This window comes from Oncorhynchus kisutch, linkage group LG5, assembly GCF_002021735.2.
Source record: "Oncorhynchus kisutch isolate 150728-3 linkage group LG5, Okis_V2, whole genome shotgun sequence".
NCBI classification, from domain to species: Eukaryota; Metazoa; Chordata; class Actinopteri; order Salmoniformes; family Salmonidae; genus Oncorhynchus; species Oncorhynchus kisutch.
Genome location: NC_034178.2, coordinates 46,244,120 through 46,305,366, shown reverse-complemented (window position 1 = coordinate 46,305,366; position 61,247 = coordinate 46,244,120). Strand labels below are relative to the sequence as shown.

The window sequence follows — 61,247 nt, the reverse complement described above, 5'->3', positions numbered from 1 at the left end:
ATTCAGTTCCTGTGAGCTCCTGAAGTACATACATAAATGCAGTATTAGTCCTTAAGTCTGTAACATGTAATTTGTTTTTTCAACCCACCGCATATCAGCAAAAGTGAATACATTACTGCAGTAAAAAAATTGAATCATTTTTTTGAGATTGTAAATAATGACATCTTTAGAGGCGTCTTCACATTGTTTTATTGTAGGTCTTATATATTACCTTAGGGTAGATGAAATAGTTGTTTCTAATATTATACATAAGATATACACACAAGGTACAATGACAACAATCAATTCATACCGTTCATAAACAAAGACCAGGTTTCCTTTTCAACAGTAAGTTATTTAACATTATTTAGTGCCAGGGAACACAGTAGAATGCAGCATGACACAGAAGTCATGTACAGACAAACAAATCAGCACATTATGTTGGTTTAAATAAGATGGTCGGTGGTTATTGTAATAATGTCAGTTAAGATATAGTACAGGAATAATGTTTTCATTTGACTGATGCAGTTTGATAATAACTGGTGTTCTGTCTTTAGATCAAGCCCAAAGCTCTGTCCTGTAGTTGGACCTGAGACGCGACACACACACCGGTCATACTGTGTTGCAACAGTAATGCACACACATGGAGTAGCAGTATCATCCCTGCTGCAGCTGCATTTATTCAGTGGTTTTCCTAATACAACAACTTGTTACAATAGAGGCCTCCTGAAGTCCTGTAACATGTACAACTACTTACATTAGGTACATGTATGATGCTATGAACTACAGGAGAAGGACCTGCTTTTCATGGTATTGTCTAGGCAGGGCATTCACATTGATGTAAAGATATATATATATATATATATATATATATTTCTTTTTAATGGCCTGACAAGGTAATAATGTCCCCACTCTAAAATGTCCATGAAATCCATTTTTGATCGATAACACAAGTGACACAATATAGTCTCATTGCCACTGTGTCAAGGGTTTGCATAACATATTTGACAGACAGCATCAACCTGAACCTGCATATTTGAATTGCATTTACACAATTAGTAATGTATGGTACATTCAATAACACACAAAGATGTACATTTCCATTGAAGACACTCAGTCCGTTTCTAGTTCTACGGTAGCAGCGTACATTTTAAAATGTGAAACTAGTTCTGTACAGAGTACAAGATGAATCCTCAATGTCCGTATCCACACTGTAAACAAACAGGCTGCTTTACCTTAGAAGAAAAGAAGACTCATCATTATACAAATAACCAACTGGCCATGAACTAAAGCATCATCTCTCCATGATCTAAAGCATCATCTCTCCTAAAGCATCATCTCTCCATGATCTAAAGCATCATCTCTCCTAAAGCATCATCTCTCCATGATCTAAAGCATCATCTCTCCATGATCTAAAGCATCATCTCTCCATGATCTAAAGCATCATCTCTCCATGATCTAAAGCATCATCTCTCCATGATCTAAAGCATCATCTCTCCATGAACTAAAGCATCATCTCTCCATGAACTAAAGCATCATCTCTCCATGAACTAAAGCATCATCTCTCCATGATCTAAAGCTCCATCTCTGATTAAGTCTGGGTTCGACACCCAGTTTAAATTGCTCTGTTATCAATTTAATGTAATGTGAAAATAGGAATAGGGTTTGAGGGTTTAAACAAAGGATGGGCTCATTAGTGGAACACGATGATGCTCTGTCATCCACCATAAGGTCTGGAAAAATACTGTATCTGTCTACCATAAGCCTCATCATTGATATCCTGTGTGTGAGGGGGCTACCATCACCTCTCCCCACCCCCCTTAGCTGTAGGCAGGGGCCATGTAGGTCAAACTAACAACATGATACTTATCTTACACACACCACACTGGGTGATGTTCGTGGTGTTGGGTGTATTATCAGCTCCGATCAATATATTCATGACTTTTCTCATTTGGTGTCTTCAGCCGTATTGGAAATCCATCTTGGAGCGAAGAAGGGAGGCGGGAAGCCCCGCAACCAACCTCGCAGTCATCCATTTACAGTCTGCAATCTGAGACCATTTTACTAAATTCCACACTGGTGGCTGAAATGGTCAGCTCATGTCAATGCAACACTAGATAGGGGAAGTTCAATGAATCACTGTGTCGTGTGAAAGAGTTGTATGCGAGTCATGTAGGTATACTTTCACATGCATGATCATACACACAGATGTGTGCGCATCAGAAGTGAATATATATGGTAACTTTAAGAATACACACGATATCAAGATGATCTTTAAACAAGTTTTTGTCTTGACATAATTCTTGTTTGTCACCCCATACTTACATGTTAGTTTCATTTACATATCTGTGATTCAATGATATCATGAGAATGACAAAACACATGACAAACAAATGGGTGTGTGTATTAAATAAAAATGCATATAAACACAGTCTATATGCACATTATATGCCTTGTAACTACACTTGGTTTGGAATGTTATGGTATGACCATTATCTAGACATTAAAAACACAGAGACATTATACATTTCCTTTTCCCATTGCATCTGTTTCTCTAAATACTGTGTGTTTTAGCAATGGCGTGAGAGAGAGGGGATGAGAGAATCAGGTTGGGTGAAGATCCTGAAAAAGTTGCTGTATTTGTTTGCCTGGGAGAATGTGTGTGTAGTTGTGTGTGTATGGTTGTGTGTGTGTGACATGTGGCTGCCTTCAGTCAGGGTAGATGAGGAAGCCAGAGAAGGTGCTGTATTTGTTGGTGTTTCCTCCGTGAACTTTGCCCCCGTCGAGCTGCACGCATACCTCGTCCCCCACATCCAGGTGCAGGATGACACTGTTGGAGGCATAGTCATAGTTCAGATCAGCATCCTGGGCAATGGCACTGGCCCTCACCTGAGAGACACACAGAGAGCGAGAAACAGAGAGAGTGAAAGAAAGACGGGGCGGGGGGGTTGAAAGTGAATAACATGCTGACCACATAATCATTTGTTTTTACACATCCATGTTATTCAATCATTTCATCCAAACTGCTTGCGCATGTTAACGAATGTCTGCGTAGCAAGGCGCTAAAATAGAACTTGCTTCTCCCTCCTCCTTGTTGGTTTTTAGGAGTATACAGTATACCCACGTGGATGATTGAAAGCTGAACCTTTCAGTTACTGGCCCAATGCTCTTAACCACTAGGATATCTGCCGCCCTATAGCCTGAGGTTGAGCCTTCATCATGGTCATCTAAATGTTAATTCCAAAGATGAGGAGGAAGAGGAAGACACATGGGGGAATTATGGCTCATCCCTATGTCTTAATTTACAACTACCTTTCCAAGATGGCATCATCTCCCCCAACACAGATATACTATAAATCATACATATTCACTGGTAATAGCCCAGAAGAAGGTATATCGGTTTATACTGTACATATTACCAAATCCTCTTGGTGATATTTTCTTGTATTTTCCTCTTTCCTTTATTTTCACCTCTCTCTTTCTCTCAGCTTCCCTCACCAATTTTCCCTTTCTATTAATCAGTAATCTCTCTATTCCTCTCGCTCTCCTCCAATCTCCCTCTCCTTCTCTGTTCTCTCTCTTTTTCTTTTTATTTCACCTTCATTTAACCAGGTAGGCTAGTTGAGAACAAGTTCTCATTTGCAACTGCGACCTGGCCAACATAAAGCATAGCAGCGTGAACAGACAACACAGAGTTACACATGGAGTAAACAATTAACAAGTCAATAACACAGTAGAAAAAAAGAGTCTATATACATTGTGTGCAAAAGGCATGAGGAGGTAGGCAAATAATTACAATTTTGCAGATTAACACTGGAGTGATAAATGATCAGATGGTCATGTACAGGTAGAGATATTGGTGTGCAAAAGAGCAGAAAAGTAAATAAATATAAACAGTATGGGGATGAGGTAGGTAAAATTGGGTGGGCTATATACCGATAGACTATGTACAGCTGCAGCGATCGGTTAGCTGCTCAGATAGCAGATGTTTGAAGTTGGTGAGGGAGATAAAAGTCTCCAACTTCAGCGATTTTTGCAATTCGTTCCAGTCACAGGCAGCAGAGAACTGGAACAAAAGGCGGCCAAATGAGGTGTTGGCTTTAGGGATGATCAGTGAGATACACCTGCTGGAGCGCGTGCTACGGGTGGGTGTTGCCATCGTGACCAGTGAACTGAGATAAGGCGGAGCTTTACCTAGCATGGACTTGTAGATGACCTGGAGCCAGTGGTTCTGGCGACGAATATGTAGCGAGGGCCAGCCGATTAGAGCATACAGGTCGCAGTGGTGGGTGGTATAAGGTGCTTTAGTAACAAAACGGATGGCACTGTGATAAACTGCATCCAGTTTGCTGAGTAGAGTGTTGGAAGCTATTTTGTAGATGACATCGCCGAAGTCGAGGATCGGTAGGATAGTCAGTTTTACTAGGGTATGTTTGGCGGCGTGAGTGAAGGAGGCTTTGTTGCGGAATAGAAAGCCGACTCTAGATTTGATTTTAGATTGGAGATGTTTGATATGAGTCTGGAAGGAGAGTTTACAGTCTAGCCAGACACCTAGGTACTTATAGATGTCCACATATTCTAGGTCGGAACCATCCAGGATGGTGATGCTAGTCGGGCGTGCGGGTGCAGGCAGCGAACGGTTGAAAAGCATGCATTTGGTTTTACTAGCGTTTAAGAGCAGTTGGAGGCCACGGAAGGAGTGTTGTATGGCATTGAAGCTCGTTTGGAGGTTAGATAGCACAGTGACCAAGGACGGGCCGGAAGTATACAGAATGGTGTCGTCTGCGTAGAGGTGGATCAGGGAATCGCCCGCAGCAAGAGCAACATCATTGATATATACAGAGAAAAGAGTCGGCACGAGAATTGAACCCTGTGGCACCCCCATAGAGACTGCCAGAGGACCGGACAGCATGCCCTCCGATTTGACACACTGAACTCTGTCTGCAAAGTAGTTGGTGAACCAGACAAGGCAGTCATCAGAAAAACCGAGGCTACTGAGTCTGCCGATAAGAATATGGTGATTGACAGAGTCGAAAGCCTTGGCAAGGTCGATGAAGACTGCTGCACAGTACTGTCTTTTATCGATGGCGGTTATGATATCGTTTAGTACCTTGAGCGTGGCTGAGGTGCACCCGTGACCGGCTCGGAAACCAGCTTGCACAGCGGAGAAGGTACGGTGGAATTCGAGATGGTCAGTGACCTGTTTGTTGACTTGGCTTTCGAAGACCTTAGATAGGCAGGGCAGGATGGATATAGGTCTGTAGCAGTTTGGGTCCAGGGTGTCTCCCCCTTTGAACAGGGGGATGACTGTGGCAGCTTTCCAATCCTTGGGGATCTCAAACGATATGAAAGAGAGGTTGAACAGGCTGGTAATAGGGGTTGCGACAATGGCGGCGGATAGTTTCAGAAATAGAGGGTCCAGATTGTCAAGCCCAGCTGATTTGTACGGGTCCAGGTTTTGCAGCTCTTTCAGAGCTGGGGGGGGGGGGGGGGGGGGGGAGCTGTTGGCCGAGGTTGGAGTAGCCAGGATGAAGGCATGGCCAGCCGTTGAGAAATGCTTGTTGAAGTTTTCGATAATCATGGATTTATCGGTGGTGACCGTGTTACCTAGCCTCAGTGCAGTGGGCAGCTGGGAGGAGGTGCTCTTGTTCTCCATGGACTTTACAGTGTCCCAGAACTTTTGGGAGTTAGAGCTACAGGATGCAAATTTCTGCCTGAAGAAGCTGGCCTTTGCTTTCCTGACTGACTGCGTGTATTGGTTCCTGACTTCCCTGAACAGTTGCATATCGCGAGGACTATTCGATGTTATTGCAGTCCGCCACAGGATGTTTTTGTGCTGGTCGAGGGCAGTCAGGTCTGGAGTGAACCAAGGGCTATATCTGTTCTTAGTTCTGCATTTTTTTAACGGAGCATGCTTATCTAAAATGGTGAGGAAGTTAGTTTTAAAGAATGACCAGGCATCCTCAACTGACGGGATGAGGTCAATATCCTTCCAGGATACCCGGGCCAGGTCGATTAGAAAGGCCTGCTTACAGAAGTATAGGGAGCGTTTGACAGTGAGGAGGGGTGGTCGTTTGACTGCGGATCCGTAGCGGATACAGGCAATGAGGCAGTGATCGCTGAGATCCTGGTTGAAGACAGCGGAGGTGTATTTGGAGGGCCAGTTGGTCAGGATGACGTCTATGAGGGTGCCTTTGTTTACAGATTTAGGGTTGTACCTGGTGGGTTCCTTGATGATTTGTGTGAGATTGAGGGCATCTAGCTTAGATTGTAGAACTGCCGGGGTGTTAAGCATATCCCAGTTTAGGTCACCTAACAGAACAAACTCTGAAGCTAGATGGGGGGCGATCAATTCACAAATGGTGTCCAGGGCACAGCTGGGAGCTGAGTGGGGTCGGTAGCAGGCGGCAACAGTGAGAGACTTATTTCTGGAGAGAGTAATTTAAAAAAATTGTAGTTCGAACTGTTTGGGTATGGACCTGGAAAGTATGACATTACTTTACTTTTACAAACTTAGGGAGGAGGCTTCTGATGTTGACATGCATGAAACCAAGGCTTTTTCGATCACAGAAGTCAACAAATGAGGGTGCCTGGGGACATGCAGGGCCTGGGTTTACCTCCACATCACCCGCGGAACAGAGGAGGAGTAGTATGAGGGTGCGGCTAAAGGCTATCAAAACTTATCACCTAGAGCATTGGGGACAAAGAATAAAAGGAGCAGATTTCTGGGCATGGTAGAATATATTCAGGGCATAATGCGCAGACAGGGGTATGGTGGGGTGCGGGTACAGCGGAGGTAAGCCCAGGCACTGGGTGATGATAAGAGAGGTTGTATCTCTGGACATGCTGGTTGTAATGGGTGAGGTCACCGCATGTGTGGGAGGTGGGACAAAGGAGGTATCAGGGGTATGAAGAGTGGAACTAGGGGCTCCATTGTAAACTAAAACAATGATAACTAACCTGAACAACAGTATACAAGGCATATTGACATTTGAGAGAGACATACAGCGAGGCATACAGTAATCAGAGGTGTTGATTGGGGCGGCAGGGTAGCCTAGCGGTTAGAGCGTTGGACTAGTAACCGAAAGGTTGCAAGTTCGAATCCCCGAGCTGACAAGGTACAAATCTGTCGTTCTGCCCCTGAACAGGCAGTTAACCCACTGTTCCTAGGCCGTCATTGAAAATAAGAATTTGTTCTTAACTGACTTGCCTAGTAAAATAAAGGTTAAAAAAAATATATATATATAAAAAATAAAAAATTGGGAGAGCTAGCTAAAACAGTAGGTGAGACAACAACAGCTAATCAGCTAGCGCAACAACAGCAGGTAAAATGGCGTTGACTAGGCAGAGAGGGTCGGATTAACTACACACAGAGCCTGAGTGCGGCTGGGGCTGACAGATAAAACATAAACAAACAGAATGGAGTACCGTGATTAATGGACAGTCCAGCAGGCATCAGCTATGTAGCCAAGTGATCACAGTGTCCAGGGGGCAGCGGTGGATGGGACAGGGAAGCTAGACTGGCGAGTATTATCCAGGCTAAAAAAAACAGGCTGGCTGTGCAGAAGGTAAAAGCCGCTAGCAGTGGCTAACAATGACTAAATAGCTTGTAGCTAGTTAGCTGGTTAGCTTCTGGAGGTTCTTGAATGTGTTTTAAAAATAAAAAAATAATAGCGATTCCGTATAACATTGGGTGAGGCAGGTTATCGGAAAGTAAATATGGGTCCAGTGAGTGGTTGGGCTGGCTGGGGACGCGGCGATTCAGACAGTTAGCAGGCCTGTGCTAACAAGCTAACAGTTAGTAAGCCGGGGCCAAACAAGCTAGCAGTTAGCAGGCCGAATTAGCAAGCAAGCAGATAGCAAGGGCTAGAAAGTTAGCCTTTGGGGGACGTCGCGATGGGGTTAAGTCTGTTTATGCCTCTTCATGCGGTGACATCGATAGACCGGTCGTGGGTCCGGATATTGTAGCCCAGGAGTATGCTTCGGTGGTAGCACAGGAGCTCTGGCCGGGCTAGCTTCAAGCTAAGTGGATTTAAACGCTAGCCAGGAGTAGTCATCCGGGGTTGCGGTTAGCTAGTTAGCTAGTTGTGAAGATCCAGATGAAAATGTTCCGTTTGCGGTGGGAATCCGGGGATAAAAATAATAGGTCCGTTATGCTCTGGTTAGAGTCGCGTTGTTCGAACTGGCGAGAGGTTTCCGAGCTAAAGGTTAGCTGATGACCGCTAGCAATAGTTTGCTGACTGATAGCTGGTAGTTAGCTGGCTACCTTCAGTTGAGGGGTTCCGAAGTAAATATAAATACTTTAGGAAAAAAAAGCAGGTCCACGCTACATTGGGTGAGGCGGGTTGCAGGAGAGTATTTAGATGTTGAGGTCTAGCAAAATGTTTTAAAAGATATGCGAAGAAAAATAGGTTTAAAAAAACGATATATACAAGGGACACGACACGACAAGACGTCTGACTGCTACGCCATCTTGGATTCTCTGAGCCGTTTAATATTATTTCCTCCTTCACTCAGGGGTCTTGGTATAATGTCATTGGTACAAAGGCCTTCCTGTCCAATGGGCATGTATCGCTCCAAATAGATGAGCTGTGCATTGACCTTTGACCCAGAAGAGAACACAAACTTGCACTCTATCGATTTACTGGGATGTTCAGCAACCTGTTGCAGTGGGACAATTCTAGAGATCGCCTCCTAGATGGTTTAGTTGGGGTCAGGGAAGACATGCTTCACCAGTGTCAATCTCAAAATCTGAAATAGTTGCATTTATATTTTTGTTCAGTATAGTATCTCACCAGTCATGCATTTATATGCCTCATAAAATTATACTAGTATATTCCATTTATATTCAATATACATGGTATAACACAGGAAAAGATAGTGCTCACGATATAACATTTTTTTTGTACACAAATGGCCTGTAATGAGTTGCACTACATCTTAAGTTGTGCCATTTATTAATTGTATGTTTGTAGGCCTAATAACTAAAGCTGCTTATAATGAATAGTACCATCACCAGATAAATAGCCAACTGCTCAAGCATGGGATCTATTTAATCCTGGAAAAAGAAAATACACATATTAATGATTGCAAATCTGACAACCTCACTCCATCCTTGTCTCTCTCCCAGGGTTTAGCCTGGCTGAGGATATGTTCCATCATCTCAACCTGTCAGACGGGACTAAACTAACCATTTCTCCACAAACTTGTTGGCAATAATGAGTTGTTTTCTTTTGAACATATATTATAATTAACTCATTAGTTTACTATAGTCTAATAGCCAGGCTATCTGTTTCTATGTACAGCTTGTTGCTTGGGTCTTTTTTCTTCTTCCCGAAGACTCAAATTAATCAATACATTCCTGTTGTTTTTAATTCAGCTCACATCACTCCATTAATTGTTCTGTCTCTCCCTCTCCATCTAACATCTCCTCCATCATCCTTCCTCCATCCGCACCCTCACTATCTCTTCATTCTGGACCCATCTATCCATCTTTTTTTCTTCTTTCCCCAGAATGAGATGCAGGTCACGCTCACAGTTTCTTCCCCCACCATGGCAGTGTTGGCGGGAGCTGCGGCTAAGCGTGTCCCTGTCCGCTCTAAATCGGATTGATTAACAGTGCGCTGCTGTGGCAGGTCTCCATGGACCCCCTCCACCAGCCCCCAGATGCGTTAGGCCAGGCTACAGGGTTTGGTAATTGGTAGTGGAACAGCCATGCCAGCTCCCTCCCTAATAGCTCCCACTCCTCAATAACTCCATACAATCACAATAAGTGGTACACACAATAGGCTACTGCGGTCAAATGGGCTCAAGAAAACAGTGGTGGGAGGTCAGAATACAAATTCATTATGTTTGTATATAAAAGCTGTTGGACTAGTAGTTTTTCTTTTCCTTAGTAGTCTACATAGTTTATGTATCTCAGGTGGACTGTAGATATATACTGAACAAAGATATAAACGCAAAATGTAAAGTGTTGGTTTCATGAGCTAACATGTGATTTGATTTGATTTGAAAAATAAAAGATCCCAGAATTTTTCCATACACACAAAAAGCCTATTTCTCTAAAATGTTGTGCACAAATTTGTTTACATCCCTGTTAGTGAGCATTTCTCCTTTGCCAAGATAATTGTGGGGTCGCAGGGTAGCCTAGTGGTTAGTGGTGGACTAGCAACCGGAAGGTTGCAAGTTCAAATCCCCGAGCTGACAAGGTACAAATCTGTCATTCTGCCCCTGAACAGGCAGTCAACCCACTGTTCCTATGGCCATCATTGAAAATAAGGTTTTGTTCTTCACTGACTTGCCTAGTTAAATAAAGGTAAAATAAAATCAATCCACCTGACAGGAATCAAGAAGCTGTTTAAACAGCATGCCTCAAGTTGAGGGAGTGTGCAATTAGTATGTTCACTGCAGGAATGTCCACCAGAGCTGATGCAAAGCTTTCATCAAGGCTACTTTAAAAATTATATTTAGATCTAGTTTTTGTAGTAACTAACACTTTTGGTTGGTGATTCCATGATTCCATATGTGTTATTTCATAGTTTTGATGTCTTCACTATTATTCTACAATGTAGAAAATAGTAAAACATTTTAGAAAAACTCTTGAATGAGTAGGTGTATCCAAACGTTTGACTGGTAATGTATAACCTCGGAATGTTCCAACATTCACTAAAATATAGTTTACCACATCTGTAACAACCACCACAGAACATTCCCCAAAAGTTCTCATTAGGCTTCCAGGTAAAGTAGTAAAACACATTTCCAAGTAATGTTTTTAGAACATACTGCCACAACAAAATATCTTGCAACATCAGGTGAATGTTTTCTACAAACATTGTATAATCATTAGCATAACTGGACAGTTGTTGTGTTATGAGAACATTTGCAGCAACCTAACAAATGCTCTGGGAACTTTCACAGAACCAATTTTCAAACTTTTAGAGAAATTGGCCAGATTTGATTTAACCTATGACACTGCACACTCTTGAATACAAGGGCAAATGCGATGAGCGTTCTGTCTATTTGAATAGCCCACATGTTAAAGGGTCACAACAAGAACTATGACAGTGCTGGTGTTTACCCCTCCCTGCAATTACCCTTTAAACATGTCATTCAGTTAATTATATTTGCTAAGGCCTGGTTATATATGACTTTTCTGGCATGGGTCCATAGGGGACATTACTTCACTAAGGCTCAGACAGCAGAAATTATATGCAGTCGCTGACATTTAATGTGTCATGTTTTTGATTAATGTATGGTTGCATTGTACTTCCTATATAACCTAGTGGCTCAACAGCTATTCTTCCCAACAATGAAGCTTCATTATATTACATTTTAAAACTATGTTAGTGAAACCAATATATGAAAATGAGTGTACATGTATATATACAGTGTTATTTATGATATTACCCTCAACTCTAAAGTAATTGCATTGTCAAACAGCAAAGAGTAAATTGTGTAAATGAACAGAGCATAGGCTACCAATTACAGATGAAAGATTGTTCTGTTTTTGAGTCCACAAGCTAAAAAAAAAAGTCAATATGCATCATAATTTAAAAGATTTCATTACCAAACACTGTATTTTGTCAAGCCAGGGGGCCAACAGGAACAGGCGGAGCAGTCTGAGAGAACCAGAGCAGTGAGTCTGATTTTGGTCTCTCAGTAACTATCAAAATGAAACCTTGTTTCCTTTAAGGGGGGAGGAGGGGGGGTGCAGTGGGAATGTGAAAGAGAAGAAGGAAAATCAGGATTATTGTCAACTGCAGTGGAGATTGATATCGACAAGGGAGTAAATTCCTGTCTGTTGGCCAAATGCTGTGCCGACTTGAGCTGCTGGCAGGGAGGATAACACTGCCTCCGCTTTTCATATATATATATATGAATGAATGAATGAGTGAGAGAGAGAGAGATGTATGGCGAGGGGTAGCTAAAAACACAGAGTAGAGCTCTGAGAGGTGGTGCAAGGGCGCAAAAGACACGGGAGGTAGAGGTGGAGGCAGAGAGGCCGTGGAGAACAGGAGGCAGAGACGTAGAGGCAAGTACTGGGGAAAAAGGTAAAGAGAGGAGAGAGACTTTGAAAAAGAGAGGAAGTGAGAGAGATTTAGAATGAGAGAACATAGGAGAGAGCAGCTGCGTGGCACTTTAACAGTCTAAGCACAAGACGGGGGTGAGGGGAGCCAAACTGGAGGGGGCCTGGAGGGATGGGGAGCGAGGGAGCCTGTTGGATAACAAACTGATCAAGAGAACCTATTTCTGGAAGGCAGGAATGAGACTTGGGAGGTGGGGGTCTGTGTAATCTCTGTTATTTTGGTGTTTTGCAGTGGTGCCTTGCTCCTCTGGTAATAAAAGTGACAGGATTCATTCACCGTGATGTACAGACCTCTCAGAGCGGAGCGAGACGATTGAGAGGGGTCTCTTAAACTCACCTGTGGGACCACTATATATATGGGTAGAGAGGCAGGGGTCGAGGAGGGGGTATGGAGGACTGATGGAAATATCCAGTTTATACAATGCTGTGGTTCTCTCTCTCTCTCCGTGCTGTGTTAAGGTGTGCTCTTATACCATTAAGGTGGTGGTTGTGGAAGCCTTTTAGCAGCCATGTGGGTCTGACCCCTAATTGGCATGCTAAATGCTAATATATTGCCATGACACTCTGGACCTATGGTGTCAAGACGTTGATTAGAAAGTCTCTTATTGGCTCTGGGCTGGAATGTTCCAATGGTGGAGACAGTTTAATTGGATATAAAGGGGTTTCAGCTACAGATGACTCTACCTGCAGAGCATCAACTATGAAGCAGCCAAAGGTTGTGCAATGACATTAAGTAATGTGCCACTTAGTCAGTGACTGGTCATTTGCTGGCTCCTATTAACAATTTGGAAAATATTAATATTGGAATTATTGGGATATTTACCAATACAAGCACGCAGGAAGGCAGACACACAAGCATGCATGCCCGCAGACATACACAGATTTTATTGGGCCTTGCTAACCAGCGTTTTCTCCTCCATATCATCAGATTACAATGCCACCTATGTGTGTGGTCAGGTCATGCAAACATCACGTGACTGATTTACATCACATGGTCAGCCAATTCTAAGACATCTCACACTGATGATATTTTCACAAAGTGATCAAGCTGTCATGGCGGGGAGAAATTATTAATTGGCTACCTTTAGTTCCCTCATTATATGATACCATGAGTCATGGGTAATGCCATACTATTAGCCTTTACTGTCTATTCTTGCAAATGTTATATTTCTAATATCATATACATTTCCATGATCTCTAAGGGCTAAATGTTCTTTATCCCCCCCTTACACAAAAAATGGCATTTATCAAACTAATTCTGACATTTGAACACTACTCAATGAGAAAACCCAACCTTTGGGATGAACTTTTGAAGGACTGTGCGAGGCAAAATGAGAAGGAAAACATAGATGAAACAAAAGAAGGAAAAATAAAGCGAAGGGAGGCCGAAGTCTGCAATGTATTAATACCTCAGTGATAATTAAAGAAATGAATGGAAATACAGTATAATGGCTGTGTGTGTGAGAGAGAGAGATGGCAAAACTGCATTTGTGGTGTACTGACTTAATAATATTAATAAGCTGGGTGCTTATATTTGTCCTATTTCACACATGTACAAGTGTGTATTAATATGCATGTGTGAATGGGAAATGAGACATTATCAACGGCGACCCTGGAGCAATTAGAATTAAGTGCCTTGCTCAAGGGCACATCGACAGATTTTTCCCCTCATCAGCTTGGGCATTCGATTACTAGCTCAACGCTCTAAGTTAGGGATGGGCAACTGGCGGTCCCCTTTTGTAGGCCCACGGGGTCTCAACTTTGTTAAGAGTTACAATTGTAGAGGTGCAATTTCAAAATTTGGTTGTGCATCAGCAGTTTTTCTCTTGTTATGTCAGTCACGGACAGTCAATCAATTAGCCCATGTCAGCTAACATGTTTTAGATTGGTAAATTAGCTGGCTAGACTATCTAAACTTGTAGAAATCATTGTCAAATTACTGACCATGGGGCCCCCATTGACTTGTAGTGACTCTCACTCACTCCCCATTGATTTTGTTAGTCACTCTCACTCAGATATCATATTAAAAACGGCAAACATCACAATCCTCCCTATGGCAAAATGTGTAGAATTGCAGGAAATTAGCTGTAAAACTTCTAATTTTTCTCACTGCCACATGGCAAAACGAGTTTAATTGCAATGACCTGATATTAGTTATACAATTGCAAAATCTTCTCTCTACCCCATGGCAAAGTGTGTACATTTGCAGGAAATTAACTCTAACCTTACTTTGTCTCTGATGTCAAGAGGGGGGGGCTGCTAAAATGTTTTGCTCAGAAGGTAGGGGGTGATCCCACAACAAAATTTCACTTGGGACCCCCAAAAGGCTAGGGCCAGCTCTGAATGCATGTGTGGATATGGATGTGAATACGCAGACCCGCGAGCCACTGTGACCCATCGTGATGAGTTCAGATTTTTTTGTGGCCCCCACCCCCATCAAAGTTGCCCATCCATGCTCTAACCACTAAGCTCCCTGCCACCCTGACTTATGAAACATCGTTTGGAAAATGTGCCCTACTATATAATGTAGTGATGTAATGCAAAGTTGTGTTTATGGTTATACAATAAATGTACAGGAAGAGTAATGAATATGCAATTAAATATAAACTTTGCTGTTACAGTTTCAAAGTCACCTGTATGTCTTACAAAAGCTGAATGACAAGTAATGTCACCGTCGTTTGTAGAATTAACGGACCAAGGCGCAGCATACGTTGAGTTCCACATAATTTATTAAAGAAGTGAAACTTAACAAAACAATAAACAAACAAACCGTGACTACTGAGGTGCTATGTGCACTAACTCCAAACATAAACAATATCCCATAACCCACAGGTGGAAAAAATGCAATTAGAGACAACAATTACCAGCTGCCTCTAATTGGGAATCATACAACTCACCAACATAGAAAATAAACCTAGAACCCCACATAAAAAATATAAACTAGAACAACCCCTAGTCACACCCTGACCTACTCTACCATAGGAAATAAATGCTCTCTATGATCAGGACATGACAAGCAAGGGAAAGGCAAAACAAATGTAGTCATTAATTCCTGTGTAGCAGACAATATCTGGAAGGCTGTTCTAAACCTCCACTGAAACCCACAGTGATTAGTAGCTACTAATCCTGACAGCGGACACGTCAGGCCCACTAAATAAGATATAGCGATTCACACAATGTGTCCCACAGTTGCCCAGAAATTAGCTACTAGCATCCTTAATTAATGAGCTAATTGAGTTGATGTTGGACCGGATCCCTTCTGAAGTGAACATGACTGTGTTTTCGTATCAAAAACACTGATACGAAAACACAGTCATGTTCACTTTATAAGGGATATGGTCCAACATTAGAGCAGAGGACATATTATGTCCCATATTGGCACTATCCAACTGAATGGAAAATACACTAACTCTCCAGTTGTATATCCTCTGTGAGAAGTGCAAAGAGTTGAGCCATGTGAAGCAGGAATCAGGGCAGCAGTTCCAAAGTTGTGTTGGGCTTAATTAGTGCTCGGTCTGTCCTCCAGGTCTCTTTTCCAATAGGTCAAATCAAACTAAATGCCACAGTCCTGCAATGGGGACATGGTGTCACAAGTGGCACAAAGCTTCTGAGCAGACATGTTGGGTCTAAATGGGTTAGCAGCAGCTCTGCACTGGACTCATCATAAACTATTAGTCATAGAAGAAATATGCGGCCAACATGAGGGATGGGCCTAGACACTCCCAAAATGACCAATCCATGCACCGGCTATAAATATTCATGATAATCCCACTCCCAGCTCATCATCGCAAAAGGGCAAAATCTATATTGGTTGTAAATTATAAATTCATAGGAAAGGTCACTTGCTTTAACAAAAATCGTTTGGTGGCTTAAGAAACATGGAGAGTGGAGATCTGACGGCTCAGTAGGGTATGCAGACTTGTCAGTTGTGAGGATCAGATGTCATTTCCCTCCTAATCATAGATGTCTAATAGGTACACTGGAAAGATGTCAAGGAACACGTGAAGGATTCATCATCCATTTAGCAATATCAGATATTCATAGATCTACGACTGTAAATAAGGTCTTTGATTCATTTAACTTCTTCCACCTTTCTGTCCTTACACTGGCCTTGTTCTCTTTCACTCCATCTCCCCTTTTTCGTTCATTCTATCCATCTTCATCTTTCTTCTTTATGTTGATCTGATCCTACCCTCTCATGTTGGCCTTGTTGTAGCTGTGTCTCTTATCCCCCTATGTCCGCTTTCCTCTGTTTATCCATCCATCTTTCTCTCCTTTCTTGATCTCTCTGTCGCCCCACTTGTCTGCAGCCTGCCTCCCTTTACAGTCATCTCTCCCCCGGCTGTCTTAATCCCACCTCCCTTTGACGTGCTGCGGATAAACTGCATCTCTGTGTCAATATGACATAATTTAAACACACAACCTAGATCTGCCCTTTGAGTTATAGTCAATGAAAATCACACTTACAGTACATAATAATTCTCCCCCCGATGAAAATCGGGGAGGGAACTGTATATCTGTCTCTGTCCGTTAGTACGTTAGTCACATGCGAGATCTCAGACCGCACTGGCCCGATTTGAATGAAACTTGGGTGAATGTTGCATCTTGCCATAGAGATACGGCATTTATAACATTACACTGATTGGCCAGATGGTGTCTCTATATTGATTGAAAATGCTAACTTTGAAAGGCCAAGCCCCTCACCCCGATTGACCTAAAGTCATGAAATTCGGTAAATAGGTCACTCTCCTCACAAGGAACAAATATGCCTCAGGAACTCATTAGCTCTGCCGTGACGGATATTCGTATTGTAACACACATATGTTGCAAACACTGTCAAGACTCAACATATGCAAGAACATTCATATCGACCACACTGTGGCGCTATAACGGGCACGTGTTTATATCTCTTGATCTGTTTGACTCTTACTGCTTTCACATAGGATTTACTGTATTTTGGCCTTAAAAATGTATTGGGCCATGTTTATATGACCCCCTTACAAACAGGCCCATTGTTACCACATTCTTGCCTGCATACAAATTTCTACCTCCCGTGAACATGTCGGCAACAAGTGGTAGCAGTAGTAATATACACCATCAAAAATACATTCATTATTAATTTGTTTAGGCAGGTCCTAAGAAATATTATAAGACTAATAAAATGTATTTTCAAAACAATAGAATGGTGTATTTTGGGTTTAATTATGTTTTGTCCAAATGAATGAAATCAATAGTTCATTATTTTGTTCATTAATACCCCAATCACAGTTAACACACATATTTTGTAGTAAAAATATAATGGAATACAACAGAATAAAACACAAATAATATATTTTTCCTACACAACTTGTGTCACTGGAATGTGTGGAACCGCTGTCTTATAAAAAAGTTATATTTTGAAAAAGAGACACAATTAATCTCTTTCCTACCCTCACTCCACTTCATTAGGGTGCAGGCATACATTGACACTTGGTTTCTGGTACATTATTGCATGCTAAATGTGTCTGATCAGTGTTAGATGAGCAAACAAATAGATGAGCTACCACTTCCACTTATTTGCCCAGCCAGAAATTACTTAACCAAATAGCCTACAGACGGAGATTCTGTGAAACAAAATCACATTAATTGAGACAAGTCAGTGAAGTCACAGGCTTTTGTTCAGGAGTAGGCCTAGGATACTAAGCGACTGGGAGTGAAGAGCAAAATAATCCACTTGTTAAACTACATAGCATGTTGGCAAAACGTTCTAATAAATGAGCCAACTAGACAAGATGACCATGAGCAGCACTCACCTCAGCTAACATTTCCCCAGCCTAATTGTAGCCTAACCAATATCCAAACAGAGAATCAGTAAAAACAAAAATCTGACATTGATTGATTTATCAAGATGAGTCCCCAACGCTTGTCTCAAAGCAGCGCAATAGTGCTGTCCCAATAAAAATTATGCTGAAATTATTTTCTAATTGACCACATGCGGGTAGCCTATTGCTTCAAATGTATTACAATGATTGGATAACTTTGGGAGTTTCAGTAAGCAACAATTTGATACATGTCTTCAATTGCATTAGCCTATTTTCTTCCAATATTTTTGTCATTCAGTGATATTTATTCACACAGTAATTCTTCTGTGGTTAAGAAAATAGTGGGCTATGCTAAGAGATGGGAGAAGTGACATGCCTCGCAAAGTTAGGGAGCCGGCAGGAGGATGGTTAACTGGCACTGCCTCGCAACCATCAAGAGTTTAAGAGCTGTGTGCCAATGCTGCCACAGCATTACGGGCACGTTTCATACTAAGCCGTAGGCAGAAATGTACCAAAATGATTACTAGGTCATTAGGCGGGAATAAATGTTTCAGCTTTGATACCGGCAATACCTTTCAGATACAAGGGCTGAAAAAAAGTTGGTGGTATGGTAAAGTTGGCAGAAAAAGTCAAAGTATCAGAGTGATGAAATTTGGCACACAGGCTCAGGGATATGAGTCTAGCTAACCCACACGATATCTCAGACACCACTGGCCCGATTCTTCCAAAACATCTTGCCAAAGAGATCCGTTATTTTGCTAAATTTGACTGATTGGCCAGATGATGGCGCTATAACAAGAGGTGGAAAATACTAACTTTGAAATGCCACGCCCCTCACCCCGATTTAACTAAAGTCATTAAGGTACATTGCATTCGGAAAGTATTCAGACCCCTTGACTTATTCCACATTTTGTTACATCACAGCCTTGTTCTAAAATCATGTTTTCCTCTCATCAATCTAGGTATGGTAGGTATGGTGCCAGATTTCCTCTAGATGTGACGCTTGGCATTCAGGCCAAAGAGTTCATTCTTGGTTTCATCAGACCAGAGATTCTTGTTTCTCATGGTCTAAGTCCTTTAGGTGCCTTTTGGCAAACTCCAAGTGGGCTGTCATGTGCCTTTTACTGATTGGTGGAGTGCTGTAGAGATGGTTGTCAATCTGAAAGGTTCTCCCATCTCCAAAGAGGAACTCTGGAGCTCTGTCAGTGACCATCGGGTTCTTGGTCACTTCCCTGACCAAGGCCCTTCTCCCCCAATTGCGCAGTTTGGCTGGGCGGCCAGCTCTAAGAAGAGCCTTGGTGGTTCCAAACTTCTTCCATTTAAGAATCAAATCAAATCTAATTGTGTTTGTCACATGCATCGAATACAACAGGGGTAGACCTTACAGTGAAATGCTTGCTTACAAGCCCTTAACCAACAATGCAGATTTAAGAAAAATACATACAAAAAAATCTATTTAAGTAACAAATAATTCAAGAGCAGCAGTAAAATAACAATAGAGAGGCTATATACAGGGGGTACTGGTACAGAGTCAATGTGTGGGGGCACCAGTTATGTTGAGGTAATTAAGGTAATATGTACATGTACATGTAGAGTAGGTAGAGTTATTAAAGTGACTATGCGTAGATAATAACAGAGAGTAGCAGCAGCGTAAAGGGGGGTGCATTGCAAATAGTCTGGATAGCCATTTGACTAGATGTTCAGGAGTCTTATGGCTTGTGCCTGGCTGTGTAGTCATGAGTGAATAAGGAGTACAGGAGGGGACTGAGTAAGCACCCCTGAGGGGCCCCCGTGTTAAGGATCAGCGTGGCAGACGTGTTGTTACCTACCCTTACCACCTGGGTAGGCCCGTCAGTTTAGTCCCAGGGTCAGCTTAGTGATGAGCTTTGAGGGCCCTATGGTATTAAACACTGAGCTGTAGTCAATGAATAGCGTTCTCACATAGGTGTTATTTTGTCCAGGTGGGAAAGGGCAGTGTGGAATGCAATAGAGATTGCATCATCTGTGGATCGGTTGGTGCGGTATGCAAATTGGAGTGGGTCTACAGTTTCTGGAATAATGGTGTTGATGTGAGCCATGACCAGCCTTTCAAAGCACTTCATGGCTACAGACGTTAGGGCTACGGGTCGGTAGTCTTTGCTTCTTTGGGCACAGGGACTATGGTGGTCTGCTTGAAACATGTTGGTATTACAGACTCAGACAGGGAGAGGTTGAAAATTTCAGTGAAGACACTTGACAGTTGGTCAGCGTATGCTCAGAGAACTCTTCCTGGTAATCCATCTGGCCCTGCGGCCTTGTGAATGTTGACCTGTTTACAAGTCTTGCTCACTCCAATCCAAAGTTAAATCTAGAATTGGCTTCCTATTTCGCAACAAAGCATCCTTCACTCATGCTGCCAAACATACCCTTGTAAAACTGACCATCCTACCAATCCTCGACTTTGGCGATGTCATTTACAAAATAGCCTCCAATACCCTACTCAACAAATTGGATGCAGTCTATCACAGTGCAATCCGTTTTATCACCAAAGCCCCATATACTACCCACCATTGCGACCTGTACGCTCTCGTTGGCTGGCCCTCGCTTCATACTCGTCGCCAAACCCACTGGCTCCATGTCATCTACAAGACCCTGCTAGGTAAAGTCCCCCCTTATCTCAGCTCGCTGGTCACCATAGCATCTCCCACCTGTAGCACACGCTCCAGCAGGTATATCTCTCTAGTCACCCCCAAAACCAATTCTTTCTTTGGCCGCCTCTCCTTCCAGTTCTCTGCTGCCAATGACTGGAACGAACTACAAAAATCTCTGAAACTGGAAACACTTATCTCCCTCACTAGCTTTAAGCACCAACTGTCAGAGCAGCTCACAGATTACTGCACCTGTACATAGCCCACCTATAATTTAGCCCAAACAACTACCTCTTTCCCAACTGTATTTAATTTTTATTTATTTATTTATTTTGCTGCTTTGCACCCCATTATTTTTTATTTCTACTTTGCACATTCTTCCATTGCAAAACTACCATTCCAGTATTTTACTTGCTATATTGTACTTACTTTGCCATCATGGCCTTTTTTGCCTTTACCTCCCTTCTCACCTCATTTGCTCACATTGTATATAGACTTGTTTATACTGCATTATTGACTGTATGTTTGTTTTTACTCCATGTGTAACTCTGTGTCGTTTTATCTGTCGAACTGCTTTGCTTTATCTTGGCCAGGTCGCAATTGTAAATGAGAACTTGTTCTCAACTTGCCTACCTGGTTAAATAAAGGTAAAATAAAATAAATAAATAAATAAATAAACATCGGCTGCGGAGAGCGTGATCACACAGTCATCCGGAACAGCTGTTGCTCTCATGCATGTTTCAGTGTTACTTGCCTCGAAGCAAGCATAGAAGTAATTTAGCTTGTCTGGTAGGCTCGTGTCACTGGGCAGCTCTCGGCTGTGCTTCCCTTTGTAGTCTTTAATAGTTTGCAAGCCCTGCCACATCCGACGAGCGTCGGAGCCGGTGTAGTACGATTCAATATTAGTCCTGTATTGATGCTATGCCTATTTGATTGTTCGTCGGAGGGCATAGCGTGATTTCTTATAACATTCCGGGTTAGAGTTCCGCTCCTTGAAAGCGGCAGCCCTACCCTTTAGCTCAGTGTGGATGTTGCCTGTAATCCATGGCTTCTGGTTGGGGTATGTACGTACAGTCACGGTGGTGACGACATCATCGATGCACTTATTGATGAAGTCAGTGACTGATGAGGTGCACTCCTCAATGCCATCAGAAGAATCTTGGAACATATTCCAGTCTGTGCTAGCAAAACAGTCCTGTAGCTTAGCATCTGCTTAATCTGACCACTTTTTTATTGACCGAGTCACTAGAGCTTCCTGCTTTCATTTTTGTTTGTAAGCAAGAATCAGGAGGATAGAATTCCCCAGATCTGTGCCTCAAAAAAATCCTGTTTTGGTGATCTACGGACAATTCCTTCGACCTCATGGCTTGGTTTTTGTTCCGACATCCACAGTGGAATCTTATATAGACAGGTGTGTACCTTTCCAAATCATGCCCAATCAATTGAATTTACCACAGGTGGACTCCAACCAAGTTGTATAAACATCTCATGAATGATCAATGGAAACAGGATGCACCTGAGCTCAATTTCGAGTCTCATAGCAAAGGATCTGAATAGTTATGTAAATAAGGTATTTCTGTTTGCAAAAAAGGTCTATAAACCTGTTTTCGCTTTGTCATTATGGGGTATTGTGTGTAGATGGATGAGGAAACATTTTTGAAAGCAATTTTAGAATAAGGCTGTAACGTAACAAAATGTATAAAAAGTCAAGGGGTATCAATACTTTTCAAATGCACTGTACATAGGGTCCCTCTCCTCATAAGGAACAAATATGCCTCAGGGACCTATTAGGTCCACCATAATGGATTTTCGTGGGGGACGACATGTTTGCTGTTGCCTTGTTTAAAACTAGAGTTATTGACTGGATACTCAGATGGACAGGTACAACAACTCAAATGGGACATGGGAGGGGGAGCTACAACAGACAAATCACATTTTTCGATTTCTGACACAATCCAAACAGTATGCCTACACACGGCAAATACCAAACATTGACATTGATATTGGTACTCCTTGCTGTAACTTTGACGTTGATCTGTTGGTCTCTAGTGTTGGCTATGCAATGTTCTCCCAGGGTTGTGTTTTTGTAATTGATCCCATCAGTTAGCTCCCCTATAAGAGCTCTTGTCTATTCATTGCAAAGTGGGACCGCGAAGTGGAGTGGGCCTGTGAAAGGGGGATGGCCACTGAATTGGGTTAAATAATTTAGTTGATGGAAAAGATAATTAATGGGCAAGCCAATAGACAAGCCAGAAGCGATGGTGGGGGTGGAGAGGATCTAATCTAAAGGCCATGAATTATTTAACGCCGGTACAGGACAGGAATGACAATTTCAGTGACAGCACGCAACAAACAAGGTCTACCAATTATCCCTGGCATTTTCCTGTCCGTCTTCTTTACTGTGCACTTTATTCACACCCTGTCAAATCAATGAGCAGGGAGGCAGAGCGGAATCTACCTCTTAATAGACCTGGTCAAATAAAAAGCCTGTGTTATGGGTGTATTGGGAAAGCTGGGCGAAGTGCCAGGGTGGTACAGGATCCAAGGATAAAAAAATGAATTGTAATTTAGGGTGCGTTCGTAAATTCAATCTGGAGTGTCAGAGTGTTGTCAGATTGTCCGTTCGTAAATTCTGAGCGTTTCGTTCTCGGAGCGTTCAGAGCGCACACTGGACACCCTTTCCGTGGAGTAGTGTAGGGTTGATCCGAGTGTTCTGGCTTCACAACGACAGTCAAGCACCCAAACTAACTGGCTAACATTGGCTAACTAGCTAGCTACTTCCAGACACAAATGAGAGAACCCCTCACTCTGACCATTTTACCCGACCTAGCAGAGCTGGTTAGGCTCTTTTCATATTATCCAGAGTGTTGGTGACTAACTGTGCTGCTGGTAACAATTTAAATTACGCTTTTTTGCTGACGTTTAGTGACACCGGCCCTATTCAATTGGTGTTGAGTGTTTGGAAATTTGTCAGTGTTTGGAAATTTGTCAGACGAGCGTGTTCTGAAATAAGAGTAGATAGCCAGAGTGATTTAACGAACGCGCCCTTATAATAGACGTTATCATTTAAAAATGTACCAGAACTAGACACATCCATTCCACCACAAATTGGGTAAGTAACATTTATATAATGGAGATGGTAACATGTACTCTGCCTATATGGTAACATGTACTCTGCCTATTTTTACAGGGAGATGGTTAGATGATTGAGATACAGTATTACAGTAAGGCCAACACTTGAAATTTGACCAGAGTACGATGCGAAACCCCTAACATCCTACCTTTATGGCTATAGTGGATAAGTGCTTGACTGGACTTGAGTTCTTTGGTTGGGGGTATACATTCAACCCAGTAAAAATGATCTGAGGAAGACAGGTTAGTTACACTTACACTTAGTTGTAATTGTTTGTACTAATTTATAAAGGGTAAGAAATATTAAACTCAGCTTTTCCCCTGAAGACAGTTTTATAGAGATTTTATGATGGATTAGTTCAAGTTGTTGATGCCTACCAATCTGTCCTGAATAAGCAGTAGCTATCAGGGTCAGGGTCGACTTAGCAACACACCGTTGCCTGACTACACAGCTTTTAAATTATGTGTAAAGAAATCAACCACCAGTGTTTCATCAAACACAATGCAAAGTGAGTCGTATTCTATTCCTCTATGGTAATCCCTCTGTGTAGCTCTTCTGTTCCACACCACACACATCAAAATGAAACCTCAATAGAGTCAGGGTTTAATTCCTCAAGCTTGTCATCTCCAGATGGCTATTATTTGTATTTATTTTTTTGCTTGTTTATTTATTGATGTTAAAGCCAGAGATCCTCAGAGGATAGTAGCCAGCTGTTGCGTTTTGGCGTCACTCCACATAAATGTGGAGGATCGTTATCCTCTTGATCGCATAGCTGTCACTGCCTTCTCTCTCTCCTGCTGCCCAAATCAGGAGGTGGAACCTAGCAAAGTGTTACACTTTTTGTCTTCCATTCCATTCCAGCTTGGTGTGTGCAGTTTGCCGTTCAGGCACTTTAGGCCTTCATTTTCTCTGTGTCCTCCAGGAGCAATTCACTATATCTTTAGGGAACTTTTTTTAAAGCCTTTTGATGATATCCAGAGAAAATGGATTGTTGAATTATTAAGTGAGGGCTTACTTGTTCTTATACAAATGTTGGACGAGTTATTTTATTCTCATTCTACTCTGTCTGCAAAATAATCTATTTTACCTCAACTTTCCTTGTTTAAATGTTTATGTTTAATCTAGATTGCTTTGCTAATTCATCCTTCAAACATGTGCCATTGTTATTTATGGCCATCCCACAATCTTACCAATAATAGAATACCAAATGGAAGTATGTTATGCCTACACGTTCAACCCATGTCATTCGGCCTAGCTAAAAGCTAAATGGTTAGTGTTGAAGGTTTAGAACGTGAAGGCATAACATACTTCCTAGTTGATTGGAATATGTAAGCGTTCCACTGTTCTAATTCTCTGTTCTTTCATGTTTAAACAATAACACTCTGAGTATACTTGTGTAAAATGTAGGTCCTCTGGTTAAGCTTCCTACCAGACAAAAATTGTCTCAAGGTACTTGGATATTCAATTAGGCAAACTGGCTTCTAAATCTCTTAACAAACATTGCAAATGAACTTTGACTCAAAAGATAATGGGCAAATATATACCAAATTTCTCAGCCTTTTTCTTCAATAATATAATATGACACTTATATCCGAAGCGACTTATAGTCATGCGAGCCTAAATTTCACGTATGGATGGCCCCAACAGGAATCGAACCCACGACCTAAGCGCCATGCTTTACTGACTGAGCATGAAGACACATATGCATACAACTCCAAAATACCTATTATAATCAGAGCTTGGAACCGGTTCAGGGAACAGAACCGAAAACCAAAAAAATAATTAAATTGTTCAAGGAACGGAAACAGAACCGGCAATGAAAGTGAACTTTAGGTGCCTGACAACTCACCCTGAATTCCACTCTATCGATCGCTACATACATTCAGTATGAATCTGCCATCCTAGAAGTCGTTTGTGTGACTTCAAAATGAGGGGCGATGTACAAAGCAAATTAATCAGCGATTGGATCGTCTCTAAGAAATCTAACCAATCAGAGTATCAAAGTTGATAACGTCATCATGAAGGCCGGGTCTGGCCCAACCCATTGGTTTCTGGGACCAATCAGAATGGTCAGAATGTGTTAGCATTCTAGATATCGTAGGTGAGGGAGGCAAATACAGACTCATCGTGGAGAATAAACGTCAGTTTGGCCAGAGTGATGTGGCTGGGTAGTCTGGAAAGATCTGTAGTCTTCCGGAACAGAACCGTTACTTTCAAATCTTGAGAACTGGTTAATAATGTTATTATTCCTGTTAAATTCCTAATGTCAGGTATATAATTATGTGAAGTTATCATGCTAATTATAACCTAAACACATTCCAGTTCAGATCATGTCATGATGTTCAGCGCTTCAAGCCAAGCCCCCTCCATGTTTACTCCTAACTCTCGCCCCCTCGCCACTGGTGAAATTTCATTTGCATCTAGTGCCTGCACTTATCTGACCAATCAAACATGTAAACAACTAACTTACGCATTCCATAGCAAGCTTCTCTGTTTCTGCTAACTGGTGAAGTAAATTAAGGAGGTATTTTTGTAAAAAAATATGTTGATTTGATAGGTTTCAAAAAGTATGAACAAGTACGAAAAGGAACTATATGAACAGTTACTTTTTTGGTTTCCAACCAGTTCATAACTTTATTTTCTGGTTGGAACACCGGAATGGAATGAAAGAAATAGGGGTTCTGTTCGGAACGAAAACATTGTAAAATAATTTTGGTTCCAAACCACGATTATAACCCTTTCTCTTTTTCAGAGAGGTCTCTGACAAGAAGAAACACATATTATAGGGTAATTGAAGTAGAAGTGATACAAGAAGGCATAGGTGTATCAGGGGTTCTTAGACTAAATCAGCTGAAATGTTGACTTTTAGTGTAGGATTAATTGTGTGCTAACCTGTCTAGCTCATCACACACACAACAACACACACTCCTCTCTGTCTCACCTGTCCATTCTTTTTTAAGTCGGCCCACATGCTGGTCCCATCTCCGCCCCTCATCAGGACATGGTAGGTGAAGAAGTAGATGCCAGGTAGGGGGCAGGTGAACTTGCCAGTACTGGGTTCATAGTAGTTCCCCACATTGGTCACTACGTCGTCAAACCTCAACACCTCACTCCCTTCATGCTGTTTGCGGAGGCCAGCGTAGAAGGCGATCTTGGGGCTGTAGAAGGAGGGGATGTAGCCCCCTGGGCCAGGGCCGGGGGGACCAGGGGGGCCTGGCTTGCCTGGTTCTCCTGTGGGACCTCTGGGGCCTGGGGGGCCAGGGCTCCCACGAAACCCAGACTTGCCCCTTCTCCCTGTGAAGTCTGGGGGTTGGGGGGAGACAGCGGTCAGCTCGTGGCTGCCCTGTGGGGGGGTGAAAGAGTCGCACACCATCTTGCAGCTGCCGAGCATCTCATAATGGGTGCTCCCGCCTCCAGACGCCCCCCCTTTGGTGGTGTGAACCAATAAGGGGATGGCAACCAGCAGCACCAGCACCATAGCCACGCCCACTCCTGCCCCGATGACACGTTTCCTGCGGCTGAGCCGGGAGGCGGCCAGAGTGAGGAAGTCCTCCTCCCCCTTGGCCGGAATGGTGGTGCCGGCCAGAATGAACTCTGGGAAAACCAGGACTAGGGGGAGAGATGGTGAGAGAGGGGCTAAGGGGGGAAAGGCGATGGGACAGAGAGGTTCTACACTGGGAGTAGGGGGTGAAGTAGTTAATTTTACCTAAGGGAAATAAGATGTAAATGAGAGAGAGTGAAAAGGTAGGAGGGTTGTGAGGAAAGACTATAAATATAGGAGATTTCAACGTAAAGACAGGAATGAGATGATATAGGACACCTAAGGAACAGCAAAGCTCAATGTCGCAAAGTCAGGAGTCGTTGAAGTCAAATGTCAGGAAGAGAATACAAAACATGTTTTCATTCCGTTCATTTAAAAAAATGTTTTTCTATGTTTATCCTCTAATTTGTCAAAACCTTTTTCTCCACATTTATTTTTTAACGTAAAATGTTTAATCTGCAAAACAATATTTATTCACTTTCATCATCCATCTTTTCAGTAAAGATCTCACTGATATCATATGTAGTATGTTATTTTCTTTCAGAGGGCTAGAGGTGAAACCAGCCAGTTGAGTGTGGACACCTTCTCAGTGTTACAGACACGGGTTGAAACTGACTAAGTCCCACATCCAGTTCTTTGGAAGGTTAAATGCAAGGTTTTTCCCTGGGATGGAGTGTAGATTATTCTAGAGGGTTCTCTAAAAATATAAATATTTTTCAGCCAGAATGGCAGCAGAATCTCCTGGTGGAATGTCCTTATATTTCTCAGTTGGAGAGCTGTCAGGTGGGGTCTGCTCCAGTATTCCCAAAGGAGTCCATCTCACCCACGGCATTCAGTGAAGGGCACTCACTTGTCTGGTCCAAGGATGAGTGGAGAGGAATGAAAGAGCGCTTAAATCTCTTGTATTTGTTCCTATTCCTCCTTCCTTGTGTTTCTCTTTCTCTATGTACTTTTCATCGCTTAATCCTGGGTCTGTTTCCCTCTTGGGTAGACTAACAAATTCCGCTCTCAGATATGGTTGTTGGAAGGTGATTTTTTTCAAAAGTCAGTATTTATTGAAACAGTACTGAGAAAATGTTCTGTTCCTCATAAAAACTTGCTTCTCTGTTTTTTTTTGTGGTGAGTTGAGTCGTAGCAGAGAATATCTAAGGTTCCACTGCTCGCCTGTAAATCAGACATCTTGTGCCAGGAGCATTCTATTGGGGGAAGGAAATTTATTTTGAGGTTGATGTACATTTAGGCCTATTAAATGAATAGAGTATTTGATTCCCTATATTAATTGCCTTGATTACTATAGCTCAACCATATGCATAAGATACAATGAAGTGTTGATAATATCTAACCATTAACACAATTCTAATCACTTACACAATTACTGCAAAGCAGAGTTTAAATATTGATATCCAATACAAATTGTTTAAATTCATCATTTTATGTGAAAATGAAAGAGGTTTAGGACTACTGTAGAGTAACTTGATTCAAAACTAGTAGACTTAAATGGTTACATTTGTGCAATACATGAATACATGTGAGACTACTTAATCTTTGGAATAATAACAAAACTAATTGTAATAATACAATTATGAATAACAGCCACGCTGAAAAATAATTTGAAACAAAAAAATGTGCTTTGCATAGTAGTCTAGATTAGTTCATTTTTAGGATATTCAAATAATTATCAGTAACTTTATAACTTTATTCAAGCATTTTTAATTACACACATTCCGATATTTAATGTGACCATACATGTTTCTTATGTTGCCCTAGTGAAAATATAAATATCTCCGAGAGATAGAGGCTATTTCAAACAAATCTTTAAAAATATATTTGTTTTATATCGCTCACCTTTTGCTCCTCGCTGCACAATAGAAGTGTCGATGATCTGAGATACGCTGTGGGAAGGTGAACCCTTCAGTTTCGCGCAGGTAGACTTTCAACGTGGTCGAGAAAACTGTGAAGACAGCGCATCCTCACCGTCTCCGTGAGTTGTCAAGCTCTGGAATAGTCAGATGAACTCGAAAACTAACAGCAAATTCACTTTTGTTTTTCTCTTAATACAACGATTCGTTGTTATGCCGACTATGATTATGTTTCCAGTCAGTGAGTAACAGGTCACTCGTTGGTCATCAACACCCAAGGCAGACAGACGGAACAAAATAGTGACTTAGGCCACCACTTACCTAATTAACTTTTCACTTCCTTTCTATGCTCCAAGATATTCTAAAGAGAATTATTGTAGATGTTCATATTTTAATCCACTGATAAGCGTCTTTACCAAAATGCAACAGTTTTCTGACTTGTTAGATTTCCTCCTCTCTCCTCTTGACAGTCGCGCGCTCTGCTCCCCCGCCCTCTCGCACAATGTTCCTGTGCTCCCTCTTTCCGCTCTTACACATCGTCCCATTCTGTATGACCTTAGTTGCCTTTCTATGCCATTATAGTCTTATAAGCGCGTTGATAACTTATCTTATCTCTAGAATAAACAAAAATGTTAGCATACACAGCAGTTTGTGTATATATTATTTCCGTCTCGTCACACATGGGGCAAAAGCCACGAGGCACGAGCAGCAATCAGCTACAGGTGAGGAGCCAAATGGCCTGAATAGAACTCTCATATACTAGAGACATGACTGTTTAGGCAACCATTAGGTCCCTCCCCTATCGCCTCTTGTCATCACCGCAATAACGACATTTAGTTTTTGTCTTACTTCACATGGAGAAAAAAAAAGTGTGTGTAGTGTGAATACAAATGATTATTACAAATGATTATATTATGATTATGATAACTTTACAGGATTGTAATGACTAAAACATCCCTTTATCAAGGTCTTATTTCACCCAACCTCTTATGGTGTTTTTTATACAAGGTGTTTTTTTCTGTCTAGTGCATTTTCAAAACCATTGCTTGTTAAAGATATGAGCAGATAAATAGCAGAATCTTTGTTAGCTCTAACTCTAGGCGGCATTCTGCCTTCTCCCTACAGTTTTTAGCCATTAGCTTCACCCACGACTGTCTCATGTGAACTACAATCCCTACGCTGTGTTTTAACGTTTACAAATGTCAATAATAATCACTTTCAATAAGGCTTTCGAAACATTTGGCCCTTATCTTTCATCAGCGAGTAAGAATCCTTCAAATAAAAAAGATAACACTTACTGTAGCAGTTTTGCACAGATACATACAGCTATGAGTGCCTCCATCCGACGATACTACACTTCCGCTACACTTCCCGAGTTATGCTTACACACAGGTGTTCGGAGCATGCTAGATGGCTAATTAGCACAGATGGTCGCCGCTTATCTGCCGTCTGTTTTCCGTAAACAAGCATTGTAACATGGAGATATGGCCATGTGGGAACACTAACCGTAACCCTATTAAGGTGTGTATCAAGTTAACCTTTTGTTTTTAGAACATTATTTCTTGCTGATATGAAAGATAAGGTTATTATGCTTCCAAAACCATACCGCAAGCGATGCCTAAATGTTCCGACCAAGCATCTGAGATCTTAACAAAAGGTACCCCTACAGAAGACGCCTTCATCCAATTACTCTTATGTGTAATGTAATGGAACTGAGAGTCATAATCAAGGACTATATTTTTGTATAACATTTTAAGTTTTATTGGTGGTGGGAGGGTAGGTGAAAAGAGAGTGATGTGGATAGGAGATGTACTGATGTGAGACTGAGACACGGTGTGAAGAATGACAAACTGTTTGTGTGTGTGAGGGAGAGGGTGAAAGGAGGAGAGTGGTGTTCTCAGGGCTGTTGTCAGTGCCTCTGTGTTTCTCCAGCTTTCAGATCTCATTAGTGGTGAAAGACACATTGCTACTGACAACCTCCCGTTTTTCTTTTGCTCTCTCTCACTCTTTCATTCGTTCCTTCTCTCTTTGTTTCTCAACATATTCTATACCTTTAGCACCTTCAGATGTCTCTGTAAATGTCAACAGGCCAGTGACGTGCGGTGAGGTCGGTGGCTGGGTAGGCACTGGCTATTATCCAAGCCAGATTTATTCACAAATAAACCTTGATGAAGCCCAAGTTCATCCATACAACAGATAGCTCCCAAAACCTGAGTGGCTATTAAAAGAAATTGACCAAAAATTTTCACCAAATGTAAATACCAATTTAGCCTAGATACACACGCTTAGAATACACACACATAATAATAATATTATTATGTGAAATATTATTACACACACATGCACTGAGTATACCAAACACAATTTGTCGGGGCATGTACTCTACAAGGTTTCGATTGCATTCCACAGGGATGCTGGCCCATGTTGACTCCAATGCTTCCCACAGTTGTGTTAAGTTGGCTGGATGTCCTTTCGGGTGGTGGACCATTCTTGATATACACGGGAAACTATCGAGAGCGAAAAACCCAACAGCGCTGCAGTTCTTGACACAAACCATTGCGTCTTGTCACCTACTACCATACCCCGTTCAAAGGCACTTACATGTTTTGTCTTGCCCATTCACCCTCTGAATGGCACACATACACAATCCATGTCTCAGTTGTCTCAAGGCTTAGAAATCCTTCTTTAACCTGTCTCCTCCCCTTCATCTACACTGATTTAAAATTGATTTATTTTAAGTGACATCAATAAGGGATCATAGCTTTCACCTGGATTCAGTTGGTCAGTCTATGTCATGTCTCAGGTTTAGGAGAGCAAGTGTTCTTAATGTTTGGAATAATACATGTATATATTAAATAAGATTCTAACAAAATGTCAATATCAACAAACAAAATGACAGAAAAATCAGTTAAAAACATCAAAAAAGTGTCTCATCAAAACACAATTCTAGCTTGATAAATTAAGTGCTTCTACACCTGCATTGCTTGCTGTTTGCGGTTTTAGGCTGGGTTTCTGTACAGCACTTTGTGACATCAGCTGATGTAAGAAGGGCTTTATAAATACATTTGATTGATTGATCAAAGGGATGTTGTCTATTCTCATGTTCATTCAACAGTAGCCTAATCCCCAAATGGCAAAGGAAAATGTATTAGGCCTACCTTTACTTGTAAATTAAGTCTATTCGTCTGTCCTTCGTGCTGAACTTCTTGGTGACAGCTTTGCAGAAGTCACAACAGAACCCCATGTCCATTATTGTATTATGCATGGACACAGAAGAACCACGGTCGTGTGGGAGACACATCCCCAAGGCCTCCTTCGGTTCCATTTTCACACTGACACAAAAATAAAAAAACACACACAAACAGTAGCTGGTAGCACAGGTATGTGCTCCATCCATTAGGGCATCCAGCCAGTCGGAGAGAAGAATCATTCCACTCTAGTGCGCCCCCATGCAGCCATGCACACTGAATTGCTGTAGTTAGTTACATCCATCTTGTAGAAGCCACATACATTTCCAAGATTTGTAAAAGACTGGGTAAAAAGTATTAATAACAATTTTGTTTCTGGTGTCCTTTGACAGCTCTTTGGTCTTGGCCATAGTTGAGTTTGGAGTGTGACTGTTTGAGGTCGTGGACAGGTGTCTTTTATACTGATGACAAGATCAAACAGGTGCCATTAATACAGGTAACGAGTGGAGGACAGAGGAGCCTCTTAAAGAAGAAGTTACAGGTCTGTGAGAGCCAGAAATCTTGCTTGTTTGTAGGTGACCAAATACTAATTTTCCACCATAATTTGCAAATAAATTAATTTAAAATCCTGCAATGTGATTTTCTGGGGGAAAAATTCTCATTTTGTCTGTCATAGTTGAAGTGTACCTACGATGAAAATTACAGGCCTCTCTCATCTTTTTAAGTGGGAGAACTTGCACAATTGGTGGCTGACTAAATACTTTTTTGCCCCACTGTATTTTTGTAAAAATAAATAGTCAATTTAAACCATGTTTTCCAATTAAATTGATTGAAAATAATTAAGTCTGAGTAAATTTGTTTGGAGAGAAAATCTAACAAGACTGGCCTCAGGCCTTTCATTCGCACACTAGCATCTGGGCTGTTTTCAGCCTTTTGTGGCCTAAGTGTGGAATGTACTGTCAGTTCTACACTTTAGTTATTCATCGGCCAACTTTAGTGAGGGAGAAAGTGAAACACATATTGAATATGGATCAATAGATCACTCCCCAGGATGCATACTGTCAGCTGCCTGAGCCGCTGGGTGCCAGACAAGCCTCTGGTCACATTAGCATACGCAGGAAGAAAAAACTAGAGCATGACCGATATGGGTTTTTTGTGTCCGATTACGATTTGTTGGTGGGACAAAACATACAGATTCCACTATATCTGCCGATATTCCAGTTTTCAGTAGGGAAAAGTGAACATTTTCCATACTGAATTCTCATAAATTGCTATCCAAAAGAGCAATTGCCCAAGAAATATGTTGATTTCATACATTGTGACAATAATGACACATGAAAATGGTCGCAAGTGTTCAGATAAGCATGAGATACCTTTTTTCATCCTATTTATTAAATATTGGTTATTGGTGGAATTATAAGCCGGTTATCAATATATCTGTAAAAGACCAATACCAGCCGATAATATCGGGGAAACAATATATTGGTCATGTTCTAGACAAATAACAAGAGACCTGAGAGTAAACCAGAGAAAACTATGCTAGATCCATCTGCATTATAAAATAGATAATATATCATAGACAAGAGGACATGTATAAGTGTAACTTCATAAATGGAGTGACACATGTTAGTCTCCATAGTTTGAAGGACAGATTTACAAAGTGTTTCAGTATTATAAGTCTGGCCCTTTGTGTGTGTGAACATACATGTGCAGCACTGGTGTGTGCACATGCAGAGCATGTACTGTGCCTTCTGAAAGTATTCAGACTCCTTGACTTTTGTCGCATTTTTTTACGTTACAGCCTTACTCTAAAATGTATTAAATGAAACAATTTCCTCAGCAATGTACAGAATATGCCATAATGCCAAAGTGAAAACAGGTTTAGACATTTTTGCTAATTTATTAAAATCTAAAAACAGATACCTTATTTACATAAACATTCAGACCCTTTTCTATGAGACTCGAAATTGAGCTCAGGTGCATCCTGTTTCCATTGATCATCCTTGAAATGTTTCTACAACTTGATTGGAGTCCAGCTGTGGTAAATTCAATTGATTGGACATGATTTAGAAAGGCACACAACTGCCTATATAAGGTCCCACAGTTGACAGTGCATGTCAGAGCAAAAACCAAGCCATGAGGTCGAAGGAATTGTCCGTAGAACTCCGAGACAGGATTGTGTCAAGGCACAGATCTGGGGAAGGGTACCAAAAAATGTCTGCAGCATTGAAGGTCTCCAAGAACACCATTGCCTCCATCATTCTTAAATGAAGAAGTTTGGAACAATCTAGACTCTTTCTAGAGCTGGCTACCCAGACAAACTGAGCAATCGGGGGAGAAGGGCCTTGGTCGGAGAGGTGACCAAGAACCCGATGGTCACTCTGAGAGAGCTCCAGAGTTCCTCTGTGGAGATGGAAGAACCTTCCAGAAGGACAATCATCTCTGTAGCACTACACCAATTAGGGCTATGACAGCCCGCTTGGAGTTTGCCAAAAGGCACCTAAAGATTATCAGAACATGAGAAACAAGATTCTCTCGACTGATGAAACCAAGATTAAACTCTTTGGCCTGAATGCCAATCGTCACATCTGGAGGAAACCTGGCACCATCCCTACTGGTGAAGTATGGTGGTGGTGGCAGCATCATGCTTTGGGGATGTTTTTCAGCATCAAGGACAGGGAGATTAGTCAGGATCGAGGCAAAGATGAACGGAGCAAAGTACAGAGAGATCCTTGATCAAAACCTGCTCCAGAGCGCTCAGGACCTCAGACTGGGGTGAGGGATCATCTTCCAACAGGACAACGACCCTAAGCACACAGCCAAGACAAGGCAGGAGTGGCTTCAGGACAAGTCACTGAATGTCCTTGAGTGGCCCAGTCATAGCCCGTACTTGAACCTGATCAAACATCTCTGGAGAGACCTGAAAAAATCTGTGCAGCAATATTCCCCATCCAACCTAACAGAGCTTGAGAGGATCTGCAGAGAAGAATGGGAGAAACTCCCCAAATACAGGTGTGCCAAGCTTGTAGCATCATACCCAAGAAGACTCAAGGCTGTAATCGCTGCCAAATGCTTTAACAAAGTCTTGAGTAAAGCGTCTGAATTCTTATGTTAATATGACATTTATTTTTGAATTAGCAAAAATGCTTTGTTATTGTTGGGTATTGTGTGTAGATTAATGAGGGGGAGAAAAACTATTTAATACATTTTAGAATAAGGCTGTAACCTAACAAAATGTGGAAAAAGTCAAGGGGTCTGAATACTTTCCAACGGCAATGTATGTAGCTGCTGACCTGACTGACTGCCCTATGTTTAGATGATCGATGCCAAGAGACAAAGACAATTGACAGAGAATTCGCTTTTTTGAGAGCTTTATAAAATATGAATTGAGCTGATGAATATAGAAGTCTGTGATTTATATGTTTATCTTGTAATATGTGTCTCTTACATGCACCACTAACTGTAGTATGGGTAAAATGTTTAAATATGCTAAATAAATCTTGTTTAGATGATTGTTGAAGTCATTCACCATTCAGGGAGAACTGTCCATTCCAACAGCAGATACAACTAAATGTTTGAATATCATACTATTTCTAGATGGGGATATCGACAATCATATCGCAATCTTCTGAGTCTTCTTTATGTCATTATTAAATAATAAACTGCTCTAAGGTGTACACACCTGACAACACATGGCTACTCTTAACAACTTTCTCATTTTCACCTAAAAGCTAAACCAAAGAGAGTCTTACCGATTTAAGGGAATACAGGTTGTGCAGAAAGTCAGTGGACCCTACAGTGTGGTCACGAATAGCTGGAATAGGGGGACACTGGTGCTCGTCCTGTAATATGACCGTTACATCCCACCACTTATCCTCTGGCCTTCACGTGTCTGACTGGTGATGACTGATAGGATGGCCTTCCCGCCAAGTGAATGGATGGAGCACCAGAGGGCTGCTGGGTCAAGTCTCAGGTGGGACATTCGCTTGTACAATTTACTAACATCCTTAACTGCCTGAGTAGGCTGTACTGTATCTCCTAACACCGAGACTGTCATTTTAGTTGTGCTCGATATAAAATAGATTATGTTAAGCAAGTTATTGGTACAAAATTGATGTTGAGTAACTTTCCAAAATTGTCATTAGGATGAATAGGAAGTTGAGAGGGAGAGAGAGACCCCTGAGGTATGTGGAGTTGTCTTGGACCTCCTCTTAAAAACCTCCTCTTAACTCTTACAGCTTCCCCCCTACTTTTTTTCAATTTCCGCCTGAAGACATGCCCAAATCTAACTGCCTGTAGCTCAGGCACAGAACCAAGGATATGCATATTATTGGTACCATTTGAAAGAAAACACTCTGACGTTTGTGTAAATGTGAATTGAATGTAGGAGAATATAACACAACAGATCTGGTTTAGATAATACAATGAAAAAAACATACGTTTTTTATTTGTATTGTTGTATCATCATCTTTAAAATTAACAAGATAAAACAAACATTCAGATAGGATGATGGGGAAAATGTTAGTGAAAAACATAAGAGGGCAACAGTACTTGTGCAACGTTTCAGAATGATAACTTCCAAAATGAGTGTGCTTACATGACATTTATCATGAAGTCACCCAGGTGTCCCACACAAGTAGCCCAAATGTACCCAAGTGGCCAAATTGGTGAAGTTATACATTTTGAATGGAATAACTGTATACAAAATACCAAAATGGTATTCGAACACCCCCCCCATGGAAAACATGGGAAAAAAATATACACATTTACAAAATAACACTTTCAATATTTGGAAGACCCTCAGTCCTCTACACAATATTGTGCTGCTGATGCCAGGTGCCATAGCAGTCTCTTTCTGCTGTAAAGCAGAGGGTCACCAAGCTTGTGGTGCAGGTGATGGGGGACTTCATTTTGCAAAGAACACAGCGACGCCTCCATGCTGTGCCCTTTTGGCCCTGAGGCACATCCATGCCTGCAGAAATACATTCGGGCAGATAAACACCACTTGTGGCAGGAGCTGGATGAACCAGCTTCAGTGGGGGATGGACACCTTGGCACTGGGGGCTCCCATTCGGAGTCAGTGTCACTGTGAAAGAAAATGTTCAGTTAGAATAGTTTCACATATGAGCCCTGTATCAACAGGTATAATAAACATATACAGTGGGGCAAAAAAGTATTTAGTCAGCCACCAATTGTGCAAGTTCTCCCACTTAAAAAGATGAGAGAGGCCTGTAATTTTCATCGTAGGTACACTTCAACTACGACAGACAAAATGAGAAAACAAAATCCAGAAAATCATATTATAGGATTTTTTATGAATTTATTTGCAAATGATTGTGGAAAATAAGTATTTGGTCACCTACAAACAAGCAAGATTTCTGGCTCTCACAGACCTGTAACTTCTTCTTTAAGAGGCTCCTCTGTCCTCCACTCGTTACCTGTATTAATGGCACCTGTTTGAACTTGTTATCAGTATAAAAGACACCTGTCCACAACCTCAAACAGTCACACTCCAAACTCCACTATGACCAAGACCAAAGAGCTGTCAAAGGACACCAGAAACTAAATTGTGGGAAGACTGAATCTGCAATAGGTAAGCAGCTTGGTTTGAAGATTGCAATGAAACCAAACATGACTGGAAAAGTCACATTTTGTGTGTGTATATACCTCGAATGTGTCGTCGAAAATGAAATGAGACGGAATTCACGACACAAGCGGTTCACAAAATGTTTCGTGTTAGGCTATAAAAATGGATTTTATCAAACAAAAGACCATTCATTGTGTAACAATGAGCATTGGGATAGCAAACTGAGGAAGATCGTCAAAGGTAAACTATTTATTTTATTACAGTTTGTGATTTTGTTACGCCTGTGCTGGTTGAAATAGTTGTTTTTTATGGGGCTCTATCCTCAGATAATCGCATCGTATTCTTTCGCAGTAAATCCTTTTTTAAATCTGACAACGCAGTTGGATTAGCAAGATTCTAGGCTTTCGAAACATGTGAGAATGTTTAATATGACTATTATATTACTATTTATGTAGCGATCACCGTATGTTGTCGAATTTCATCCCATTACCAGGTTCGGTGCGCAGAGATGTTAAAAACAAACAATCAACAAACCAATCAGGTCTCGAACAGGAAGCCAACATGTTATCTGGGAGTTACCGCTGTGTGTGTTGCAGAGATGGCACCCAGGACAAATGGTTATCTTTAGAAAGGGCCTGACCTGAACCAAAGGCTTGAGAGACAGAAAGCGATTGAGAGGGAGGGAGATTGAAATACAGTGCAGGCATGGTGCCATATTGTCTATAGCAAGGCTTTGACACATCACGGACAAACTGAATTGGTCCACCCACACAGACAGTGTGGAGAAGAAGGCGCAGCAGCACCCCTTCAACCACAGGAGGCTGAAGAAATTCGGCTTGTCACCAAAAGCACTGACAAACTTTTACAGATGCATAATCGAGAGCATCCTGTCAGGCTGTATCACCGCCTGGTACAGCAACCGCTCCGCCCACAACTGTAAGGCTCTCCAGAGGGTAGTGAGGTCTGCACAACGCATCACCGGGGGCAAACTACCTGCCCTCCATGACACCTACACCACCCGATGTCACAGGAAGGCCATAAAGATCATCAAGGACAACAACCAACCGAGCCACTGCCTGTTCACCCCGCTATCATCCAGAAGGCGAGGTCAGTACAGGTGCATCAAAGCAGGGACCGAGAGACTGAAAAACAGCTTCTATCTCAAGGCCATCAGATTGTTAAACAGCCACCACTAACATTGAGTGGCTGCTGCCAACATACTGACTCAACTCCAGCCACTTTAATAATGGAAAAATGTATGTAAAAATGTATCACTAGCCACTTTAAACAATGCCACTTTTATATGTTTACATACCCAACATTACTCATCTCATATGTATATACTGTACTCTATAGCATCTACTGCATCTTGCCTATGCTGTTCTGTACCATCACTCATTCATATATTTTTTTGACATTCTTCATCCCTTTGCACTTGTGTGTATAAGGTAGTTGTTGTGGAATTGTTAGGTTAGATTACTCGTTGGTTATTACTGCATTGTCGGAACTAGAAGCACAAGCATTTCGCACACTCGCATTAACATCTGCTAACCATATGTATGTGATTGGTTTGACATATTTTTTAGACTGACCAAGCGTTTCTATGTGTGTGTGTGTGTGTGTGTGTACAGTTGGAGTCAGAAGTTAAATACACTTAGGTTGGAGTCATTAAAACTCGTTTTTCAACCACTCCACAAATTTCTTGTTAACAAACTATAGTTTTGGCAAGTTGGTTAGGACATCTACTTTGTTTATGACACAAGTCATTTTTCCAACAATTGTTTACAGACAGATTATTTCACTTATAATTCACTGTATCACAATTCCAGTGGGTCAGAAGTTTACATACACTAAGGTCTGCCTTTAAACAGCTTGGAAAATTCCAGAAAATTATGTCATGGCTTTAGAAGATTCTGATAGGCTAATTGACATCATTTGAGTCAATTGGAGGTGTACTTGTGGGTGTATTTCAAGGCCTACCTTCAAAATCAGTGCCTCTTTGCTTGACATCATGGGAAAATCAAAAGAAATCAGCCAAGACCTCAGAAAACAAAATGGAGACTTCCACAAGTCTGGTTCATCCTTGGGAGCAATTTCCAAATGCTTGGAGGTACCACGTCCATCTGTACAAACAATAGTATGCAAGTATAAACACCATGGGACCACGCAGTCATCATACCGCTCAGGAAGGAGACACGGTCTGTATCCTAGAGATGAACGTACTTTAGTGAGAAAAGTGCAAATCAATCCCAGAACAACAGCAAAGGACTTTATGAAGATGCTGGAGGAAACGGGTACAAAGTATCTATATCCACAGTAAAACGAGTGCTATATCGACATAAGCTGAAAGGCCGCTCAGCAAGGAAGAAGCCACTGTTCCAAAACCTCCATAAAAAGCCGGTTTGCAACTGCACATGGGGACAAAGATAATACTTTTTGGAGAAATGTCCTCTGGTCTGATGAAACAAAAATAGAACTGTTTGGCTATAATGACCATCGTTATGTTTGGAGGAAAAAGGGGGAGGCTTGTAAACTGAAGAGCACCATCCCACCACGAGGGTGGCAGCATCATGTTGTGGGGGTGCTTTGCTGCAGGAGGGACTGTTGCACCTCACAAAATAGATGGCATCATGAGGGAGAAAAATTATGTGGATATATTGATGCAACATCTCAAGACATCAGTCAGGAAGTTAAAGCTTGGTCGCAAATGGGTCTTCCAAATGGACAATGACCCCACGCATACTTCCAAAATTGTGGCAAAATGGCTTAAAGACAACAAAGGCAAGGTATTGGAGTGGCCATCACAAAGCCCTGACCTCAATCCTATATAACATGTGTTTGCAGAACTGAAAAGGTGTGGGCAAGCAAGGAGGCCTACAAACCTGACTCAGTTACAGCAGCTCTGTCAGGAGGAATGGGCCAAAATTCACCCAACTTATTGTGGGAAGGTTGTGGAAGGCTACCTGAAATGTTTGACCCAAGGTAAACAATTTAAAGGCAATGCTACCAAATACTAATTGAGTGCATGTAAACTTCTGACCCACTGGGAATGTGTTGAAAGAAATAAAAGCTGAAATAAATCATTCTCTCGACTATTATTCTGACATTTCACATTCTGAAAATAAAGTGGTGTTCCTAACTGACCTAGGACAGGGAATTTTTACTTGGATTAAATGTCAGGAATTGTGAAAAACGGAGTTTAAATGTATTTGGATAAGGTGTATGTAAACTTCCAACGTCAACTGTATGTATCTGCGCGTGCCTGCGAGCTCACACACACACACACACACACACGTGTAGGCCCATGTGTGTGTGCATGCACCTCAGCCTGTGTGTATATCTGATTATGGTCCCTGATTGCAAGTGGCAGTGTGCAGATTGAGTTACACAGCCTCTCTAATTCTCTCTATTAATGAGCAATGCTCTACACTGCTTCCCCGGACACCATCTATTAATCACAATTTGTCATCCGCCTCATGCTCTCCACTCCCTCCATCCCCATCTCACCCCCTCCCGCCTTCTCTCTCACTCTCTCCACCCCCTTGCTCTTCACGTCTTGCCTCCTCTCTCCAACCAAATGTCTACTTTACTTCTCTCCTTCAGTCTCAGTCTTAGTCTCTGTTCATTCATCCCATTCTATCCTACACCAACTCTTCTCTTCTTCCAGTTCTTCCACTCCTTCCTTCTCTCCCTTCATTTTTCTCTCCTCTTACACCCTTCTTTCCTTCCCTCTCTTGCTACCCATCCCTTACTCTTCCTTCCTCCTCAGCTGAGGAATATGGTCAAGCATACTGAGAGGGTTTCTCACTGAATTCTCAGGTTCTAATTCTGCCGACACGCTCAAGTAAACCGTTTCACACCAGCAAACAGTGATTTATTGGCCCAATTTATGTCTGTATCGATACTCTGTAATTACATATTTTTTTTGTCATGGAGGTGTAGTTGTTTGGCGAAATGAAGATATTGAACAGTATGGAAGGCAAGACTAGTATTGGATGTGTTGGGGGGAGCCTTGTAATTTGCTGCTGTAAGTCGGAGTAGTTACAGCTCAAGCCATGCATGCCTGTAACGAAGACATTGGGAGTCAAACAGAGTGGATACAGGAACAAGAGTAGCATCTGAACACAGAAACAATACTGCCTGATGGATGATAACAACGGACTGCTAGATAAAGGGTGAGTAATCAGGGAAGTGATGAAGTCCAGGTGTGCCTAATGATGAGGCGCAGGTATGCGTAATGAAGGTTGCCAGGGGTGTGTAATGATGGGTTGCCAGGTGTGTGTGTAATAAAGGTTGCCAGGTGTGTGTAATGATGGGTTGCCAGGTGTGTGTGATGAAGGTTGTCAAGTGTGTATAATGAAGGTTGCCAGGTGTGTGTAATGATGGGTTGCCAGGACCAGTGGTTAGTAGACCGGTAACATTGAGCGCCTCAGAGGAGGAGCTGGAGTAGACGTGACAATGCCCCAAACATTGCTCATCCATTCAAAAAAATAAGATGCTTGCAAGATACATTATGCAGCTTTCAACACATGTGTGAGAGGAGTTGTGAAATGCTATATTTCATTTGTCAGTGTGTGTATGAGGGTGTGTTTGTGTATATGAAAGAGAGTGAAAGACAGAGGGAGAGAGTGCCCTGTACAGTTCATTAACCACTGATCAAAAGTACCTGCTGAATCCCTCCAGAACAATTTGTATCAGACATGTCCAACTTCCACCCCTCCTCCACCTCCCATAGTGAAGTATTAATTAAAGCTCTTGTCTAGTCACAGCCCCCCCCCTCCCACTCATGACCCCACCATATCCATATTATCAATGTCTGAAATATGGACAGACGAGGGGACAATTAGAGGCATATGAAAAGAAAAAGACAATGGAAGAGTGGGAGTGAAACAGATTGGAATGGATAAAGAAACAGAGAGAAAGCTGAAACTCTTAAGGCAATTGCTTGATTCTAATTACCATATTTATTATATTTGAGGCAGTATCTTGCTAGGGGAAATAATGATCATTATTTTGTGTATTGTACTGCTTTGGCAACATTGGATCATCCCTTTCATGCCAATAAAGCCTACTGGAATGATTGTGAAAGCAGGAGGATACTTTAAAAGAAAGGGAAAAGGGTCCGTTTTTATTGCCAATAGACTTTATTCATGTGGCGGACATGATAGTTCTTACTCCAGGCCAAGAAGGAAGAAGTGGAAGTGCTCCATTGAAGTCTATGGAACAGCTCAAACATTCTTCAAGTTCTACCTTTAACCTAACTAATGACTAATAAACCAACCAACAATGGAAATAATCAGATTACATAAATTAACGACTGCAAACCACAACATACAGCTGATTTTAATCATCAATAGCATTATTGATTAGCATAAATACAACCTGTATAAATGTATAACGGCTTTCAAATGGATGAGATCTCTGGCACAGTTTCACAGTGCTTTGTTTTATCATGATTCAGGATGCTCCTCTTCTCTGGTTCATCAACAAAATAAAAACAATAATGAATATGCTGGGGCTAACAGTGGCGCTGTTTCCACCTACAGATTTCAGCTTTAAAGGCTGACGTCAGTGACGTGTATATTACGTCAATAATTAACTTGGGTCCCACCCCACTCAAAAAAAAACTCCAAAAGAAACATACCACTTCAGCCTATACAGAGGTATAGGGATGTGTGTAAAACAGCACTGGTGTTTGGGGGGTAAGATTTTCATGTGCAAATGTCAGTCATGAGCAATCAGAGATCTACCCTCCCGGAGGAGGCAGGGACACGGACACACACACACGTAAGGCCCAAAGGGAGAAGTGTGTGTGCTGAATAATTGAATATAGCCGCTCCTCTCGCTGCTCAGAGGTCACAACCTTTCTAAAACGATGACAGGAGATGCATCCCCTGACCCTCTCCCAGTCTCTCCCAATACATCTTATTCACTGGAACTAATGCCATCCACTCAGGGAATAGCCTGAACTGGAAACTCTCTCTTAATTTACATTATGCATTCACCATAAATACCATCATTAGGCACATGCATCAGCTTTACATACTGTACAGGTTGATATAGGTGTTGTTGCCTAGAGAGAGGAATATGAATAAAATAATTTTGAAAGAGTTCAAAGATAAGAATCTTAAATTGGACATAATGGAGAGAAGAAAACAGAGAAGAAACACTAACCCGTGATGAAGGACAGAAAGACAGCAGGGGAGGAAGAGAAGGCGAGGGATCATCTACCAGGGATGACAAGGGCAGCAGAGAGAGGGAGGAGAAAGGGAGAGGGAAGCAAGACATTCATGACCCTCTTCTTTAGCTCTTAAACCATGCTGTCCATGCCAACACATCACTGCCAGACAACACATCCTCCTATCCCACTACAGATGACAAGAACATGACAGCCTGTCTCATATAGTGGACAGTACTCACCAACACACACACATACATACATACACTACCGTTCAAAAGTTTGGGGTCACTTAGAAATCTTTTGTCCATTAAAATAACATCAAATTGATCAGAAATACAATGTAGACATTGTTAATGTTGTAAATTACTATTGTACCTGGAAACGGCTGATTTAGTTTTTAATGGAAAATCTACATATGCGTACAGAGGCCCATTATCAGCAACCATCACTCCTGTGTTCCAATGTCACATTGTGTTAGCTAATCCAAGTTGATCATTTTAGAAGGCTAAATGAAAATTAGAAAGCCCTTTTGCAATTCTGTTAGCACAGCTGAAAACTGTTGTTCTTATTAAAGAAGCAATAAAACGGGCCTTCATTAGACTAGTTGAGTATCTGGAGCATCAGCATTTGTGTGTTCGATTACAGTCTCGAAATTGCCAGAAACAAATAACTTTCTTATGAAACTCGTCAGTCTATTCTTGTTCTGAGAAATGAAGGCTATTCCATTCCATTGCCAAGAAACTGAGGATCTCGTACAACTCTGTGTACCACTCCCTTTACAGAACAGCGCAAACTGGCACTAACCAGAATAGAAAGAGGAGTGGGAGGCCCCGGTGCACAACTGAGCAAGAGGACAAGTACATTAGAGTGTCTAGTTTGAGAAACAGATGCCTCACAAGTCCTCAACTGGCAGCTTCATTAAATAGTACCCGCAAAACACCAGTCTCAACATCAACAGTGAATAGGTGACTCTGGCATGCTGGCCTTCAAGGCAGAGTTGCAGAGAAAAAGCAATATCTCAGACTGGCCAATAAAAATAAAAGATTAAGATTGGCAAAAGAACACAGACACTGGACAGAGGAAGATTGGAAACAAGTGTTCTGGACAGACAAATCTAAGTTTGAGGTGTTCGGGTCACAAAGAAGAACATTCATGAGATGCAGAAAAATTAGAAAATGCTGGAAGAGTGCTTGACGCCTTCTGTCAAGCTCAGTGGAGGCAATGTGATTGTCTGGGAGTGCTTTGGTGGTGGGAAAGTGGGAGATTTGGACAGGATAAAAGGGATCTTGAAGAAGGAAGGCTATCACTCCATTTTGCAACACCATGCCATACCCTATGGATGGTGCTTAATTGGAGCCAATTTCCTCCTACAACAGGACAGTGACCCAAAGCACAGCTCCAAACTATGCAATAACTATTTAGGGAAGAAGCAGTCAGCTAGTACTCTGTCTATAATGGAGTAGCCAGCACAGTCACCGGATCTCTGTTGTGGGAGCAGCTTGACCGTATGGTACGTAAGTGCCCATCAAGCCAATCCAATTTGTGGGATGTGCCAAAGGTCTGAGGGGCTGTAATTGCTGCAAATGGAGGTTTCTTTGACGAAAGCAACGTTTGAAGGACACAATTATTATTTCAATTAAAAATCATTATTTATAACCTTGTCAACGTCTTGTCTATATTTCCTATTCATTTTGCAACTACTTTCATGTATGTTTTCATGGAAAACAAAGACATTTCTAAGTGACCCCAAACTTTTGAATGGTAGTGTACACACACCACGCAGGCACACACACGAGGGATCATTGCCATAAACTGGGGCATGTGACATGACATACAATATTTATTCAAAGCAAAGATATTGAATTTGTCAATCATTGTGGCTACTTTGAAGAATCTCAAATATAAAATATATTTTGATTTGTTTTGATTTTGGTTATTACATAACTCCATATGTGTTATATCGTAGTTTTGATGATTTCAATATTATTATACAATGTAGAAAATTGTAAAACAATAAAGAAAAACCATTCAATGAGTAGGTGTGTCCAAACTTTTGATTATCTGTGTGTGTGTGTGTGTGTGTGTGTGTGTGTGTGTGTGTGTGTGTGTGTGTGTGTGTGTGTGTGTGTGTGTGTGTGTGTGTGTGTGTGTGTGTGTGTGTGTGTGTGTGTATATATATATATACAGTCTTGGCCAGAAGTTGAGAATGACACAAATATGAATTTTCACAAGGTCTGCTGCCTCAGTTTGTATGACGGCAATTTGCATATACTCCAGAATGTTATGAAGAGGGATCAGATTAATTAATTGCAAAGTCCCTCTTTGCCAAGCAAATTAACTGAATCCCCTCCAAAAAATCCACTGCATTTCAGCCCTGCCACAAAAGGACCAGCTGACATCATGTCAGTGATTCTCTTGCTAACACAGGTGTGAGTGTTGACGAGGACAAGGCTGGGGATCACTCTGTCATGCTGATTGAGGTCAAATAACAGACTGGAAGCTTCAAAAGGAGGGTGGTGCTTGGAATCATTGTTCTTCCTCTGTCAATTATGGTTACCTGCAAAGAAACACGTGCCGTTATCATTGCTTTGCACAGAAAGGGCTTCACAGGCAAGGATATTGCTGCCAGTAAGATTGCACCTAAATTAAATGGCATGTCTTTACTATCATTAAATTGAAGACATAGTTTTATCAAAGATTCTCTGTAATTAGTATTATGCGATCAAACTGATTAATCGTGTAACTGTAATTAACTAGGAAGTTGGGGCACCAAGGAAAATATTCAGATTACAAAGATTCCAAACGTCGTAAATTGTTGGTTATCTGCACGAACCCAGTCTTCACTATGAGTCATCCATACATCAATTGTCTTCAATCATTTATTTATTACGAACTAAGTAATTCACAGAAATGCATAAAGAAACAGTAAATATGGTTACAAGAAATAATAGGAGAATTTGCCCTAGTGGGCTAAACCAGCATCGCGACTTGTTAGACAAAAGGAGAAGTGGGGGTCAACTGAGATGAGACACTACAAAGTTGATAATTATAACAATTGAAATGCTAATCCTTTGCACATGAACGCTCACTCATTCGGGAACAATTGCAATCAATAGATATATTTACACTCAGTGTGTCGTCGGGATCTTTGTTGAAAAGTTTGTTTCTGTTGGAGAGCTATGTCCGTCTCTCTCTCTCTCTCTCTCTCTCTCTCTCTCTCTCTCTCTCTCTCTCTCTCTCTCTCTCTCTCTCTCTCTCTCTCTCTCTCTCTCTCTCTCTCTCTCTCTCTCTCTCTCTCTCTCTCTCTCTCTCTCTCTCTCTCTCTCTCTCTCTCTCTCTCTCTCTCTCTCTCTCTCTCTCTCTCTCTCGGTTAGAGGGGATAGTTCAGAGCGACATTCATTAATTTCAATATAGAATAGATGTTTTGCTGGTTGTTGTTCTTCGCGTTCAATGATACCGAATTTCTAGCTGCAGACTAGTAATTAATATCAAAGACTTGTTCTTATTCTGTCGGTATCGAGAGTCTAAGAGTTTAACCACATGATATGGTTAAAAGATTCAGCAATGGTCTACAACCTTTGTACTCCCGTGATTGAGAGAAACATGGTCTGGTGATAATTTCTCAAAGTTGGGTTTTATTCGGAATTGCAGAAAGGGGGCTGTCCCAGGATGCCTGACCCTAACTGGGCTCAGGGGCGGTCCTCTGATTTAGTTCAAATCAAAAGGGAATTGGATTTTCCTTCATTAAACAGTCCAAAATCATATTACACAATTTTACAAACAGTATCATACTCACTCATTCATCTTATACAACAATTAGATGTAAACCTCATATCTGAGGTTATTATTGTCACGTTCTGACCTTAGTTCTGTTATTATATCTTTGTTTTAGTATGGTCAGGGCGTGAGTTGGGTGGGCAGTCTGTTTGTTTTTCTATGTTGGTTTTTGAGTTCGGCCTAGTATGGTTCTCATTCAGAGGCAGCTGTCAATTGTTGTCCCTGATTGAGAATCATACTTAGGCAGCCTGTTTTCCACTATGGGTTGTGGGTAGTTATTTTCTGTTCTGTGTTTTGTTGCACCGTTCAGGACTGTTCGTTTGTCGTGTATTGTTTTTGTTTAAGTATTCATTCTTTATTAAATTACAACGAATACCTACCATGCTGGACCTTGGTCCTCTCTTTCTCCCGACGACAGCCGTTACAATTATATAAACAGCATTATGGTAATGTGGCCACACCGTCTCGCAAGAGCTACCCCAAATTGTAACAAACGGACCAGTTCGTAGCTGGATTCTTCACCCGTCTTTTATACTTTCTCCGGAACATGAAATTTGTTCGTACCTCAAGTTCTGTGAGGTGGAAGAAATTCCTTTGTTCTCTATGAAAATGTATTCTGCCTCTTATACTGTGTGGCCATGTGGCAGGGTCTTCTTCTCAGGAATTTACGACCTCACTCTGACCACTGCAGCCTACTTGAAGGAGGCAAGGGGGAGGCAGAGAGAGGGGGATGGGGCTTGCTATACCCAAAGAGGGCAACGTCATGACACAACCATTTATCGGATCATCAAGAACTTCAAGGAGAGCGGTTCAATTGTTGTGAAGAAGGCTTCAGGGCGCCCAAGAAAGTCCAGCAAGCGCCAGGATGGTCTCCTAAAGTTGATTCAGCTGCAGGATCGGGGCACTACCAGTACAGAGCTTGCTCAGGAATGGCAGCAGGCAGGTGTGAGTGCATCTGCACGCACAGTGAGGCGAAGCCTTTTGGAGGATGGCCTGGTGTCAAGAAGGACAGCAAAGAAGCCACTTCTCTCCAATAAAAACATCAGGGACAGACTGATATTCTGCAAAAGGTACAGGGATTGGACTGCTGAGGACTTGGGTAGGGTCATTTTCTCTGATGAATCCCCTTTCCGATTGTTTGGGGCATCCGGAAAAAAGCTGGTCCGGAGAAGACAAGGTGAGCGCTACCATCAGTCCTTTGTCATGCCAACAGTAAAGCATCCTGAGACCATTCATGTGTGGAGTTGCATCTCAGCCAAGGGAGTGGGCTCACTCACAATTTTGCCTAAGAACACAGCCACAAAAAAAAATGTTTTTTTTTCTCACCTTTATTTAACCAGGTAGGCAAGTTGAGAACAAGTTCTCATTTACAATTGCGACCTGGCCAAGATAAAGCAAAGCAGTTCGACACATACAACGGCACAGAGTTACACATGGAGTAAAACAAACATACAGTCAAGTCAATAATACAGTATAAACAAGTCTATATACGATCTGAGCAAATGAGATGAGATAAGGGAGGTAAAGGAAAAAAAGGCCATGGTGGCAAAGTAAATACAATATAGCAAGTAAAACACTGGAATGGTAGATTTGCAGTGGAAGAATGTGCAAAGTAGAAATAAAAATAATGGGGTGCAAAGGAGCTAAATAAATAAAATAAATACAGTAGGGAAAGAGGTAGTTGTTTGGGCTAAATTATAGGTGGGCTATGTACAGGTGCAGTAATCTGTGAGCTGCTCTGACAGTTGGTGCTTAAAGCTAGTGAGGGAGATAAGTGTTTCCAGTTTCAGAGATTGTTGTAGTTCGTTCCAGTCATTGGCAGCAGAGAACTGGAAGGAGAGGCGGCCAAAGAAAGAATTGAATTTGGGGGTGACTAGAGAGATATACCTGCTGATATACCTGCTGGAGCGTGTGCTACAGGTGGGAGATGCTATGGTGACCAGCGAGCTGAGATAAGGGGGGACTTTACCTAGCAGGGTCTTGTAGATGACATGGAGCCAGTGGGTTTGGCGACGAGTATGAAGCGAGGGCCAGCCAACGAGAGTGTACAGGTCGCAATGGTGGGTAGTATATGGGGCTTTGGTGACAAAACGGATTGCACTGTGAATAAAGAATGGTACCAACACATCCTCCGAGAGCAACTTCTCCCAACCATCCAGGAACAGTTTGGTGACGAACAATGCTTTTTCCAGCATGATGGAGCACCTTGCCATAAGGAAAAAGTGATAACTAAGTGGCTCGGGGAACAAAACATCAATATTTTGGGTCCATGGCCAGGAAACTCCCCAAACCTTAATACCATTAAGAACTTGTAGTCAATCCTCATGTAATTGTCAATAAAAGCCTTTTAGCACTTATGAAATGCTTGTAATTATACTTCAGTATTCCATAGTAACATCTGAGAAAAATATCTAAAGACACTGAGGCAGCAGACTTTGTGAAAATTAATATTTGTGTCATTCTCAAAACCCTTGGCCACGACTGTGTAATATATATATATATATATATATATATGTGTGTGTGTGTATAGATGTATATACAGTGGGGCAAAAAAGTATTTAGTCAGCCACCAATTGTGAAAGTTTTCCCCCTTACAAAGATGAGAGGGGCCTGTAATTTTCATCATAGGTACACTTCAACTATGACAGACAAAATGATCAGTCGTTCTGGTCCCTTTGCAGAAAAACAGCCCCAAAGCATGATGTTTCCACCACCATGCTTCACAGTATTTATGGTATTCTTTGGATGAAACTCAGCATTCTTTGTCCTCCAAACACGATGAGTTGAGTTTTTACCAAAAAGTTATATTTTGGTTTCATCTGACCATATGACATTCTCCCAATCTTCTTCTGGATCATCCAAATGCTCTCTAGCAAACTTCAGATGGGCCTGGACATGTACTGGCTTAAGCAGGGGGACACGTCTGGCACTGCAGGATTTGAGTCCCTGGCGGCGTAGTGAGTTACTGATGGTAGGCTTTGTTACTTTGGTCCCAGCTCTCTGCAGGTCATTCACTATGTCCCCCCGTGTGGTTCTGGGATTTTTGCTCACCGTTCTTGTGATCTTTTGACCCCACGGGGTGAGATCTTGCGTGGAGCCCCAGATCGAGGGAGATTACCAGTGGTCTTGTATGTCTTCCATTTCCTAATAATTGCTCCCACAGTTGATTTCTTCAAACCAAGCTGCTTACCTATTGCAGATTCAGTCTTCCCAGCCTGGTGCAGGTCTACATTTAACGCTTTTCTTCCGCTGAAGGAGAGGAGGACCAAAATGCAGCGTGGTTAGTGTTCAACATCTTTAATGTTGACGATAAACGAGAACACTACAAAATACAAAACAACAAATGTGAAAACCGAAACAGTCCTATCTGGTGCATAAACACAAAGACAGAAGACAATCACCCATAAAATACCCAAAGAACATGGCTGCCTAAATATGGTTCCCAATCAGAGACAACGACAGACAGCTGCCTCTAATTGAGAACCAATCTAGGCAACCATAGATATACAAAACTACCTAGATAGGAACCAGCCCCATAAACATACAAAACCCCTAGACAAAACACATAAATCCCCCATGTCACACCCTGACCTAACCAAAATAATAAAGAAAACAAAGATAACTAAGGCCAGGGCGTGACACTACAATTTTGTTTCTGGTGTCCTTTGACAGCTCTTTGGTCTTGGCCATAGTGGAGTTTGGAGTGTGACTGTTTGAGGTTGTGGACAGGTGTCGTTTATACTGATAGCAAGTTCAAACAGGTGCCATTAATACAGGTAACGAGTGGAGGACAGAGGAGCCTCTTAAAGAAGAAGTTACAGGTCTGTGAGAGCCAGAAATCTTGCTTGTTTGTAGGTGACCAAATACTTATTTTCCACCATAATTTGCAAATAAATTCATTAAAAAACCCACAATGTGATTTTCTGGATTTTTTTTTCTAATTTTGTCTGTCATAGTTGAAGTGTACCTATGATGAAAATTACAGGCCTCTCTCATATTTTTAAGTGGGAGAACTTGCACAATTGGTAGCTGACTAAATACTTTTTTGCCCCACTGTATATAGATATATATATATATATATAAGGGTTTTGAGAATGACACAATAGGAATATATATATACATATATAGGGATATATACACTGCTCAAAAAAATAAAGGGAACACTAAAATAACACATCCTAGATCTGAATGAATGAAATATTGTTATTAAATACTTTTTTCTTTACATAGTTGAATGTGCTGACAACAAAATCACACAAAAATGATCAATGGAAATCAAATTGATCAACCCATGGAGGTCTGGATTTGGAGTCACACTCAAAATTAAAGTGGAAAATCACACTACAGGCTGATCCAACTTTGATGTAATGTCCTTAAAACAAGTCAAAATTAGGCTCAGTAGTGTGTGTGGCCTCCACGTGCCTGTATGACCTCCCTACAACACCTGGGCATGCTCCCAATTCCTGGACAGTCTGTGGTGCAACGTGGCGTTGGTGGATGGAGCGAGACATGATGTCCCAGATGTGCTCAATTGGATTCAGGTCTGGGGAACGGGCGGGCCAGTCCATAGCATCAATGCCTTCCTCTTGCAGGAACTGCTGACACACTCCAGCCACATGAAGTCTAGCATTGTCTTGCATTAGGAGGAACCCAGGGCTAACCGCACCAGCATATGGTCTCACAAGGGGTCTGAGGATCTCATCTCGGTACCTAATGGCAGTCAGGCTACCTCTGGCGAGCACATGGAGGGCTGTGCGGCCCCCCAAAGAAATGCCACCCCACACCATGACTGACCCACCGCCAAACCGGTCATGCTGGAGGATGTTGCAGGCAGCAGAACATTCTCCACGGCATCTCCAGACTCTGTCACGTCTGTCACATGTGCTCAGTGTGAACCTGCTTTCATCTGTGAAGAGCACAGGGCACCAGTGGCGAATATTCCAATCTTGGTGTTCTCTGGCAAATGCCAAACGTCCTGCACGGTGTTGGGCTGTAAGCACAACCCCCACCTGTGGATGTCGGGCCCTCATACCACCCTCATGGAGTCTGTTTCTGACCGTTTGAGCAGACACATGCACATTTGTGGCCTGCTGGAGGTCATTTTGCAGGGCTCTGGCAGTGCTCCTCCTGCTCCTCCTTGCACAAAGGCGGAGGTAACGGTCCTGCTGCTGGGTTGTTGCCCTCCTACGGCCTCCTCCACGTCTCCTGATGTACTGGCCTGTCTCCTCGTAGCGCCACCATGCTCTGGACACTACGCTGACAGACACAGCAAACCTTCTTGCCATAGCTCGCATTGATGTTCCATCCTGGATGTGCTGTACTACCTGAGCCACTTGTGTGGGTTGTAGACTCCGTCTCATGCTACCACTAGAGTGAAAGCACCGCCAGCATTCAAAAGTGACCAAAACATCAGCCAGGAAGCATAGGAACTGAGAAGTGGTCTGCAGAACCACTCCTTTATTGGGGGTGTCTTGCTAATTGCCTATAATTTCCACCTGTTGTCTATTCCATTTGCACAACAGCATGTGAAATTGATTGTCAATCAGTGTTGCTTCCTAGTGGACAGTTTGATTTCACAGAAGTGTGATTGGCTTGGAGTTACATTGTGTTGTTTAAGTGTTCCCTTTATTTTTATATATATATATATATATATATATATATATATATATATATATATATATATATATATATATATACATGTATAGGGGTCCAAACGTTTCTGTTTTTCTTAGCTGTTTTTTCTTTTCTTTTCTATTTTATTATTCTGACCATTCAGCACACTGACAATGTGATTGTACTAAAATTAATTTATAATTACTATGACTACTATGCCTAATTCACATACTCTATGGTCCTAATTGGGATGACGCAAACATTTTCTCTGACATCATTGCAACACTTCCCGACCTCAACTCTCATCATTTGACATTGGGCACCCGACCTCAACTCTCATCATTTGACATTGGGCACCCGACCTCAACTCTCATCATTTGACATTGGGCACCCGACCTCAACTCTCATCATTTGACATTGGGCAGATAATTATATTGTGTATTACATCCAAGTCTAGACAGATTCAGACCGAAGCCCAACAATGTAATTTCAAAATCAGAGGCAGTAATCAATTCATTTCTAGAATCCTAGAATTTGTCTGATCCATGGAGGAGGAGCTATTCCACTGCAAAACAGTACTCCTTTTTTTTCTCCAGTCCACCGCTCATACTCTAGGATTGACTTCTTCCTGATGGACAATAGAATTCTTCCCTTTGTAACTAAATAGCCAATATCACAGCATAGTTATCTCAGACCATAGCCCTGTCCAGCTAAATATCCGCTTTCTGGAGTGTACTGCGTCTCGTGCGTGGGGACTTGATCGACTACTACTTGACTTGCCTTTAAAAAATACATATCAACTCACATTGATGTCTTTTTACAGATCAACTACACCCCTGACATGTCTCATTCTGCTGTGTGGGTGTCGTTAAAAGCATATCTAAGGGGCCAAATTATTTCATACACAGGGTATGACAACAAACCGCGCACTAAACGCTTATTGGAGCCATCAACTCATTCTAAATGTGGACAACAGATGTGCCTCTTTACCGACTCCTGAACTCTACAAAGAGAGACTGCTACACCAATCGGAATGTGACAAGCTTTCCACTAAACAAATGGAGCAGCTTCTGTTTAAGTCGAGGCAGACATTTTGTGAACATTAAGAGAAAGCTGGCAAGTTGTTATCTCACCAGCTTTGACAATCCGCTGCTAGCAGCACCATACCTGAAATCTGTGGTGCAGCTGATATAACTACCAATCCCAAAGAAATCAACAATCAATTTAAGCAATTCGACTCTGCTCTTTACTCATCAGAGGCTCTTCCTGACACATCTCGTATGCATGCATTTCTAGACAATCTGGACATCTACTGTCTCAATTCTGATGAACAAACTAACATGGATTCCTCAATAAGTGATGAGGAAGCTACTCGGGCAATCCAGTCCATGCAGAGCGGTAAAACTCCTGGGCCTGATGGCCTTCAAACTATCCGCTATCCTCAGCTCAATGTACTATGAAATCATTACCCAGGCGACTATTTCGGTTTAATTAAAAAGGACAAGAATCCCTAGACTGCATACTGCTCTACAAGCCTCTTGTGCTGCAATTATACAATTCTTATTAAGGTCCTCTCGCGTCATTTAGAGACAGTGATAGCTAATATAATTAACTCTGACCAAACTATTTTTCTCAGGTAGACAATCTTTCTATAATATGCGCCGGCTATAAGGTTCTCTATTCTGCACACTCAATTCAACAGCCAGATGTCATCATCTCTCTTGATGCTGAGAATGCTTTCGATCAGGTTGAGTGGGAATATCTATTTACTCTACTAGAGAGATTTGGCTTTGGCCCTTTATTCCTTTCCTGGATTAAGATGTTGTACTCATCCCCAGTGGCTTCTCTTCGCACCAACAATATTACAGCTACTTCCCTCTCCACAGGGGTCCAGGCAGGGTTGTTGTTTATCCCCTTTCCTATTTGATATAGCTATTGTGCCTCTTACTATCGGCCTGCAGGCGGAGGAGAGGATTAAGGGAATACTAAGGGACGACAACCCACAAGCTGTCCTTATATGCAGACAATCTTCTTTTATACATCTCTAACCCTGTGGAGTCTATACCCTATCACCCTATCACAGGTTTTGGGACATTCTCTGGTTAAAAGTTAAACCTAACAAAAAGTGTGCTCCTCCCCAATAATCAGTTAGCAGAAGGTATTGGTTATGCCAATTTCCCGTTGAAGTGGAGCATCAGGTCTTTAAATATTTGGGGATTAAGGTCACACGCTCATTTCAGGCTCTGTTTAAACATTCCTTCAAAACACTCCTAGAGTGCACTAAGCAGGATTTCATAAGGTGGTCGTCTCTTCCCATTTCATTAGCAGGTTGCATTAATTCTGTTAAGATAACTCTACTACCTAGGTTTTTGCATTTATTCCAAATGCAAATGCAAAATGCTCACTTACAAGCCCTCAACCAACAGTGCAATTCAGGAAAAGTTGATAAAAATAAAAAAGAATCAAAAGTAACACAATAAAATAACAATGAGACTATATACAGGGAGTATCGGTACCGAGTCAGTGTGCAGGGGTGCAGGTTAGTTGAGGTAATTTGTACATGTAGGTAGGGGTGAAGTGACTATGCATAGATAATAAACAGCGAGTAGTAGCAGTGTAAATACAAAAGGGGGGGAGGCGATGTAAATAGTCTGGTGGCCATTTGATTAATTGTTCAGCAGTCTTATGGTTTGGGGGTAGAAGCTGTTAAGGAGCCTTTTGGTCCTAGATTTGACGCTCCGGTACCGCTTGCTGTGCGGTAACAGAGAAAACAGTCTATGACTTGGATGACTGGAGTCTGACAATTTTATGGGTTTTCCTCTGACACAGCCTAATATATAGGTCCTGGATGGCAGGAAGCTTGGCCCCAGTGATGTATTGGGCCATACGCACTACCCTCTGTAGCGCCTTACGGTCAGATGCCGAGCAGTTGCCATACCAGACCGTGATGCAACCCGTCAGGATGCTCTCGATGTTGCAGCTGTGTACATTTCTGAGGATCTGGGGACCCGTGCCAAATCTTTTCAGTCTCCTGAGGGGGAAAAGGTTTTGTCATGCCCACTTCACGACTGTCTTGGTGTGTTCGGACCATGATAGTTTGTTGTTGATGTGGACACCAAAGAACTTTAAACTCTCGACCCACTCCACTCCAGCCCTGTCGATGTTAATGGGGGCCTGTTCGACCCGCCTTTTCCTGTAGTCCATGATCAGCTCCTTTGTCTTGCTCACATTGAGGGAGAGGTTGTTGTCATGGCACCACACTGCCAGTCCTCTGACCTCCTCCCTATAGGCTGTACCATCGTTGTCGGTGTTCAGGCCTACCACTTGTGTTGTCAGCAAACTTAATGATGGTGTTGGACTCGTGTTTGACCACACAGTCGCGGGTGAACAGGGAGTACAGGAGGGAGTAAGTGCACACCCCTGAGGTTCCCCAGTGTTGAGGATCAGCATGGCAGACATGTTGCCTACCCTTACCACCTGGGGGCAGCTCGTCAGGAAGTCCAGGATCCAGTTGCAGAGGAAAAGGGTTTAGTCCCAGGGTCCTTAGCTTAGTGATTAGCTTCGTGGGCACTATGGTGTTGAACGCTGAGCTGTAGTCAATGAACAGCATTCTCACATAGGTGTTCCCTTTGTGCAGGTGGGAAAGGTCAGTGTGGAGTACAATTGAGATTGCGTCATCTATGGGTCTAGGGTATCTGGGAGGATGCTGTTGATGTGAGTCATGACCAGCCTTTCAAAACACTTCATGGCTACCAATGAGTGCTACGGGGCAGTAATCATTTAGGCAGGTTACCTTCGCTTCCTTGGGCACAGGGACTATGGTGCTCTGCTTGAGACATGTTGGTATTACAGACTCGGTCTGGGAGAGGTTGAAATTGTCAGTGAAGACACTTGACAGTTGGTCCGCGCATGCTTTGAGTACACATTCTGGTAATCCGTCTGGCCCCGTGGCTTTGAGAATGTTGACCTGTTCAAAGGTCTTGCTCACCATTGGCTACTGAGAGCGTTATCACACAGTCATCCAGAACAGCTGGTGCTCTCATGCATGTTTCAGTGTTGCTTGCCTCGATGCAAGCATAAAAGGCATTTAGCTCATCTGGTGTTCTCATGTCACTGGGCAGCTTGCGTCTGGGTTTCCCTTTATAGTCCGTAATAGTTTTCAAGCCCTGCCACATTCGACGAGCATCAGAGCCGGTGTAGTAAGATTCAATCTCAAACCTGTATTGATGCTTTGCTTGTTTGATGGTTCATCTGAGGACATAGTGGGATTTCTTATAAGAGTCCGGATTACTGTTCCGCTCCTTGAAAGCGGCAGCTCTAGCCTTTAGCTCAATGCGGATGTTGCCTGTAATCCATGGCTTCTGGTTGGGATATGAACGTACAGTCAATGTGGGGACGACGTCGTCGATGCACTTATTGATGATGCCGATGACTGAGGTGGTATACTCCTCAATGCCATTGGATGAATCCAGGAACATATTCCAGTCTGTGCTAGCAGAACAGTCCTGTAGCTTAGCATCCGTGTCATCTGACCACTTCCGTATTAAGCGAGTCACTGGTACTTCCTGCTTTACTTTTTGCTTGTCAGCAGGAATCAGGAGGATATGATTGTGGTCAGATTTGCCAAATGGAGGGCGGGGGAGTGCTTTGTATGCATCTCTGTGTGTGGAGTAAAGGTGGTCTAGAGTTTTTTTTTCTCCTCTGGTTGCACATGTGACATGCTGTTAAAAATTCTGGATGAACGTTTTCTTGTATGCTTATGGCCTAAAGAGTTGTTTGAGTTTAGAGGTCGACCGATTAATCGTAATGGCCGATTAATTAGGGCCGATATCAAGTTTTCATAACAATCTGAAATTTTGGATGCCGATTTTGCCTATATATATTTTTTTATACCTTTATTTAGTCCAACGCTCTAACCACGTGCCTCACGAGGAGCCCGACTGTTACGCAAATGCAGTAAGAAGCCAAGGTAAGTTGCTAGCTAGCAGTAAACTTAAATCATAATCACTAGTTATAACTACACATGGTTTATGTTATTACTAGTTTATCTAGCGTGTTCTGCGTTGCATATAATCGATGCAGTGCCGATTCGCGAAAAAGGACTGTCGTTGCTCCAACGTGTACCTAACCATAAACATCAATGCCTACTTAAAATCAATACCCAGAAGTATATATTTTTAAACCTGCATATTTAGCTAAAAGAAATCCAGGTTAGCAGGCAATATTAACCAGGTGAAATTGTGTCACTTCTAATGTCCAGAAATTATTTTCGGTCATAAGAGACGTTAGCAGCAACATGAGGTACAAAATAAGTAAATAAAACGAACAAAATAGCGCTGTGGGTTAGGAGCATGTAAAACGTCAGCCATCCTCTTCGGCGCCATCTTACTGAAGAGAATCTTGTTTCTCATGATCTGAGATTCCTTTAGGTGCCTTTTGGCAAACTCCAAGCTGGCCGTCATGTGCCTTTACTGAGGAGTGGCTTCCGTCTGGCCCCTCTACTATAAAGCCCTGAATTGTGGAGTGCTGCAGAGATGGTTGTCCTTCCACAGATGAACTCTGGAGCTCTGTCAGAATGACCATCAGGCTCTTGGTCACCTCCCTGACCAAGGCCCTTCTCCCCCGATTGCTCAGTTTGGCCAGGCAGCCAACACTAGGAAGAGTCTTGGTTGTTCCAAACTTCTTCCATTTAAGAATGATGGAGGCCACTCTGTTCTTGGGGACATTCAATGCTGCAGACATTTTTTGGTACCCTTCCCCAGATCTGTGCTTTGACACAGTCCTGTCTCTGAGCTCTACGGACAATTCCTTCCACCTCATGGCCAGGATTTTGCTCTAACATGCCCTGTCAACTGTGATGTCCAATCAATTGAATTTACCACAGGAAGACTTCAATCAAGTTGTAGACACATCTTAAGGATAATCAATGGAAATAGGATGCACCTGAGGACAATTTCGTGTCTCATAGCAAAGGGTCTGAAAACGTATGTAAATACGTTGTTTTTAAATGTATTTTTATTATTTGCCAAAATGTATAAAAACCTGTTTTCGCTTTGTCATTATGGGGTATTGTGTGTAGATTGATGAGAACCCCAAAAAATATTTTATACATTTTAGATTAAGGCTGTAACGTAACAAAATGTAGAAAATGTCAAGGGGTCTGAATACTTTCCAAATGCACTGTAATTCCAGTTGATATTGTCAGGGTTGTTTTGTTTGCGCAATGCTCTGTCTGTGCGTCCATATATTGTCTATATAAGTGGATCCTCGTGATTGTATTTTCCTACCTTTTAAGACCACATAGGCCTAATAAAATACTTGGTAGGCTAACCACGTCTCTCTCTCTGTGTGGTGACTTAAAGGATAGCCAAGTTAAGGCCTCAACATCTTGCTGATTTTATCTGAACTAACATTTATCTGAATTTCTGTCTGTGTCCATTTTGAAAGTGCTGAACGAATTGGCCTACCCCGTTGCAGCTCTTTTGCTTGCACTTGCTTATACTTAGAGTTAAGTGTTGACGATATAAGAACAAACATTATTATGAATATACTTAACATAAATGGAATAATGTTTGTGTATGGTTCAAAGTCAAAAGTATGATGGCGTTTGTTATTATTGAAGTAGAATGCAGTTCTTATCAACTTGCACAAATCCACAAAGAGTCTGTAGAAACCATATATTTTTTAAGCAAGTCAGCCATATCAGCTATGGATTTTAAAAAGGCAGTAAATGAGGCTGAATGAACTGTTTCCCTGCCAGACAAGGCTCCGCTGATTGACAGGTGTAGCAGTGGTAAGGATTCACTCCATGGTGCTGAAAAGAAAGCTCCGCTGTCGGGACAGCTTTATGTAGGCCCTAACAGTTTGTGGGCAATATTTGTCATCGTTAATAAGCAATTAATGTATTGTTGTGTAGTTGTGTATTGTTGTGTTATGTTGTGTAGATGCATGCATGCTTTGCTGGCGAGCATCTAAAAAAATTGGTTGTGTTTGCCCCACCAAGGTTGGCATGCTAAAATCAGCACTGCAATCTCCCATGTTAGTTCTCTCTGGAACAGTATGCCTTCTGAAAAAGAATGCCCCTACAGTATATATCTTTAGGAAGTCCTTTAATTAAAATAGATGTTCTCTCCTTGAGACCCCCTCAACCTGTGATTCCCATCTGAAAAGCCCTATAATGACTTGTCGACACAGACAAGCATGTAACACACACACACTGTGCCCCAAAACACTCTGTGGGCCACTCTAGATAAACATCCATATTATCTTCTCTATTTCCTGGCCCATCCATTGTCCTCTATTAGGCTAAATTGTGCAATATCAGTGTGTGAGAAACCATCCATCTCAGTATCTGTCTGTCTCTCACACTGATCTATCCATTCTGGCTATGCAACCCTTATCTCAGCTCGCTGGTCACCATAGCATCACCCACCTGTAGCACGCACTCCAGAAGGTATATCTCTCTGGTCACCCCCAAAACCAATTCTTTCTTGGGCCGCCTCTCCTTCCAGTTCTCTGCTGCCAATGACTGGAACGAACTACAAAAATCTCTGAAACTGGAAACACTTATCTCCCTCACTAGCTTTAAACACCAGCTGTCAGAGCAGCTCACAGATTACTGCACCTGTACATAGCCCATCTATAATATAGCCCAAACAACTACCTCTTTCCCTACTGTATTTATTTTATTTTATTTATTTATTTATTTTGCTCCTTTGCACCCCATTATTTTTATTTCTACTTTGCACATTCTTCCACTGCAAATCTAACATACCAGTGTTTTACTTGCTATATTGTATTTACTTTGCCACCATGGCCTTTTTTTGCCTTTACCTCCCTTATCTCACCTTATTTGCTCACATCGTATATAGACTTG

General features: G+C 41.9%; 1 protein-coding gene across 4 annotated transcripts; it reads right to left on the bottom strand.

The window, feature by feature from the left end:
* Window positions 1-539: 539 nt before the first annotated feature.
* Window positions 540-29,773, bottom strand: LOC109890229 (complement C1q-like protein 4). 4 transcript variants are annotated; one of them, XM_031825197.1, is made up of 4 exons: window positions 29,347-29,773; window positions 29,012-29,162; window positions 26,567-28,362; window positions 540-2,868 (listed from the first exon to the last, which is right to left on the bottom strand). In XM_031825197.1, the coding sequence occupies exons 3-4, from the start codon at window positions 27,101-27,103 to the stop codon at window positions 2,689-2,691; spliced, it is 717 nt and encodes a 238-aa protein (XP_031681057.1). In that variant the 5' UTR covers window positions 27,104-28,362; window positions 29,012-29,162; window positions 29,347-29,773; the 3' UTR covers window positions 540-2,688. The 4 variants fall into 4 exon arrangements, with proteins under 4 accessions (XP_031681057.1, XP_031681059.1, XP_031681056.1 ...); XM_031825199.1 differs by having other exon boundaries at window positions 26,567-27,234; XM_031825196.1 differs by having other exon boundaries at window positions 29,012-29,773.
* Between the last annotated feature and the right edge of the window lie 31,474 nt (window positions 29,774-61,247).

What these genes read in the sequence shown, in the direction of transcription:
- LOC109890229 (XM_031825196.1), bottom strand. Translation starts at nt 27,103, where the DNA reads ATGGTGCTGGTGCTGCTGGTTGCCATCCCCTTATTGGTTCACACCACC. An exon ending in ACTTAAAAAAGAATGGACAG is followed by an intron (nt 2,869 to 26,566) that starts GTGAGACAGAGA and finishes TGTGTCTCTCAG; the next exon opens with GTGAGGGCCAGTGCCATTGC.